Source organism: Arvicanthis niloticus, chromosome 24 (genome assembly GCF_011762505.2).
Source record: "Arvicanthis niloticus isolate mArvNil1 chromosome 24, mArvNil1.pat.X, whole genome shotgun sequence".
Lineage (NCBI taxonomy): Eukaryota > Metazoa > Chordata > Mammalia > Rodentia > Muridae > Arvicanthis > Arvicanthis niloticus.
The window spans coordinates 20,406,288-20,458,312 of record NC_133432.1 but is presented as its reverse complement, the minus strand read 5'-3'; the positions used below and the strand labels follow the sequence as shown (position 1 = coordinate 20,458,312).

At 46.5% G+C, this 52,025-nt stretch overlaps 1 protein-coding gene and 1 long non-coding RNA gene across 6 annotated transcripts; one reads left to right on the top strand and one right to left on the bottom strand.

The window, feature by feature from the left end:
- The first annotated feature begins 3,442 nt into the window (after positions 1-3,442).
- On the top strand, positions 3,443-12,655 carry LOC143437849 (uncharacterized). The gene is made up of 5 exons (XR_013107077.1): positions 3,443-3,577; positions 4,670-4,825; positions 5,141-5,246; positions 6,630-6,817; positions 12,528-12,655. It is a non-coding gene; the product is annotated as an uncharacterized LOC143437849 (long non-coding RNA).
- Crcp (CGRP receptor component) lies at positions 8,827-50,327 on the bottom strand. 5 transcript variants are annotated; one of them, XR_013107075.1, is made up of 7 exons: positions 45,937-46,084; positions 36,241-36,277; positions 33,994-34,092; positions 30,066-30,160; positions 23,013-23,070; positions 12,393-14,137; positions 10,186-12,261 (listed from the first exon to the last, which is right to left on the bottom strand). XR_013107075.1 is itself a non-coding variant. In XM_076923039.1 (6 exons), the coding sequence occupies exons 4-6, from the start codon at positions 33,996-33,998 to the stop codon at positions 13,988-13,990; spliced, it is 213 nt and encodes a 70-aa protein (XP_076779154.1). In that variant the 5' UTR covers positions 33,999-34,092; positions 36,241-36,277; positions 46,904-47,016; positions 50,294-50,327; the 3' UTR covers positions 8,827-13,987. The 5 variants fall into 5 exon arrangements, 3 of the variants coding, with proteins under 3 accessions (XP_076779154.1, XP_076779153.1, XP_076779152.1); XR_013107076.1 differs by having other exon boundaries at positions 10,188-12,617; positions 13,014-14,137; XM_076923039.1 differs by lacking the exons at positions 30,066-30,160; positions 45,937-46,084 and adding exons at positions 46,904-47,016; positions 50,294-50,327 and having other exon boundaries at positions 8,827-14,137.
- Between the last annotated feature and the right edge of the window lie 1,698 nt (positions 50,328-52,025).

Here is a 52,025-nt window from a genome sequence, read left to right as displayed (position 1 = left end):
TTCCTGAGAATCTACGAAGGAGAAGGCTGTGGCAAAGGGCTTGCAGACAGGAGCGGGAAGGTAGGTTAGGTGTGCAAGGGAAGGGAAGATACAGCGCTTGGGGATGCAGATGTGGCTCTGAGAACTCTGGATGCAAAGATGGCTGTGAAGGGTCTTTATCACATATAGAAATGATGTGGCAAAAGATGGTTGAACGTCCAGCCTTTCCACTCCGACCTGGCACTGCTCGGATGGGTGGATGGGTAAGCAAGAGATGGATGAATAATAACTCCACAGCTTCTCCTGAGGGCTACCGGGGACACCAGGAAGGAAAGGGAGAGCAGTGGGGTTCCTCTGCCAGGGAAAAGCAGGGAGCTCCAGGACATCACAGCCATGATCTATGGTGTAGAAACTGAAGGTTAAACTTGCATTCCATAAAGGGATCCAAAAGCCTTTGGCTAATCTGGGACAAGAAAACGCTTGCTTACCTGCAGGCAGCATCAAAAGACGCGGTGAGCTACAGGAGGGCCCTCCCTGTTCTTTCAGAGCTTGTGGAATAGATTGAGTGGAGGCAAAAAGAAAAAAAAAAAAAAAGAAAGAAATAAACGATGCAATTTCAAGGAAAAGAGAGAAAAAGGAGCATGCCTCCGCACTTCTCCCCGCCTCCAGGTACCAGAGCCCTGGCCAGGTCAAGCCCTCCAGCCACATCAGCACCTAAAAATCCAGCCCAGCCTCTGAGCAGGCATTTTCCACATGGCTACAGAACGCAGCACCTTCCAAAAATACCACTGCAAGTTACCCATGCCAGGGAACAAGGGCCACATGCCCAGGCTAGAGGCAGCCAATGGGAAGTCCCAAGCCCCTGGAGCTACCACCACGTGCTCTATAGACCCCAGAGACAGGAAATGCTCACTGCCTGGAAGGTAACCCAGGCCAGCATAGTCCTGGGGCAAAGCCTCAGGCTGAAAACTTGAAGCACCCTCTAGTGTTGCTGCACCCCCCCCCCCCCCCCATTATGTAGCTCCTTAACTTGTGGTAAACCTCTGGCTTCAACCTTCTAATTGCTAGGATTATAGGGATGAGCTAAGACACCTGGCTTTCCTTGTTATGTTATGTTTTGTTTTGAGACAGAGCCTCATGTATTCCAGGCTAGCCTCAAACTTACTATATAACCAGGGATAGCTTTGAACTCTTGACCCTCCTGCAGAAGCTGAGGTGACAGGCAAGCACTGTTACAGCAGGCAGTGATGCTGTTTTCTGACTACTCAGTAGTCGCTTGCAATTATGCGGCTCGCTCATTTTGTAAGTGTTCAATACTATATATACATTTACACATCATTAAAAACTAGACTGGGCATGGTGGTGTGCATTCACAGTTAGAGGTGGGAAGATCAGGAGTTCAAGGCTAGCCTAGCTTACATGACCTTCCCTAGGGGGAAAAAAAAACTTAAAAAGAACAAAATCCTTTATTTAGGAAAAAAAGATGAGTGTTAAAACAAATGATGGAGATGAAATTAACTCCATAATGCTTACTCTTCAGCTGCGGGTTCGGCAGTTGTAAACAGTTATCATAGCTGCTAAATATGGAAGACAAATAGATGGTAGGTAGGTAGATAAATAGATAGAAGAAATGACAGATATATATATATATGAAATGGCAGATCAGATAGATAGATAGATAGATAGATAGATAGATAGATAGATAGAAGAAATGACAGATACATATATATATACATACATAGAAGAAATGGCAGATCAGATGGATAGTTAGATAGAAGAAATGATAGATAGATAGATAGATAGATAGATAGATAGATAGATGATAGTTAAGTTTATAGATGGTAGGCAGATTAAAGATGACAGATTGCAGATGATAAATGGATAGATAACAGATGGATGGCTAGATAGACAAACGAAAGATGACTAACAGCTGACAGAGACAGATGGACAGACACATCTCACAATTCGTCGCCGCTATTGATCCATTGGAGAGTAAACTGCAGGCACAGTCTTATGTTCTTTCTCCTTAATTACATCACCAGTATCATGGGCAGTCTTTGAAGAACATTTTATGTACATTTATTTCTTATTTGTGCATGTGTCTGTATGTGCCACATGGGCACAGTGCCCACAAAGGCCATTAAGGGAAGTTGAATCTACGGAGGTGGAGTTACAAATGGTTGTGAGCTGCCCGGGGCCTGTTACAGGTCCTGGGAACAGAACTTGGGTCCTCTGGAGAAGCAGTATTCAATGGTGAACTTAAGATGGGCATGTTGAGCTTGGTGTGGTAGCACAGGCCTTTAATCCCAGCACTTGGGAGGCAGAGGCAGGAGGATCTGAGTTCGAGGCCAACCTACAGAGCGAGTTCCAGGACAGCCAGGGCTACAGAGAGAAACCCTGTCTCGAAAAAAAACAAAAAAAAAAAAAAAAAAAAAGAAAGAAAGAAAGAAAAAATAGGCATGTTGGTGCACTCTTTCAAACACAGTACTGAGATTGAAACTGGAGGTTTGCAAGTCCTGGATCAGCCTGGACTACATAATAAGACCATATCTGAAAAAAAAATTTAATAAATTCAGCATTAATTTGATACTATGACCTAGCAAACAATATTATCACATGCTATTTTCCCTCCGATATTATCTCACCGGTGGTTATTACTCTGAGTCATTTCCTCTCTGTTCCATTGAGAAGGCACAGTAGTTATTTGTCCCAGGTGTGGCACTCCACTCTGCCTTTCTCAGCAGCAACAGGTCTGTCTGTCTCACTTTGGGGACATACCCATGCTTCAGTGAACACAGAATCTAAATGTCCCCAGTATAAAGTGACCGTTTTTGTCTTTGTGATAAATAACCTGAGAGAGACACTTGGAGTCTTCAGAAATGTCCTGACCACTGAGGACCCCCTGCCCAGCCCCACTAAGCTTCCAGTCATTCAAGGAAAGTAGATGGAGCTGGCCAGTTTTCAGAGCCAAGCCAAGATCCAGTGCCAGGTTGGGCAGGGAAGGGAAAGCAACCAGAGTAGAAATCTGTGCCTAGAACCACGGGACAGATTGTACACTGAACAGTGTCTTGCTGGCGATGGCACTAGGTCCCTCTTTCCCTTCAGCATCTATCCATCACAAACCTCCGGGCACCCCAAGGGAGCTCACCTTTTGCCCTCATGCCTTGGAGAGAAGCCAGTTTGTAGGAAAAGAAGAGGCCAAGGGTCAACATGTCCCTCCTCAGCCCCCACTGGTCCCTGACCGTGGGGAGTGAGGGCATAACTGTGCCAGAGACAGAACACAGCAGTATTTCCAGGAGAGTCCAAGGCTCAGCAGATCTGTCCGGTTAGAGGCTTCTGGTGTGGGGTGGCCCTCCTCCACAGCACCTCCACATGCTCCTGCCTGTTCGCTCGGCTCCATGCAAATATTTGCTGTGCTGTTGTTCTTGGCTCTGGGCTGATAGTCAATGTAGAATGGGGGAGGGAAGCAAGCCTGAAGCCCACAGGATGGACACAAACACAAGCGAGGACAAATTGGTGACAAGTCCTTGAATGCTTGACAGAAGGTCTATTAATTTCCTGTGGTGCCATTTAACGAATGAGTCATTTCAGCCTACAAGTAACATTTCTTCTCTTTCTTTTCCATTCTCTCTCTCTCTCTCCCTCTCTCTCTCTCTCTCTCTCTCTCTCTCTCTCTCTCTCTCTCTCTCTCCCTCTCCCTCTTTTATAAGACAGACAGGATTTCAGTGTGTAGCCCAGCTTGGCCTAGAATTCACACAGATCCATCTGTCTTGGCCTCTCAAAAGCTGGCATTAAAGACCTGTGTGCCACACCCAATTAAAGATTTGTGTATGTGTGTATGCACGTGCGTGTGTGTGTGTGTGTGTGTGTGTGTGTGTGTGTGTACACTGCCATACAGGTCAGCAATATCAGATTACCATAGAACTAAACATACAGTTTGTGAGCCACCTTTCATGGGTGCTGGGAACTAAACTCAGGTCCTCTGGAAGAGCAGTATTTTCTCTTAACCACTAAGCCATCTCACCAGCCCTGATTCTTCACTTTATTTTATGTGTGTGGGTGTTTTGCCTGCATGAATGTCTATGTATCACATGTATGTATGCAGGGCCCCCAGAGACCAGAAGAGGGCATTGGATTCCCAGGGGAACTAGAGTTACAGATACAAACTGCCATGTGGGTGCTGGGAATTGTACAGGATCTTTGCATTTGCATAAATTTACAAGCCATCTACAAAACTCTGTTAGGAAAAAAAAAAATGTTGAGCCGTGTGTGGAGCCCTTTCAGTTCCAGCACCCAGGACTGGAAGCAGCCATATTGCTATGGGTTCACATACACGTCATGAGTTCCAGGCTGGTCTGAACTACAGAATGCATCCCTGTCTCAAAAACCCAAAAGGAAGAAAGAATACATTGACATTTTTAAGAGAATTATGCCTAATACACAAGTTTGGTTTTTTTTTTACGATTTATTTTATGTATATATGATACATAAAAATAGAAAGGTGGTAGATAATATATAGTTGACAGATAATATAGAGAACAGATTTGATAAATAATGTAGATACACATTAGATACATAGAAGTTAGAGATGATTGATAGACGATAGACTAATAGAGATGTAGATAGATGATAGATAGATAGATGATTGATAGGTAATAGCTTGCTGTTGAGCATGGTTGTGCATTTCTAGAATTCTAACATTCAGAAGGCCGAAGCGGGAAGATCTTGAGAGATTTTTCCAGGGAGACCCTGTCTCAAAACCAACAACCAAAGCTAGGTGTGGTGGCCAACCTGCAGTCTCATCACTTGGGAAGGAAAAAAGAAAGACATTAGAGATGGTAGAGCAGTAAGTATGGAGAAAGAGGGGGAGGAGGAAGGAGGGAGGGGGAGGGAGGGAGGGGGAGGAAGGACAGAGGGGAAGGGAGAGAAGAGGGAGGGAGGGAGGGGGAGGGAGGAGGGAGGAGTCTCATGGAGCCTACAAAGCATTCTGGGCAATTGTTTCTAGGTTACATTCTCTGGAATAGAAACGATCCAGATTTCCAGAATTGGAAATAGAAATGCCGGAATTTAAGTTCTAGATGGCCGGCCACACATTTGACTCATTAGCGCTGATGCAGGCCAGATTGCTTTCCAAGAAACCCTGCCCTCTTCCTTTCTCCAGCTCTTCCTGATGGAAGACACTGGCAAGCCTGGAAGGAAAGCTGTGCCCTTGCGTGGTGGCCAGCTCACAGGAGGAGCAGATGCAAGCAGCAGGTGATGACAGAGAGGTGAATCCAACAACCAGTCCCTGCCGGAGAGACCACACTCCTCCAGGTCTAGAGGCCCGTCTCCATAGTCCAACTATGGCCCTATTCCCCTGTGCTTCTGAAATCCAGCTGGGGCTTACTTTCTCATCCAAGCTGTGTCACAAAACGTGGCAGCTTTAAAAATTGATCTCATGTGTCACACACAGCCCTGTAAAGTTACAGGGCTGTAACTACACCCGTGGTTCCAGGCTTCATGCTGGCTTGTTGATCATTTGGTTCTTTGCTTGGCTGGTTGGAGACAGAGTCTCTCTGAGTAGCTCAGGTTGCCCCAGGACTCATTTTGTACTCTAGGCTGGCTTCCAACTTTTAATCTCCTCACCTCCGGCTTTCAAGTGCTGGGCTAAGTGTGTGCCATGGCTTAAAGCCTGTAATGCTTAATCTTGATTTCAACCGTGACAGGATTTACAATCACCCTGGAAACAAGCCTTTGGGTGCATCCATGAGAGTTTCCAGACTGTTAACTGAGGAGGGAAGGCTCACTTTAAATGTGGACAGCACCATCTTCTGGGTTGAGAGGTCTTGAATGAAACATCAGTATTCATTTCCCCTGCTTCCTGGCTGTAGGTACAGTGAGACCATGACTTCCTAGCTATTTTGGCCTGAACCCCATCTTCAAGACAAATAGACTTTCCCTTGAGTGGTTTTGTTGCAAGAATAACAACTAATATAGACCCCCCCACACACACACACACACTTTAATCCCATCCACTGAAACCTGGAGCCTAGTCCACATTATTTGAGTAAAGACTATGGAGATTCTATGGCAAGCCTCAAATTAAAAGACTGGTAACATAAGTTAACCTTTCTCATTGCTGGTACCAAATCCCGACACAATACAATGAAATAACAGAAGGATTTATTCTGGCTCCCAGTTTGAGGAGACAGGTTGTCGTGGGAAGGCTAGGTACAGTGGCAGGAGCATGAGGCACAAGGTCCTTGTCACTGAATCTGGGAGCAGAGACAAACACTGGTATGCAGCTCAGGTTCTTCTTTCTACGGAGTTCAGAATCCCGGCACATGCAATGGTGCAGTACATATTAGATGGGTCTTCCTACTTCCCGAACCTACTCTAGAAACTCCCTCCCAGCCACGCCCAGAAGCTCAGGGTTCTGGTGACTCTAGATCCTGTCAAGTTGACGATATCAGACGTCACACTCTGTAAAGTGCCACAAGAGAGGTTAGGTGATAAAAGAGCATCTAAGGACTCAGGAGAAGCTGGCCTGGGAGCCCACGATCAAATCAAGTATAAATACAGGTGCCATGCTTTGCTCTGGAAGAGGCTCAGCACTTCCAGCTGGGCTGTCAGGGGACACTGGCTGCCCTTTCTTTTGCTCCATCCTGCAGCAAGGCAGAGACATTCCTACCCACAAAGATCTGCTCCAGCCCTGTGCTTGAATGGTGAAATCTACCCAGTACTCTGAGGGATGACAGAGCCCCAGCATACAGACACCTAGGAAAGCCCAGGAGATGTCTGTTACTAAAGTGCTTGTCATACATGCATGAGGACCTGACTTTGATGTTTCTAAACCCAGGTAAGAAAGCTGGGTGCAGCGGTATGTACTTGTACTTCCAGGTATGTGCAAACAGACTCTGGAGCATCCCTGGGTGAACGCTTCCTTAAGTGGTAAATAGCGTCTTAAAAAATCAGGTGGGCACTGAAAGAGACCCCCTCAGTCCTTAAAGAGCACATCCTGCTGGGACCGAGGACCCTCTTTGGTTCCCAGCACCAAGGTCAGGTGCTCACACTGCCTGTTAGAAAGGAAAAACGAAGCAAACCAACAAGACCTGAATTAGGAAGTTGGGAGTGTGACTTCCTAAGTAATAAAGCAGTTGCCTACGTGTGCACAGCCCCGGGTTTCGTCCACAGCACTGAAAACTATATTTAAAACCATGTAACAAAAAGACTACACTTGAGAATCTTACAGCAAAGGCCTCCAGTGTGTTTACATGTCTTAAAACCTTCCACCGGCGGAATGACGTCTCGCATGGACTCTAGACTCCAGCAGGGAAGCTCCCCCAGAGAGGCCTGAGACTGGGATCACTGGGATTCCAAAGGGGGGACAGGGAGATGACAACTGTGAGGGGAATCCAGCCAAAGCATTTGTTAGACCTCACTTGTGGAAGGATCACGAGCTCATGGCTATCTTTAATCATATTGTTGAATTTGAGGCAAGCCTGAGCTCTATGGGACTCTGTCTCAAATGAAGTAAGAGAGAAGGAAAGAGGGAGGGAGGGAGGGAGGGGAAAGAGAGTAAGGGAGCGGGCTCCATGAGGAACGTGTTCATCAGTGGTAAGGATGGCAGGAAGGTACACCCAGTGCTGGGGGTGGGCACGAGCTGTAGGACGACTCCTACAGACACAGTGCATCAGTGCTGGTGACAGTAGTGGACGTAATTGTGATTCAGCAGCCATGGACAGGGCTCTGTGGTGAGCACACTGGATTCCTCATCAAGTCGGTTTTGCCAACGTGGTCTGGGCACTGATCCTGGAGGCTTGGTTGCAGGTGGTTCTGAGTTTCCCATTGGCCACTAGCAAGTGCTTTTTCTGTGCAAACTAGCTGCAGGAGGCTTTGGTATACGTCAAGAAATCTTATCTGACGCAGTGAGCTGAATGAACCGATGGGGGCGGGGGGCATCCAGGTGAACTAATTGTAGTTGCAGATGCTTGGTAGTTAAAGTGCACCAGGGAACTTGGTAACAAATACATCCTTTGGAGGCTGGGGCTACAGCTAGGTAAAGTGCTTGTCTGGGATGTGCAAAGCCCTGGGTGAGAATCCCAGCAATAGGTAAAGCAGGCACAGTGAACGAGCCTGTAATCTTAGACTCAGGAGGTGAAGGCAGGAGCATTAGAAGTTCAAGTTAAGCAGGGTGGTGGTGGCACAAGTCTTTAATCCCAGCACTCAGGAGGCAGAGGCAGCCTGGTCTTCAGAGAGTTCCAGGACAGTCAGGGCTATAATAGAGAGACTCTGTCTGGGAGTGTGGTGGGGGGTAGGGGGTGGGTTGGGAGGTGGGGGGGGGGGGAGGTTCAAGTTAATCCTCAGCTGTACAGCAAGTTTGAGGTTAGCTGAGGATACACGAAACCCAACTCAAAACAAGCTAAAACCAACTAACCAAACAAAAGAAGAAACACACAAAGTGAGTATTCTCTGAACTTGTATGGAATACCTCCCAGAAGATATTAAATGAATACACTGAATTGCATAATATAGCACATAGAAATATAGCACATAGCGAGTTCTAGAACAGCCTAGGGCTACAATGTCTCAAAATTAAACAAACAAAGAGAGAGTAAAAATCAGTAAGAATGGAAAGAAAGCAAGAATTGGAGGCAGATTACATAAAATGAAATCAGTTTTATTTCAGACTAGTTCTGTAGCCACACTAAAATTTTCTAAAGAATAAATTCCACTAACTTAATAAATTATTTGACTCTGTACCGTCAGCTGGGGGCAGAGGGTGTGATGGGGAGGAAGAGGGACCAACAACAAATCTTAAACTCTTTGTTTTCCTGAGGTTTTGTAGATGGGGGGGGGGGCTGGAGGGGGTTGTCTTTATGTAGCTCTAGCCGTCCTGGAACTCACTAGGCATAGACCAGGCTGGCCTCAAACTCACACAGACCCACCTGCCTCTGCCTCCCCAATGCTGGGATTAAATGTCTAGCCTAAGCTCTTGTTTTTGCAAGTAAAGTTTTATTTACCAGTCGTCTGTGCTCTGTGTTGGTAGCTGTGACACAGGTTTGTTGAGTTCAGAGGACAACTCTGTGGATTAGGCTCTCCCCTTCCATCTTTATGTAGGTCTGGGGCCAAGTTTGTGCAGGAGGCACCTTAACCCCCAGGAGCCATCTTGCTAGCCCCTGAGCTCTTTTAAGTAGCTCTGTTGCTCCCAACGATATGCATGAATCCGCTCAGAGACTTTTTACACAGAACACGGGACTGAGTTAATATTATGATACAGCTGGAAGCCAGGGTTCTTAGAGGAAGAAACACACGTGGAATAGGGGAACCAGATGTATTAGTATACATATGCAATTTCAGGATTTAAAAAGCTGAGGCAGAAGGACTGCAAGCTTGAAGCCAACCTGGACTGCATAGTGGGACCCTGGCTCAATAAGCAAAACCAAAACACTGAATGTGTAAAGGGGCTGGAGAGAGAGATGGCTCAGTCCTTAAGAGCATGTCAGCAACCATGTGAGGCGGCGCACACCCTCGGAGACTCCATCTTAAAGCGCTGATGCCCTCTTCTGGCCTCAAAGAGCACTGCACTCATGCACACACATAGACATACAAGCATACACAAAAAGTAAATCTTAAGCAGAAAAATAAAACTGTATTACCTTCTAGTTGCAATGATGTCGACACCCTAAATCTGACCTTTAATTCCATTCACTACTAATAGAAATTAAACTACTTCTTTTAACTATTTTAAAGATGTAGTTTAAACCAGGCATGGTGGTACATACCTTTAATCCCAGTGCTTGGGAGGCAGAGGCAGGTGGGTCTCTGTGAGCTCAAGGCCTTCCTGATCTACAGAGGGAGTTCCAGGGCAGCCAGGGCTACACAGAGAAACCCTGTCTCAAGAGCCAAAAGCAAACAAACAAAACAAAAAAAGTAGTTTAATCCAGAACTGGCTAGAGATATAGTTGAAACATTTTGGTTCTATTAAAAAGTCACAATGTGATTTTTTTTTTTAAGGACAGGGTTTTTTTGTTGTTGTTTTTTTGTTTTTTTGTTTGTTTGTTTGTTTTGAGACAGGGTTTCTCTGTGTAGCCCTGGCTGTCCTGGAGCTCACTCTGTAGACCAGGCTGGCCTTGAACTCAGAAATCCGCCTGCCTTTGCCTCCCAAGTGCTGGGATTAAAGGCGGGCGCCACCACCTCCCGGTGGGTGGTTTGTTTTTTTTTTTTTTAAATTTTTGTTTGCTTGTTTGTTTTTGCTGGTTTAAAAAAAAAAACAAGCCACAGGAGATATCTTGAGGTAGTTTATAATAAATCTGAGGCAATTTGAACACCAAAATAATTTAGTGGAAAAAAAAATTTTGGAGCTAGTCTCCTATAGACCAGGCTAGACTCAAATTCACTCACTATACTGCTAAGGATGACCATCTGACCCTCGTATGCACACCATGGCATACCCCCATCAATAAATGTAATTTACAAGCAACAAAACAACAACAAAAAAGAGCCATATGTGGTAATGTACATTTGTAATCCCAGAACTTCAAAGGCAGAGACTGCAGATTGAGTGCTACTGGACCAGTGAAAGACTGTGTCTGAAAACCAAGAGAGTAGCTACCAAGAAACCTGTTGTCCTCTGACCTCCACATGCACACATGTATACATACACACACAAAAACATGCACGCACAAACACACACACGTGCACATACACACAATTCAGGGAAAATGTGCATTTAATTGTATATGACCTACTATTTTTATCACGTTTTATCAATTTGTTTCCACATATTTTAAAAAGAAAAAAGGGTATGCCATAGAACGGTGTCTGGGAGCTAAGGGTCTTGAGACAGTCACAGTTTTCTTCCAGAGGGGGCCAGCTGAGATGCCAGGGAGGAGCTGCGGCATCAGGTGCCTCAGCCGATGAGACACGGAAGCCGGGTCTTCATGGAGCAAGGGATAGGTCTGGACCTGAGCATCTGCTGGATGTGCCTTACCATAGCTGGAGAGCTGAACACTCTCCATGGAGCCCGAGTGTCACCCCTGTCAGATGTTCCCTTCTAGTCTTGAGCACTTCCAGCCCTGGGCCCATCAATCCACCAGGCTCAGGCCACAGTCCTCCCTGAGCGCAGGCTAGCAGCTCTGGGGATCTAGACACAGGTTAGCCTCTCCCATCCCAGCCCCTGAGATCTTACCTTGCCAGGTTGGTTCTTGGCTCCAGGCTTGATGCCGATGCCCACTGTGATACAGCTGCTGACTTTCCCCACCCCCTGGCTCTCCTTCAGCAGTTCTTGCTTTGCGTGCCTCGCTCTAGTCCTGACTCCCTGGCCCCTCTATGACTCAGGACGTTGGCTCCTTGCCCCGGGACCCCACCCTGACTATGCATGCTCTGATTCTCCCAGCTGAGGCCCTCCCAGGGGAAGAATTGGAATATTTAACCCAGAATCGCCCAGCTTTCCAGGCTCCCCCAGCCTGCCCTGCAAAAGGACAACCTGGAGCTTCTGATTCTGTAAAGAGAATTACCAACTCAACTATGACCAAAGACATGTAGGTGACTGATGAAGCTTTAAGCAGGAATGGCTGTAGCTCTATCCAGGAACTGACAACAGAATGAACAACAGAGCCACCCAGTATGCCACAGCCCCCAGCCCCAGGATTACCTGCTCAACCCTTGTGCCGGCTAGCTTTATGTCAACTTAATACAAGTAGAGCCCCTTAAGAGGAGGAACCTCAATTGAGAAAGTGCCCCTGTAAGATTTTTCTGTATGCAAGTCTATAAAGCATTTTCTTAATAATTGATGTGGGAGGGCCTAGCCCATTTCTGAGTGGTGCCATCTCTGTGCTAGTGGTCCCATGTACTAAAAAAAAGCTAGGTGTCTTAGTCAGGGTTTACTGCTGTGACCAGACACCATGACCAAAGCAACCTTTTTTTTTTCAAAGCAACTATTATAAGAATAACATTTAATAGGGGTTGGGGCTGGCTTACAGGTTCAGTTCATTATCATCGAGATGGGAACATGGCAGCATCCAGGCAGGCATGGTGCAGGAGGAGCTGAGAGTTCTACATCTTCATCTGAAGGCTGCTAGCAGAATACTGACTTCCAGGCAGCTAGGATGAGGATCTTAAAGCCCACAGCCACAGTGACACACCTACTCTAACAAGGCCACACCTTCTAATAGTGCCACTCTCTGGGTCGAGCATATACAAACCATCACAGTGAGCAAACCAGGAGGGAGAAATTATTAAGTGTTCCTCCATGACCTCTGCATCCATTCCTGCCTGACTTCCTCACTGATGGTCTGTAACCTGGAAGTGTAAGTCACTTTTGGTCATGGTGTTTCGTCATAACAATATAAACCCTAACTAAAACAATCCCCTTCATTTGCTTTCAAAAGTATTCAGGAACCCAAAAGGGAAATCAGAAATGGGACTGTTACCAGGCAGAGAAGCAGACTTGATAATAGGCCTGACAGTCCAGCCTGTGGGGTCTACATCTGGAGCAGATCGTCCTGGGGTGTGTGCCCCCTTTTCTGCAGCTTGCTGGCTTTGAGTCCTCATTTCTTTCTCACTAGCAGCTTCAGTGTCTCCATCTGGGACTCAGGAACAACGCACGTGAGCCATCAACGCTGCACTTCCACACTGGAGACTTTTGCAGCCGAAGCCTGACAAAACAATGTACAGAACGATAGGCTTATCTCGCCTGATGTCTGGAGTCTGCTCAACAAAGTAAGATCCTATCGTGACTTGGAGAGATGTCTCAGTGCAAAGCACCAAGTAAACTGTCCAGCCCTTGGGCAGGTAGCAATCCTGTAACTCCAGCTCCAGGGGCTCCAACTCATGCTGTTCTGATGTTCTGTCCTATAGGACCACTGCATTTACACACACACACACACACACACACACACACACCCCAAAAAGGCTTTTTAAAAAGAGGTTTCAAAACACCCAAAAGAAACTAACCTCCTTCCCTCCCCACAGCACCCACAAACATACCAGGTATGGTGGCACACACTGTTTTTTGGTTTTTTTATTTTTGTTTTTATGAGACAGGGTCTTACTGTGTGGTGCTGGCTGGCATGGAACTTGCTGTGTGACCCAGGCTGGCCTCCACTTCCTAAGTGAGTGGCACACACTTTGAATCCCAGCATTCAGGAAGCTGAGGCAGAAGCATCATAAGATGTCTGATGACTACAGACAGAATGGACTACATAATGAGTTCAAGGTCAATGCGGGCTGCAAGAGACTCTGAAATCAAACAATGCTTCTCATGTTTGTAATGGGCTAGCCTATGCTACCTGAGCACTCTGACAACAAAGGGCCATACCCAGATGCTCTTTAACCTTGGACCAGAACCAAGAGTCAAAAATAAGCCTCTTTTCCTTGTCACTCACCCAGGTTATGGAGTTGTGAGGTTTGCCACAGAAAATGGACTAATTTCTTCATATGTGTGTGGCATGTATGCATGCATGTTAGGTGTGTTCACATGTGTGTTCCTTACTGTGTGCAGCAAGCTGGGCTCAGACTGGAGTTTTCTTGTATCTCCTTTTCTTGCCTCCTGTTCTGCCGAGGATGTTCGTCTGCAGTGAGCTAGTGAGCTAAGCTCTGCGTCGTTTCCCCTCAGCAGCTGTGTGCAGCTCTGGGAGCTGGCGACCGTCTGAGTCCGTTCCCCCAGCTCCATGCTAGCTAGCAGTGCCTGACACTGCCCACAACACAGTGTTCAAAGCACCTGAGTAGCTACCCACTGTGTACAAGTGTGGTGGAGACCGCGCAGCCTTTCTACCCCAGAGGGCTGCTCCGTCATACTCCCCCACCCTAAGCCCTCTGCCCTGCTCTGACCCCATGTTTCTTGACCCCAAGGCACAGAGATTTCTTTTCATCTTATTTTTGTGATTTTTTTCCCCCAACCAATCCTGAGATCAGGCATATTTTGAGAGGGGGTCAACCCAAACAAACAGTCCTCTGAACATCCAGGAAATGGACGATCAATGCTGCAGCATTGAGCTTCAGGAACAACCCAGCCAGCTGTGCGCAGCTATGCTGGCTCCTCCTCCTCCATCGCCGCGTCATTGCTAGTGCTTTTGCTCTGCTCATCCTCTGGACCTGCAGGCAGAATGCTAGTGACAGTGTGCAGGAGGGCTTCAATCTGCTCCTCTGTGAGCCGCTCTTCGCTCTCTTCTACCATCTACAAGGGAAAGGAAGCCTGTCAGGGGTCAGCAAGTAAGCTTCCCGCCACAGCCTGCCACAGCCCACCCCAGCCATGCAGTCCCCAGCGACAGCCCAGCACTTGGTCCTGAGCCAGCCAGGGCCTCATCTAAGATCCACAGTAGGATGACACCAGTTCAAATCCCAGACCAAGCCAAGCTGGCCTCCAACACACAGAAATCTGCCTGCGTCTGCCTCCTGAGCACCAGAATTAAGGGTGAGTGCCGCTACCATGCCCAGTTAGTTTTTCTTCAAATAAAAAAAAATCCTAACTATTCCATTTTTATCCCATCCATATGTGCATAGATTGGATGTGCAAAGAAATTTGCCTTTGGGGGCATGATATGGCCCTATGTAAACTTTTGGACTTCACAACAAGCACCTCTGTCACTTGTGTGGTGTCACCTACTCACTCGATGCTGCCTCCCCAGCCACACAGTTTCTACCCCCCAGGCTGCTCGGTTTCTGTCTTTCATTAGTTCTCCTTACTCCGACACTCACCAGAACTCTGTAGGGCCTCCTGTGTGCCTGTAGCCACACTAGGAACTTTACAGGCATGATCTCTTACAACATTCACTACCATCCGAGATGAGGCAGAACTGAACTCCCAGCCTGGCATTCCCAGGCGGAAAGCCTCCCAGCTAACACGGGCCACATTGTGGTTTAGATCCTAAATGTCCCTCAAATGCTATGTGTGGAAGGTTTGGTCCCCAGCCTATGGCACTACTGGGAGAAGGAAAAACTATTAGTAGGTGGGGCTTAGAGGGAGGACTAGGGAAGGGGGAAGGGGGTGCTGGGACCCTGGCCTTTTTAATTCTTTGCTTCTAGTTTCTCAAGGTGAACAGTTCATGGCATGGTCATGTCACAAGCCCACAACAGGGCCATATGTTCTTGGATTAAATCTGAAACCATGAGGCAAAATAAACCTTTTTTCTTTGTAAGTTGACTGTCTCGTGCATTTTGTTAGATCAAGAGAAAGCCAGTTAACACAACCCACGTGGCCCCACTTGTCTCCAAAGAATGTGGAAAAGGAGTCTGACGAAAAGAGAAGCTGAAGAGACACAGCTCTGTGCTTAAGAGCACTGGCTGCACCGGGCGGTGGTGGCGCACGCCTTTAATCCCAGCACTTGGGAGGCAGAGGCAGGCGGATTTCTGAGTTCGAGGCCAGCCTGGTCTACAGAGAGAGTTCCAGGACAGCCAGGACTACACAGAGAAACCCTGTCTCAAAAAAAAAAAACAAAACAAAACAAAAAAACCAAAAAAAAAAAAAAAAAAAAAAAAAAAAAAAAAAAAAAAAAAGAGCACTGGCTGCTGGTGCAGAGGACCTCAGTCCAGTTCCCAGAACCCATGCAGCTCCTAATCACCTCCAACTCCAGCTCCAAGGAATCCAACAGCCTCTTCTGGCCTCTGCAGACCATACGACACTCATTCAGGCACACACACAAGAAAGAGGCATGTACACATACCTGTCACCCTGCACAAAACTCAGCTCCAAATGGGACCAGTCAGAGCCCTCAACATAAGACCAGCTACCGGGAATCTGCTGAAGTCTAACAGGGCACAGGCTTCAACTCACCAGCATAGGAAAGGACTTTCTGAACAGGATACGAAACCAGAGGCATTACTAGCAACAATTAGTAAATGTTACTTCAGGAAACTAAAAAGCAACAGGGAACACCATGATATGAGCAACGCAGCAGCCTACCACATGGAAAACACTTTACTAATTATACACAAAGTCTTTATTAATTATACATAGTGATAGGGGATTTGTACCTAGAACACGCAGAGAACTAAAAAAGACTGAAGACCAAGAAAACACCCAATTTTTAAAAATAGGGCACAGAACTAAACAGAGATCAAAAGACACTGCATGAATGGCTGAGAAACACTTATTGAAGAAAGAGCCAACACCCTCGGCCATCACGGAAATGCTGCAAACTAAAACTGCTCTGAGCTTCCACCTCACCTCAGTCCATGCCCAAGATCAATAAAACAAATGGCAGCAGACGCTGGTGAGCGCGCAGGCAAAGCGGAAGCCTTTCCATTGACAGAGTGCAAAGTGATACCGCTGCTATGAAAAGGAGCTTCCTCAGAAAGCAGAAAACTGACATAGCTCATGATCCAGCTAGACCACTCCTGGCATACATCCACAGGACTCTGCATCTTACGATAGAGATACCTGGTCACCCATGTCCACTGCTGCTCTATTCATGATAGCCAGAAACTAGAAGCAGCCTAGCTGTCCATCAATTGATGAACAGGTAATGAAAATGTGTCTATTTGAGCAAGGGAATGTTGTTCAGCTGGAATGGAAACAGCTAGAAACAATCATCCCAGGTAAGGTAACTCAGACAAACACTGAATGTTTTCTCTCATATGTGCATGTTAGCTTTTAAACTTAATATGTATCTTTCATTTAGAATGCCAACAGAGGGCCAGGCATGTAGCACATGTCTTTAATCCCAGCACTCAGGAGACAGAGGCAGGCATATCTCTATGAGTTTGAGGCCAGAATGGTCTATACAGTGAGTTCCAAGACAGCCAGGGCTATGTAGCGAGACCGTGTCTCAAAAAACAAAAATGAAAACGAAAAACCATGAACAAAATGTCAACAAAAGAGATGGAGAAACCAGAATAGGAGAATTAAATGAGGGTGGAGGGCAGGGTGAAGGAAGGAATACGAAGAGGGACAATTAACATTAAAGAAAGGCCTTTGGAAAATCCACATGAAAACCTGTTAGTGTAGAAACTTCCTAAAATGTATATGAATTATAAACAAATTCCCAAGTAGACACCTTATGCTACCAAGTAAAAACCCCAGTGCTGGGAATGGGTTACTTCTTGATGAGTCATTGGCCAAAGAGGTTCCCCCAAATCACAGGCTATTTCCTGGGCTATTGGTTACCTCCAGAACCTGAGGGTGAGGCCTTCTTGCTGAAGATACCACTTACTTGTGTTATCAAGGATGGAGAAACAGCTAGTGCCCAACTAGAAGCTTTATGCCTACTGACTCACCTGCACAGTGCTGGAAGGTACATACATGCTACCAGAGGAGCAAAGCAGTCACTAATAGTCACCCAGCCATGGAGCCTGTCTGCCGGGTACACTGGTACAAGAGCAGAACAACTGTTATGGGAGGGACCGACTGCCTGTTGACTGGATTTAAGATCCACTCCATGAGACGGAGCCCATGTGACACTGCTAATGTGGCCAGGGACCTGAGACTACACAGGTCATGGTCCTAAGGGAATCTACTGCAACTGTTCTGCTAAAGGAACATAGCAATAAAATGACTCCTAGTGACCATAGATTAGCACATCACTAATCATCATCAGAGCCTCATCAGAGAAGCTTCTTCTTGCAGCAGATGAAAATTTAATAGAGACCCACAACAGGACAATGTGCAGAGTGAGAGAGAGATTTTGGAGCACTCAGCTCTAAAGGAGATGACTTTATCAGCCCCTCCCACGGAGGCTCAGGGATCTGTGCTGAAAAGCTGAAGAGGTGGAGAGACTTCAAGAGCCAGAGGTGACGGAGGACACCACAGAAAGAGTCCTCACGGCGGCACTACAAGGCAATACCCATGAGAACTCACAGACTATGACAGCACACACAAGACCTGCACAAGGGTAACCCATCAGGGAGAAGGCGGCAGCGGGGGTTGAGGGGTTGGAGACACACGCTAAGTCCAGCCCCTATTCAAGAGGCTATGCAGCTGAAACCTACTGGGAAAAGGAAACCCAGTTTTCTCCAATGGAGTGACGCTGGGCTTCCCAGTCACTCACACTCCAGGGCAGGCCCACGCTCAGGGCCAACATAAAGCAGACTCCGTGGTTTTTATGTTTTTTGTTTTAGTTTGGCAATTTTTGTCATATTGGGGTTTGTTTGTTTTGACTTTTGTGGGATTGTTTTTTTTTTTCCTTTGAGAGAGAGAAGACATGAAGTTAGATTATGGTCAAAATATACGTAGAAATGTTTTCAAATAATTTAAAAAATGAAAAAAAAAAAAAAAAACCCCAAATCTCTAAAAATGCATTTTTATACAGGAATGTTGACACATGCCTAAATCCCAGAACTTGGGTGGTAGGGGCAGGAGGATCAGCCCAGCCTCAACTACAAAATTAAGTTTGAGGCCAACCTAGGCTACATAAAACCTTATCTCAAAAAAAGCATCCAGTTTTAAAACCAGACACACAAAATTAATAGCAGCAATCCAACACAGTGTGCCCCCAAAGAGGAAAGGGATTTGGAAAGAAATACCTGCTTTGACTGTTTAACCCACAGGGAAGACTGTAAACTCATGAGTAACTGGCAAACATGGCCAGCTAACAACCTGGCCGAAGGTCTCTGAAGACCTCCACCATACAAGGAGCCTCACTGGAGCCACCCTGACCAGGGCACTTTTGGGAGGTAGTAAGTGCAGAGCCCTGAACCCTGAAGTCAACAAAGGTGAGTAATAGGAGGCCCAGCACTCAGAGCAATTGTCTGTGCCTTAGTGAGCAGGCACCAGGTCTTCAAGCTCAATACCAACTCCTTCTAGAATAGCGATGTGTCCAGCAGGATGGCGTCCTCTGGTGTGAGCTGGGTCGGGGGGAGGGAGGGGAGGCCTTCCCTGGTAGATAAGAATCAGCATCACTGCCCTGCATCACTGTCTCAAGGTCTGGCGGCTGCAATGCCAATTGGGAGTCACCAGGTGTGCCCGGAGCAAAAAGGCAATAGCTCTCCAATTCCACCAACTGTGCTAGCAGCGGAAGCCTTTTGATCAGAACCAAATCCTCAGGGATAATTATAGTTGGGAAGGTGTTTTAAACATAAGATTCTCAGTTCTCAGGCACAGAAAGAAACCTAAGCAGCATTCTGCTAAATGAAATACACTCAGAAGGGAATCTTTTTTTTTTTTTTTTTTTAAAGAAAGCTTAATCACTCCTCTTGGACTACCAGGGTAAGCGACAAGTACACCATGCCTCGTGTTTCCCCTAACACAGGCCAACAGCTCAAGGCTCCATCTCATGTTCTCCAGCACCAACCGGCGAACTGTTCGTAACAGAAAGGCAAATGAGAATGGAAAACTCCAAGTGCTAGCAGCGCTCTTGGTGAAAGACAAACCTCTGCATATACAAAGCCCTCTTAATCCCGGGAGGCTGCCAGGCCCTCCAGAAGAGCCGCTCCCCACTGGAAGCTGCCAGCCCTAGACACAGCTTTCCTCACATGACCCCGAAGCTAACTAAGGCCAAGCAGCTCAAAGGAGAAATCAAAGGCTGTAAACCTGAAAGAACATTTTAAAGCTTCTTTTGGCTTTCATTTTTCAAAGTTTTTAATCTTTGTATATATATGTACACGTGCATGCTCAAATGAGTGTGCCACAGCGTGCGTGTGCGTGTGTGCGTGTGTGTGTGTGTGTGTACAACCCTTGCTACAGTCCTCACCTACCTAACTTGGGCCAGGGTCTCCTTTGGTTGTTCCTCCTGTGTATACGTGTATGTCAGGATAGCTGATTTCCACTGACTCTCCTCTCTCTGCCACCCTTCTCCTTAGAGGAGTCCTAGGATTATGGACACTACACAACCAGCTGTATGTGGGTTTGGGAGATTTGAACTCAAGTCCTCAAGTTTGTGGGGCAGGTAATCTACCCACTGAGCCATCTCTCCCATCCCACCGTCGAAGAATCAGAACCTTTCTGAGAGCTAATGTGACATCCCCTTAGGTAAGACTAGATAGAAAATTGTACTTCTGACCTCATTTGATAGGTTGCATTAAAAAAAAAAAAAAAAAAAAGCAGGGGTTTACTCAAAAACACTGAAATACTGTGCACAATTACTTTAATCTGATGTTACAATGTGGCCTTAAATGAGATACCCTAGGAATAAGGCTCAGGACTAAACACAGAATTCATCCTGGATTAGGAAAACCCAGCCCTAACAACTGTGATGACCTCCAGCTATTTGGCCCAGCAGCCCACGTAGCCTCTGAAACCTCAACTTCCTGGACTAAGTTAAAGTAAAGCCTACAGTGAGCACCTATGGGGGCCTGGAGGCTGTGTGGTAAGCCATGGAACTTAACGTGCAGGACCATGACCTGAGTTCACAGGGTTCACTGACACACCTACAGAGGACTCCTAGACTGTTCCAAATGGATGACAGCAGAGCAAGCTGGAGTCACACAGCAGGCCCACTCCTTCACAGAGCCTCCCAGTCAGGGGACAGCCACCAAGGGACCACAAAAAACAAAAAACCAGCGGAGACACTTCTTGCTCTCAACTGAATTCTAACAAGCATGGTGGTATAGCTGCTTTCTGAGAGTCTGTGGAGAACATGGCTGTAGTTACTACAGAGAAGCTCTCCAGTCCTCTGCTCTCCAGCATCTGTGAAACTCTCATTGCTAGTCTCTCAGGTAGACAGCATACTGCTCTAAGCCCTCGTAAAGGGCTTGCTATCTTTGCAGCCAATTCTAGGGGAGGAAAAAAAAATGTGACTAGAAAATGGTTTAGCTGCAGGGAAACAAGAGTTTGTAGAAAGAGAAGCACCTGAGGTAAGACCACACCAGTCTCCTGGCCGGGGATGATGGGTGATTTTAGGAGTCAACCAATCTGTGTCCTGAAGCACACCTAGCCAACTGGAAAGTCTGGGTGCATCTGTGCTGTGTCTCTGGAAGCCTGAGTGTGAGGTAATGGATTGGTGTACAATGTCTACTTCCAATGCAGGCGAGTGCCATCCAAGTGGCGGGTGCCAGGACAGGACCATTCTCACCCCAACTGTCCCCCCTGGAGAACATTTCACCCTCATCCAAGGACACCCCAGCTCAGGCTCTGTCCTTCAAGCTGTTGGACACATACAGGCCCTGAATTCAGGCCCTGTGTCAGGCTTCATACTGTTAAACCATCAGCTTCCTTGACCTGGACTGAGACAGTCTTCTAGTATCTTGGGGTCTTCAGCTTACAGATGGCTTTGAGGGGCCCTCAGTGCTCCCATCTTTGGGGGGTCTCTGTGTTCCCATAACCTGTGACCTGCTCCCCTAGGAAGCCCCCTCATCTCTGTCTCTGGTAACACAGCTTAGAAGAGGAACAATGTCAATGTCCTAATCAGACTCCAATGAGCCACTCGCTGGAATAAAAGGTGAGAGTCTTGGTCCTCTTCCAACACTGAAAGTGACACTCACTAGGCCCTTGGAACACGTATGACGTGGCTGAAACACTCAGTATCAGCTCTCTAAGTAACCCCAGAGCTTTCCAAAGGCTCAGGATGGGGCCATGCTAATCCTCATGTCTCCTCTCCATCTGTCACTCAGCCACCAACAGCAGCATATGGTGCTGATTAAAGCTGGAGGAGACCCAACTGTGATCCTTAACCCATGGGACAGGGATTGGCTTCTTGATCTTCCTCTCTCCTGTAAGCTGAATCTGTCTAACGTCTAGAACAATGAGGACACACAGACCACAGATGGGGACCTGTGTTTAGCATAGGGGCCAAGTGCCCCAGGAAGCTCCCCAGAATGAAAGGAATTTTTATAATTTAATTTTGGGTGCATTCAGAAGGACAGAAAAAACTCTAGGAAGACAATGAAGGTTTTAGTCAAAAATTAAGTACATTATAACCTCTGAAATGTTGTAAATAGGAGATTCTTGAAGAGGTAATTTAGCCATTGACTTCCATACGTTTTGTAAATTTTACAAAGAGCTGACTGCTTTTGTTCTTGTTTTTTATTTATATTTTATTTATTATATTTATTTTATTTATTATATTTTATTATAATTTTATTTATATTTTTTCAAGATAGGGGTACATTATGTGACCCAGGCTGACCTCAAACTGCCATCCTCTAGCCTTTGCCTCTACAACAGTGGGATCACAAGCATGAGCCACCAACCCTCAAGCCCTGGCTGTCCTGGAACTCGCTTTGTAGACCAGGCTGGCCTTGAACTCACAAGAATTCTGCTGTCTTTGCCTCCTGAGTGCTGGGATTAAAGGCATGCACCACCATTACCCAGCCAAGAATTGTATATTTCTAAGACAAACCTTGGAAACTAAGTTACCAATTCTCAAAGCCCAAGTCTTTTCTGGCGGTGACAGGACTGCTTGCGGATGCTCTGCCCACGTAACAGAGGAACCTGCCACACAGCTTGTGAGAGAAGCCTCTCATCCTCACTTTCTCCCTAGAGCACCCCTACTCTCTCTCTGGCCACGATTGCTGAAGCCAACGACGTTTATGGTCTTAGAAAGTGATCTGTGAGGAGGTGTGCTTGCACTTGCTCGTAATGCCAGTACTTGGGAGGCTGAGGGCAATGGAATCGTGGGTTCGAAGCCAGTGGGCTGACTGGGAGCCTGTCTGAAAGGACAGGGATGCACAGAGGTGCAGAGGCAGGGAGAACAGAATGTCTGCAGGCTGCGCTGTGAGACGGCAACAGAAACGGACCCTGTGTAGTAGAGAGAGCACAGCAGAGGTGGGAGCCACAGGACACAGGGACAACTGAGAAGCAGCCAGAGCAGCCTCCACTTAGAGACTGGCCCAGGAAGACAGCACGTGGGGAGGGGAGGAGAGAAAGACGTGGAAAGGTGGGTGTGGGGACACTCTGAGTTTCACATTTTTATGCAACATCTGGTTGGCTATAACCCCTACAGGCAAGCCATGGCCAGAAAGGCCTGCAAAGCGGGACACAGGCTGCCAAACCCATTTAAGGAATTAAATTTCTAGCTTCCCACTCTCATGTCCACATTAACCGGGACCAATTGCTGAGGCCTCTGGTCTCTCCCTTCACTTACAGCACGGGGTAGGTGTGCAGGCTTGCCCCTTCTCTGCCTTTCTGCATCTCCAACCCACAAAACAACCCTGGAGTCCAGAGCCCCTCCCCCACTCACCAGCTGGATCTCCACAGCGGTCATTGGCCTGTGATTCAGCAGCTGAAGCTTCTCTGCTCTGTCAAAAGAAAAGTACAAACTGCTTAAGACTCTCGTGCCCTAAAAGACCTTGGGTCTCGACCAAGTTACTCTCAGAAAAGAACTGGAGAACCACTGCCACGTGGCCCTGCAATACAGGAGAGTCAGAAGACCGCTACTCAGAGGTCCATGTGTGCCAGCATCCTCCAGGGTACCAGGCGCAGTGCTTCCTAAGATAGCAATAGCAGAGCTGCGGTTTTAAAGCCAGATCTGTGTGGTAGTGCACTGGTCAGTAAGGAGAGGGCTCTCCTGCAGACCTAACGACCCGACCCGAGCTCCATCCCTGAATTCTGCAAGGTGGCAAGAGAAACCTGACTCTCGAGGGGTGTCCTCTGACCTCCCCAAACTGCACTACGGTACATACACACCCACACTCAGAAATAAAAAAGTTTAAAACGCATTTAAAAAGACAACACTTGCCATGCACGGTAGCCCAGGCCTTGGATCCTAGCACTTGTGGGACAGAGGTAGGTCTATGTGAGTTGGCAGCCAGCCTGATCAACAAAGTGAGACCCTGTCTCACACAAACACACAAACACACAAACAAACAAACAGTAGAACTCCCCCTATTTGCTATACTAATTTTTACTTGGAAAATGAGAATTTTTTTTAATTCGTGTTTTTTTAATTAAATTAAAAAATACAGATAAAATCATCTTCATTGGTTAGTTACTGCTTAGAAATGACTAAGAATTCAGTTTTGAGAGTAAGATTATAAACCGCTCAGGTTTGTTTGATTTTTTTTTAAAAAGAATTTTTAGATGTTTATTTATTTAGTGCTTGTGTGTGCATGCGTGTGTGTGTGTGTGTGTGTGTGTGTGTGTGTGAGAGAGAGAGAGAGAGAGAGAGAGAGAGAGAGAGAGAGAGAAAGAGAGAGCGCCACAGCACACCGTGGAGGTCCAAGGACAACTTGCAGTTGTTTCTCTCTCTGCCATGTGGATTCCAAAACCAAACTCAGGTGTTCAGGCTTGGCAGCAAGTACCTTTACCCGCTGAGGCATCTCAGTTTTATTTATGACAGGCTGGCCCTGTCACTGAGGGTGACCTTGAACTCCTGATCCTTCTGCCTCACTCTCAGATGCTAGGGTTACAGTATGTGATGGTCAATATGGATTGTTAACTTGACTGGCTTTATCACCACCATGGAAACAAACATGTGGACATGCCTATGAAGTGGCTTCTAGATTGGGTAAACTGGGAGGGTGTGTGTGTGTGTGATATGGACGCCTCCATCCTGGGGGCTGGGCTCTTGGGTCAAATAAGAAAGGAGGGAGTGAGCTGAGCACCAGCACTCTTCTCTGAGTCCACACAGAGGCTGCAGTGTGAGCCGCTGCCTCCAGCTCCGGCTGCCATGCCGTCCCCCTTATGATGGACACACCCCCGTGATAGACATGCCACCCAATGATGGACATACCCCTGTGATGGACATACCACTCAATGATAGATACACCCCCATGATGAACATACCCCCACGATGGACATGCCACCCAGTGATGGACACACCACCCAATGATGGACATGCCACCCAATGATGGACACACCATCCAATGATGGACATGCCACCCAATGATGGACACACCATCCAGTGATGGACATACCCCTGTGATGGACACACCACCCAATGATGGACATACCCCTGTGATGGACACACCACCCAATGATGGACACACCATCCAATGATGGACATACCCCGTGATGGACATGCCCTTTCCCTCTCAAACGGCTTTTGTCAGGCATTTCGCACAGCATGGAGAAAAGTAGCTACTACCCAATGTTACTCGGATTTGAATTATCTTAGAAGCCAGGCTTGGTGGCTCAGCATATTATCCCAGGAGGCTGAGACAGGAGAGTGAATCTGAGCCAGCCTGGCTTTGAAGATAGTAATTACCATCTGACCTCAAACTTGGTATAAGGCCAAGGATGACTTTAATACCTGATCTTCCTGCCTCCACCTCCTGTCAGGATTACAGCAATTATCACCTGACACAAGAGATACACAGCCCACTGCAAAGAGGTTAAAGGTGACAGGACTTCAAAGATTTCTTTAATCTTGTTTTACATGTGTGAGCGCTCAGTCTGCATGTGTATTATGTGCACTACATATGGACACCAGAAGAGGGGATCAGAGTCCCTGGGACTGGACTTACAAGAGTTAGGAGGCCCCGTGTGAGCGCTGGGAACAAACCCAAGTCCTCTGCAAGGGCAGCAAGTGCTGTTACTCATTGAGCCATCTCTCCAAAGACAGGATGTCAGGGAGAGGAATGGCTTCCCTTTCTCCACCCCCACACAGGTGAGAAGTTCTCCATTTCCTTCTCAGGCCGACTCATCTTTTAGTTCTATTCAACATAAATGGAGTTTAAAAATAACTCTGGATAAAGATGAAAAGCTACACCGTGGTTGCCTTAGCCAGGTTTTTAGGAAGCAGTGTGAGCCATGTACCTCCCAAGCCTCAGGTTCATGTCTGTAAAACAAATCAGAGAAGCACTTACAGCTCATGAAGGTCACGAGAGGCAACAGTCTCACATCTGAAGTGGCTGCTATCATCACTTGCCTGTTTTCCATTTGCCTTCCAAATGGAAACACTTCTAACTGACACAGAGAAGGACGGGACCTGGCCAGGCTTCCTGCTACTCAACTACCCCAGCTCACATTAACCATATGCTTCTAGTAGAAATATTCACCATGACAACAGCCCCACAACAGTTTCACCACTGATGCAGGTGCTAACAATTACAACACACACATGGCCAAGTTCTATACCTCAGCATCCCCTAAAACATTTAGCAATCACCTACTCAACAAATGAGATTGCACAGTAGAGAGGTGCTGGCCTCATATGCAGGAAGCCTGTGCTCAGGCCACAGCAGGATGGGAGGCAAGAGGGAGAGAAAAGATGAAAAAAAAAAAAAAAACCACAAAGAGGAGAGTGGAGAGAAGAGGGAAAGGAGACTTTGCATTGAGCCCTGAGAGTTTCTGGGCAAACAGGGAAGCAGGGCTGGGGATGCGGCTCAGTTGCTAGGACTCCTGCCTATGAATCGCAGACCCTGCACTCCATTGCCAGGACCCTATGAACTGGGTGTCCTGATGTATACCCTAACCAACCTCTGATCGCCACTGCCAGCCACTGTTTGCTTCAGTCTCCTCCCAGGGATCCCAGTGCCAGTCTTTCTTGTTGTCCACTTGTCTTGCTAACTGTTCTTCATGTCTATCATCTTCCCCTCCAAACCTCTTAGAGATTTCCTCATATAAAAGGCACAATCTCAAGAGCTACTACAAGCTTTGATGGAGAAATCCATGCTTCCGAGCTTTGTGACTGGGCTTCAGACTTCTGTGGCCACGTGCCTCCCACACATCTCCATGCAGACACAGCAGATGCTTTGACATCCACACACCTGAAGGTACTGTGACTACTCTTTCCAGCACACCAGCTCCTCACTCTACTTCTAGTCTAGAAGGACCTAAGGTTAGAAACCTGGAAGCCACCCCTCACCTCTCACCCACTGCCGAGACTCAGCTCCTGGGAACTTTTGCTCCTGTGCCATCCTCACCATTACCTTACATCCCTCCAACCTCCTGGTAACAGACAACAGCTCCATCCTCTGGACACTTTTCAATACAAGAACAATGTCTTTTAAAAGACTGAAAGCATGTGACTGGAGAGATGGTCAGGAACTGAGCTCTAGCAGAGGATCCAGGTCTGTTCCCGGTGCCTACATGAAGGCTAACAACTGTCTATAACTCCTATTTCAGAGGATCAAACACCCTCTTCTTCCCTCCATGGACACGAGACAATACACATCCATCCATGCATGTCGTTTCCAGGAAGTCCAGAAGGTACCGAATCCTCTGGGTGCTGGGAACTAAGGCCAGGTCCTTGGCAAGAGCAACAAGTGCAAAGCCTCTGACCCATCTTTCCAGCCAGAGTCCTCCCAAAGGTGTTGTTATGAATTTGGATTTCTCTAGTTTACCCCCAAGAATCCTATGAACTCTGCTCTTCAGTCTATCTTCAAATGTTTCCACTTTCATGAAAGGATCTAAACAAACTGTGGACTGACACAGAAAAGCCTCAGCCCAATCCCCAATTCCACATCTTGCCTAGCAAGTACCATTTCCTCAGCTGCATCCGAGTCTTCCTTCATCTTACCATCTCTTCTATAAACAAAACAGTGTGCCCTAAAACTGACACTCAGTGCCTCTCCACTATGTCTCCTCCATCACAGCACTGAGAGCCAGGCTTGGCATAGCACACATGTAATCTGAAGGGCAAGCTAAAGGAACGGCTAGGGAAGCCCTGACTTCTAATAGAAGCCTGTGGGAACTCTGAGGAGGTAAGAAGCAGAATTTTATGTTCTGGGAGCAGATCTGGTAAGAACTATGGAAACCTGTACTTAAGCTTGGCTGGTCTGAGGTACAGGTCCCAAAAATATGGTGTTAAACCCTGGAGTAGTATGTGCAGAACAGAAGATGCTCAGAATGACTGCAGACCTAACTCGGCTGGCCTGTGAGAGCAAGGGTCATTCCACATAGCTGCATGCCTCACAGGGGTGATTCAGGATAGAAATAGGGGCTACTAGTCAGATACTGAGAAACAAAGAGTGAAGGGCAAATCTAAAACATTAAAGAGTCAGTTTGGGCTGGTGAGATGGCTCAGTGGTTAAGAGCACTGACTGCTCTTCCAGAGGTCATGAGTTCAAATCCCAGCAACCACATGGCGGCTCACAACCATCCATAATGAGATCTGATGCCCTCATATGGGTGTCTGAAGACAGCTACAGTGTACTTACACAAAATAAATATATAAATTCTAAAAAAAATAAAATTAAAAATAAAAATAAAGAGTCAGTTTTGGGTGTAAACTAGGGTAACACACTAAATAAAAACAAATTACTTAATACACAGTGCCAAGAGTGAGTGACTCGAAGTTGATCTCCAACTGTATTATGATGAAATCTACCAAGCCAAACAAAACACAGCTCCTGGCCTGTCCTCAAGGACTCCATCAGTAAAGATAACCACACAAAGTAATAATTCCTGGAGCAAAACAGAAAGAAGGTGATTTCAAGATCAAGTGTAAGGTTTAAAGAACATGTCAGCAGTTCCTCTGTTAAACATGGTTTCTGTCTTAAAATGCACCAGCCGTCTTAGTTGCCACGCAGCCCCTTCACCAGCCACGCAGGCCAAGAGCCATGCAGAAGCCAGCCCCAGTGAAAGAAGCTTGCTGGATCCCTCTACTGGCCATTGTGCAACACTGCCAGGAGCTCTTGCCCAATATGATTATTTAAAAGGTTATATAAGACTTGATAAATCATTAGTTTGAAGACAGCCAAAGAGAAAGGGAGCCAACAACCCTCTGGCTATTGACGCATGCTTTAAGCTTATGTAGATTACAATCAATTTTGAATCAATTTGAAAGACAGTTCCTATTTTATAGGCTTCTTCCCCCCTTTCTCCAACTCCTTTCTCTCCCTCTCTCTTTCTCTCCCTCCCTCCCCCCTCTGTGAAGGGGGAGCAATACTGGTGATGGAGCCCAGAGCCTTAGCCATGCCAAGCAAGTTCTCCACCATGGAAAAGATGCAGGGACCATATCCAGATGGTCCACACAATACCTGGGAAAGGACTTGAAAATCAATCATGAGAAGGCTCAGGGGTTAAGAGAGTGCACTGCTCTTGCAAAGGACCCAAGTTTAGTTCCTTGCACTCATGTTGGGCAGTTCACAACCACCTGTAACTCCAGTTCCGGAGAGCCCAAGCCTCTGGCTTCCTGGGGTATTGCATTGACCTGAACTTATCCACTAACAGACACACATGCATTTGCATAATTAAAATAATTTTTAAAAGCAACTGCCATACTTATTAATGTCTATTGCTAGTGATAACAATGAAAACCCTCAGAAGTTTGGCTACACACTACAAACGGCTACATTAACAGAGGTTTCTGACAGGATTGTCAGTCTAAACTATCTGAATATAATATTCAAAAGGCCCAGGATACAATTTACAAAGCTATTTCAACCAGGAAAATATGACCAATTTTCAAAGGAAAGGAAAAGATAGCAAACTCATGCTAACTCAGGTCTTAGAATAACCAAAGGTGTCAGCTACTAAAACATGAAACAAAAGTGGTTTGAAATGAATAGACGGAAGTAGTTCTAGCAAAAAGAAGTCATTCGAGAAGTGAGCTTAGTACTGTGTGAGCCATCGTCATCCTGAGTGTGAGGACAAAGCTTCTGGAGGGTGGGATCAGTGATACAGCGAGGCCCAGGTCCGATGCCCAGTACCATCAAACACCAAAAAACTGAGCCAACAGACAGACAGTGGTTTACAGAGCAACTTTTGGACGTTATCAACACTGATCCTAAAGACATGGGAAGGTTTTCTCCTAATGCAAACCCTTAACCTGTGTTTTTAGCTTTTGTAAACTAAACTCACACATCAAAGGCCAAGAAAAGGTGCTGGTAGGCACCTAATGTTCAATCAAGCTGCTTCTACCTCAAGCAAACACAAATGTCAGGTAACTTCACCAAGCAACCTTATAGAAAGTACTTGTTTTTTTTTTGGTTGGTTGGTTATTTTGCCTATCTTCCCTCCCCCTCCCTGCACCCTCCAGCACCCAACAGTGCTGGGGATGAAAGCCCTCAAACAGGCTAGGTAAACACTAGCACTGAGCTACTCTCAACTCAGCGCTGTGATTCTGACCCCGCTTTTACTCCAGTCTAGCTGTGAAGACAGGTGCTGAAGAGCTTCATGAACTGGACCCTAAGAAGACTCTGGGTAAGTGCACTGTGGCTCTACAAGGCCACGTGTCTCAGTCTCGGTTGTCTTTCCACAATACTGTGATCCTACCTTAAAGCAGTATTGCGTACAACTGCGAGGCCACAGTGTGGCTGAATGCAGATGTGGCTGTCACACACAGCTGTTCTGAGACCTTACTCTCACTGAATTTCTTGTTACCTACCATCTCCTAAGGATAACTTACTTGGTCAGCTTGTGGCTTTTCATTGCTGTGAGGAATTCTTGGACAATCGCCGGACTCTGGTTCCTACATGGTGTTTTTGATATGTATTTTAACGTCTAAAGAATAAATACACAAAAGAAAGGCAAACATAAGTTATAGAGATTGTGAGGTTTTTATTTAATTATTATTTTTTTTAGATTTTTTTTTTTCCGAGACAGGGTTTCTCTGTGTAGCCCTGGCTGTCCTGGAACTCACTCTGTAGACCAGGCTGGCCTCGAACTCAGAAATCCGCCTGCCTCTGCCTCCCAAGTGCTGGGATTAAAGGCGTGTGCCACCACTGCCCGGCAATTGTGAGGTTTTTGAAAAAGATTTATTTTTATTCCTATGAGTCTATGCATGTATCTGCATAATGGAGGCAGGAAACTTCGGAACCTCCTGAAACCAGAGTTCCAAGCAGATGAGTCACCCAGCATGGGTGCAGGGAGTCAAACACTTCAAGCCCCAGGCTATAGAGATGTGAATAAGCTGGAGAGACAGCTCACCGGTTAAGAGTACATATTGCTCTTGCAGAAGACCCGGTGCAATTCTTAGCACCTACATGGTGGCTCACAACTGTCTGTAACTCCAGTTCTAAGGATCTGATGCCCTCCTCTGACCTCCACAGGCAAACAGCCATGCACATGGTGCAGACATGCATGCAAGCAAAACATCCACATACAGAAAATCTTAAAAGAAGAAATCTGAGTAATTAAAGTGGAAAGCAGTGCTAGAGTTTAATATTCTAAAACTTTCAGAACCTTAAGAGTTATTGTTTTTTATTTTTAAATTCTATGTTTCTCTGTGTGTCTGCAAGTGCATATGTTTGTAGAAGTGCAGGTTCCTGCAGAAAAAGAAAGCAACACTGGACCCCCGACACTGGCGTCAGTTGCAGGTGGTGTGCGTGGCCCAGTGCAGGGGCTAGAAACCAAACTCGAGGCCTCTGCAGGAGCAATAAGCACTCTGAAGTGCTGAGCCCTCGCTCCAGCCCCAAGACAGTCAAGCACGCAGCTGTCTGTCTCCAGCCCAACACCACGGGGCTTTGGGTTTTGCTGATTCATCATTTTAATGTAATACCTTCTCGCTATTCCCTTTCGGTTCCCAAGTGGGTTGAGAGAGAACACCCTTAGGAATCAGTTTTGCTTTCTTCCTTTTTTCTTTATGCTTTTGGATTTTCTAAGTTTTTCCTTAAACAAAGCATTGTTGTGTGTGTATAGTATAAAGAATCTGGCCAGCCATGTGGGGATACATGCCTTTAAAAAGCCAGCTCTAAAGAGGTAGAGGCAGAGGGAGCTCTGTGAGTTCTAAACCAGTCTGGTGTGTGAGTTCTAGGCCCGCCAAGGCCTCTCTCAAAAAACTGGGAAAAAAAAAAGGAAAAAAAAAAAAACAAAAAGAAACAAAAATTTGTGTTTGCATAAAGAGAGTTGCTTTAGCCTCTGTCCTAGACTTGTAGGTGCTGAGCTAAGGGCTGGCCACACCTGTAGAGCAAGGGTTAGCTAGCAGTAAGCCCAGTGCACACAGGCCCAGCAGGGCTTCCCTGCTGGCCACATTCCATGCCTGCACCACACACTGTAGGAAAGTAACATGCCCCAGTCTACATGACAACAGAGGGAATTATGACTTGGGATCTCTGTTTTTTTATTCTCTTGGCTAATTTTAACCCCTTCCTTGTAGCAAGCTGTCACTGTAATAGCGTCTATGCTGGGACGTGAGGGGGAGCCCACCTCTGCCTGGGCACTGGACAGATATTAAGCATTGCTAAACCACAGCTAAAATCAGTATCAGTGTTTTCTCTGTCCTCATTATAAGCACTAGTCCTGATGTCCATTTTCCTATAAATAAGCAAAGATCCTGAGGGACGAGACACCTTCACCCCTCATAGGCAGCTGTTGGGCTCTCCCCTATTGAGTTAAAGGACTATCAGTCAAATACGCAGTGGGCTACCATGCTGGCATGGTCATTTTGACGTCTCCCTAAAGGTCTTGAGGAAATGCAATGGCTGTTGCTTGCTGTGGCTCCTGAACAGATAGGACTGTTTTGAACAAGCTATACTGGATTGTTGTTGTTGTTGTTGTTACTGTTACCACAAGCCACAATCAAGCCTGAGTGTCCTGCACACATTCCCATACAAGCCAGAGGAAAGGCACTTCCCTGATGGCACTGCAGGGCGTCTGCTAGGCCGTGTGTGAGAGACGAGGCCATGACTGGAGCACACATAAGCCTTCATGTGCATGAGGCCTGCTGTGCTCACTACAGACACCCCTTACCGTGGTTGGTCTTAATGGCAATTTGCCACACATTAGACATCACCTGAGCAGGAAGCCTCGCCTAAAAAAGTATCAGACCGCCTTAACTGATGTGGGGGAGTCCCACCCGTATTGTGGGTGGTACCTTCTGCTGGTGGTCCAGCTAAAAAGGGTGTGGTGTCAGGAGCAGGATCATCTCACCCTTCTCACGTGGCCTCCTCCTACTGCTGAGTCAATCTGCCCTGTTGCTGGTGATGATCCCTAAGCTGATACCAGAAACTGCTTCCAAGTCTTCATCATGGACTAGGGACCAGCAGCTCTCCAGGAAACGTGTGGGCTTCCAGTCCCAGACAGGGACTATGTAAGCGCCCAGTCTTGTGGACTAAGCAACTACCAGTTGCCCCCATCCCAACTGACAGCCAGCCAGTGTGGAACTACTCTGCCTGCTGAGGGACTGAGTCTCAAGCACCAAGTAACTACAGGGTTCTTAGTAACTGTTGTTACTGTTTTAAAGCTGACAGGGTGCATGTGTGAGAGACGTATTTTTTTTTTCATCCCTTTAATTCCATTCCTCTAGAGAGCCCTGACTAACACAGCCCTTCTCTGACTATCTAAGCAGGCTGTTCGGCTCACTGGTGAGATGACTGGGGGACATCTTCACCTTCTGTGCTGCCTGCCTTCCCTGAGGCTGCACCAGATCTGATGAAATGCTTCTCTCGGGTGCTTTTTGTTTTTCTCTTTGCTCTTGGTGTCTCCTTTTCCATTTCTAGTACAACAAGCTGCACTGGCAACACAAAAAAGCAAGAGACAGTGGAGCAGCAGAGGAGTTAACTGTAGAGTCGCTAGCAGCCCAAGCTGCAGAGGTGACCAGAGCTGTGGGGCCGGCAGCAATAGCAACAGCAGAGCAATGGCAGCCGCCCCTCAGAGCGGCCAGAGCGGGGAGAGAGCATCCACAAAGAAGCAGGAGGGACGGGGAAAGTCCGAGGGAACGGGGGCTAAGGCCAGAGGACACAGGCTGTAAGGAGCCACATGGTGACCTGTGCCTGGAAATCCCTGCGCCTGGGACGTACAAGCAGGAGGATCGGGAGTTCAAAACCCTCCTGGACTACATAAGCCCGGACTACATGAGAACCTGTCTCAGAACAGACAGACGGAGAGAAGAGAAACTGCAGGCCTACGCAGTTGCTAGAGAGTTCCAGGGCCGAGCAAGTGTTTAAGGCCAGAGGCGTCAGGCACCCCAGGCCTGCAGACTGCAGCACTGGTACCATCAGGGCTCAAGAGTCCTAACTCCTAGACTTGCTGGGATGCTACAAAGTCAACTGCTGCCGAGAGCTGCAGAATCCTGACTCCTAAGCCTACCCAAGACCTGGAACACTCAGGGTTGAGGTTATAACACTAGAGGGCGCCATGCACTGCGGCTACCACCTGCTAACTATCACCAACAAGGAGGGCAAAAAGCTCTAGCACGCTGTAAGAGCTTCCCAGCCTGCCCGCCCACCCGCCTGCACAGGACTCTCAGCCAGGGAGAGAGAAAGGATCCCAGCCAGCTGACTGGACCCCAGACGTGCACCTAGTGTCTACACGGGAGGACAGTTTATTCCTTCCATTTCCCTAAGCAGCAGCCACCCTCCAGGCTGACCAGGTCCTCCCTGGATAGTCAGGCTTACCTCATAGGTGATGGCGTTCAAGTTCTGCTGCCCGGCGCTATGTCTGTTCTTCCCGCTCTCCTTCCGCTGCTCTTTGAGATCTGTTAGTAACTGGAACACCTAGGAAGGGGCACGGGAGATAGTGGTCAGTAGAGTTGAAGATGTGTCTCTTCCAGGTTTAAGTCAGTCAAGTAAGGCCACTTTCTTTCCACAAGCCTGCTTCCCGACAGCTGCTCTAGAGCAAGTGTGACGTCCTAGAACCATCCAACAGCTTTTAGACGCTCTCTTAGCTAAGTCAGTTCAAACTGTCCATTTATCTAAAATACTGGAAAGACAGCTCAGAGATGGCTAACAGCACTTTCTGCTCTTCCAGAGGACCCTCACATCAGTCAGCTCACAACCATCTGTAACTCCAACTCCAGAGGTCATGGCCTCTGTGGGTACATGCGCATACACACACAGACATATTAAAATTAATAATATAATATTATTATTATCTGTAATATAATATGAGTACCTATTATGAGCCAGAACCGCCCTGCTTCTCTGAAGAACCATATTATTATATAGAATAATATATTATTATTAATATAATATTATTAAAAATAAGACCCTTAAAAATATGTGTGGAGTCTACTTAAAAACATCAATCACAGGATTAGCCAGTAAAAGCACTTGCTATCAAACATAGCAACCTGAGTTCAATCCCGGGACCCACATGATAGAAGGAGAGAACCAACTCCCACAAGTCCTCTGTCCTCCATCTGAATGGGCATACACTTCAAATCGAATATAATGTAATTTAATTTTTTAGAAATCATACATCACTAATCCTTTTATCTCAAAGTCTTTATGAGTATTTGAAAGCAAATTTTCCAAAGCTAAATATTTTAAAGGGGCTTTGCTTAATACACAGTCTAGTATAACAATTTCTTCCTCTAACAGAAAAAGCATGAGACAAATGATATAATACAGCATTAAAAAAAATAAGAGCCAAGGATATAGCTCAACAGCAAACCATTGCTTACTCTGTCAGAATCCCTGGGTCCCCAGCATAACAAGAAAAGGGAAGGGAAAAGCAATGGATTCTTAGACAAAGGAGACACAGACACATTACTGCTGGGTTGGAGGCAAGTAGTACTTTACTCCTGTCTCTGAATTTCTATCAGAGATCTGGGGAAACTACAAGCTCATAGATCATTAGCGTACACGTGTGCAACACCCACCCAACAGTCCCCCAATGCCAACAGTCCCCCAACCCCACCACCTTTGAAAAACAGTACCATGAGACCCAATGAACATAATGTTTCCCCCAGTGAAACAAACACCCAAATACTGAACAAAGGCCAAGCAGGACAAAGCTCCTAAAAGCCAATGTTTTGACCAATGAACACTTCCCTCCTGTGGCTAAGCCACAAGTACTCAGGCTGAATCTTTAAAAGTACGCAATATAGCTTACTGAATTAATTCTACAAACACACACACACAGTATACAGCACACACAGAGTACACAGACACAGACAATATACAGCACACAGGGGGAGGGAAGCAGGAGGGAGGGAGGGGCAGAGAGAGAGAGAGAGAGAGAGAGAGAGAGAGAGAGAGAGAATGAGAATGGAGACCCAGCCCTCCTCCAAGGCTGAGCTGGGACAGGGAACGGACAGAGAGTGTACCGCAGCCCTTCTGCATCTGCAGCTGTCTATTAGACGGCTTTGCCAGCAGCAAACCAGACCCAGGCAAAGATGAAGGCAGGTAAAATGTTAATAGCTCCCCTCTCGCCAATCTCCTTCCTCTTTTCCCACTAGCCCTCAAATTATAAATCTGCTCATTCTTTCCAAATTATTCACAATGGTGAGTCAGCTCAACTCTTATTCTCAGAATGAGGGTATCAGCGTCTTTGAGGCCACGGGGGAATCAAAGAGCCGTAGAGAATGGCTATGAGCAAGAGGCTATGCATTTAATAGGAGACTTTTACAGCGGGACTGCACTCTAAAGCAGTAGCCTTCTTCTAGGACATCTCTGCTCTAGACACCCTGGAATTTGCAGAATAATAGTACCTACAGGACCAGAGCCTCCCTGCTTCGCTGAAGAACCATGTGTAGTTCACCAAACTCAGGTCACTACAGGATCCATCAGGGTCCACCTGCCCTGCGTTAAAGCAGAAACTTCAAAGGAGTTCTCATTTCTAAAGAGAATTAACCCAATATCTTCATAAACAGAGGCTAAATTGAAAGAAGAAAATGCGACAGCCCGAGTGAGGGTCCTCACCTCATAGTTACTGAGCAGTGCCGCGTTCGCATCCTTCCTGCAAAAAGAACAGAGGGCTGTCATCAGTTCACACCCATTTCAAGGTTAAGCATCCACAGAGTAAACCCTTTAGTCAATCCCAGCTATCTCATTCGGGAATTCAGAAACATCCTAAAACTTGAAATGCCTAAGCCCTGCCCTGGTTAGCTGGCCCTGCACCAGCAATTTCAGATAAAGACAACTTTCTTTTCCTTTTTCTTTTAATATTACTTATGTGTGTGCATGTGCCTATGAGAGTGTATGCATGTACTACACAGATCTGCAGATGTGCATGCCTGTTGTGTCTATGCCTGAGTGTGCACAGAAGCCAGAAGACGGCACTGAACCCCTCAAAGCTGGAGTCTGCCTAGACTTTTCTCATGGGTGCTGAGATCTCAACTCTGGTTCTTACTATGTAAGCACTGAGCTCCCAGGCTTTTGTTTTTACAGACATAGCATATTACAAATCCATTTCCTCTTGGAAGACTAAGACACAATGTTATCCCAAATCTATGTAGATAAAAGTTGAGGGGTCGGACATCTGGCACAAGTTAGCCACAAGAACACGGAGGCAAGCCCTGGAAGGAACGCCACTCTAGAAGGGTCCATAAGCATCAAGAGCACCAGAAATGCCTGGAGAATCAAGTGCTGATTCGTCCTGAGCCAACATCCTTGTCTCATTACCACCACCAGTCACTGGCATCTTGGACAGCCTGAGTCCTGCCATGTTGACAGAAATGGCCTATGTACTTTAACACTGATGATGTCACCAGGAACTCCAGCAAGGGTCAGGGATCCTGTGAACAAGTCATAGAGATGTCATATACCTAGTTGCTAAAAGCCTGGTATTTCCCCTGTATAACAGCTGATTAAGCAAACTGTTACCAACCCTGTGTGAGCACAGCTTTGGCATAAATAACAACCGATCCACTCCACAGTACTGCATCAGAGATACCTTATCAGTAACGACACAGACCACAAGTGGTCCATTCCACACCAGCCAGCAGAGGACGTATTGCTGTAAGCAGTCTGGAGCCCGTATTCTATGACAATTAAGGACACAGTTTTGAAACCAGACATATATAGGTTTAGATTTCCTCTCTGCTTAGTGTAAGATGTAGATTTATCGGGCCAGTTTCTCCCCAAGCTTACCCCAGCTAAAACAAGATATGGGGATAATTTAGTCCAGCGTGGGGGCTGGAGAGATGCTTAGTGGTTAGGAGCTCTTGCTGCTCTGGTAAAGGACCGGAGTTCAGCTTCCAGCACCTATACCAGACGGCTCACAACTGCCTGTAACTTGTTCTAACACTCTTTTCCAGCACCCAAGGGCACATGCACTGCATGGTGCACAGGCAAACAGACATACACATATACACATAAATATATTTTAAAACAAATTCAAGTGTAACTTGATTCTAAACCCCACACTATCACTGGCTGTGTGAATCTTCTAAAGTGACTTCCTCTCTATAAATAAAGCCCACCTACAATGTGGAGCTTATGCCATATGAATTTGTAAGATCACATAACGGACTTATCTAGGACACTGCATGTGCCTGAGAAATGTCATTGTCGTTACGTTTACATGAGCTCCTAAACTCCTCACTTCAGAAAGACGCTCAGGTAGAATTCAACAACAGAGTTTAAGATTAGGACCTCCATGATTGGAGGCCCTCACTTAAAAAAAAAAAAAAAAAAAAAAAAAAGATTATTTCAGGCTAGAAAGATGGCTTAGTAGTAAGGAACACTAGTTGTTCTTCCAGAGGACCTAGGTTCAATTCCCAACATCTACATGGAGGCTCACAACCATTTGTAATTCCAATTTTAGGGGAATCCTATGCCCTCTTCTGACCTCCAAGGGCACCAGGCATGCACATGGTATGTAGACATACATGTAGACAAAACACCTATGTGCATAAATGTTAAAAAAGATTATATCAACTCTCACTAAAACCTCTTAGGAAGCACAGCATCTCAGAGCTGTGGGCCTGAGCGATGGCTGCTTTCCCTGGTCAATAATCGCAGCAGACTCTCCCACAGCTAACACAGGGGTCAACTTAGGGCTCAAGTCAATAGCACAGTGACGTAAGCACAGAGCAGAGCCAAACAGCTACGATTTCACAAATCTCCTGCTTCATCCCAAAGAAGCTGCACCCAAGTCACAGAGTATTCTATTCAGAAAAAAATCTAACACAAGAAAAATGGTACAGGACTCTGCGGGGAGAGTGCTTGTCTAGCATGCACAAGGGCCTTGGTTCCAAATATACCAGGCATGGCGGCCTGGTAGAGACAGAGGCAAAAATATCAGAAGTTCAATGTCACCCTCAGCTACACAGACTACAAGGCCAAATTGAGTTAAATGAGAGCCTGTTTTTTAAACAAAAACCTAAAAAGTTAAATCAAATCACATCCACTTAGTCAAGAAAAGCAGCCCCCAGGCTTCCTGTTTCTGCCTGAAATTGAGTTACAGTCGCTCTCACTGCTCCTGTGAGATCTCTTCGGGGCCAATGGCTCCAATCTCGAGTCACTGGTATATGTCATTTCCAAATTATATGCCACTCTGTTGCTGGGATCAAGAAATGTGACCTTGGCCATTCCAAGTCACCGCCCAACTACTCAAGCTAGCACAGAAGTGGGCAAGGCGGTGTGTGCTTGTAAGCAGAACATGCCAACGACTGTGGCAAGAGGATTGCATTGGCTATATGGTCTCTCTCTCAGTCTCTCTCTACATCTGTCTCTGTTTCTCTGTCTTTCTCTGTGTCTCTGTTTCTCTCTGTCTCCACCTGTCTCTGTCTGCTTCTGTCTCTATCTCTACCTGTCTCTCTCTGCCTGTCTCTCTGTGTCTCTGTCTCCCTCTGTCTCTCTCTGTGTCTGTTTCTCTTTCTCTACCTATCTCTGTCTCTCTCTCTGTCTCTCTGTCTCTCTCTCTCTCTCTCTCTCTCTCTCTCTCTCTCTCTCTCACACACACACACACACACATAGATGTAAGAGACATAAGAATGTCAGAATCCAACAAACATCATCTGTCTTCTTTAGCAAATACAGAGAGACACAGAGAGAGGAAGGAAGGGAGAGAGGAGGCAATTGGGAATTCTCTTTCACATACAATTTGAAAAGAAAAAAAAAAAAATAGGGTGCCAGGGATTTAGCCCAGGACCTGGCGCATGTTGCTTACCACCACGCTCTCCAGCCCTCCTGCACACTGAGTCTGTGTGAGGACCAAGAGAAGATGCAGACGCTGCACCTTGCAGACAGCCTCTGGCTGGCACAGACCAATTAGTTCATTGCTTTCCAGCCCTTCCCCCACCTTCCCCTCCTTAGTTTTCATTTCTTTTTGTTTTAGGGGACAGTGTCTCACTATGTAGCCCAAGCTGAGCTCTGTACTCATGATTCTCCTGCCTCAGGCATCTGAGTACTAGGAATGTAGTTGTGCACCACCATGCCTGAATGATCTTAAGGCCCAGCCATTCAGCTATATATTCAGATTAAATGCCAAAACACTGTAGGCATGATTTTACTCAGTACAAGGCCAATGCGAGACTGATAGAGGTCAGCGGTGGCGCATGTGCTTAGCAAGTCCTAGCGCCACATCTTCCGCCAGTGGCTGTGCTAACCACCTTTTCCCGTGAAGGCATGCATGAGCTGTACATCTTGGAAATTTCTTTTCTTAAGAATTTTTAATTTATTTATGTGTATGTGTGCATGTGTGTTCAGGTGCCTACGAAGGTCAGAAAAGGGCATAAGATAGCTCAGGGAAGTTACAGGGAGTCACAGGCCACCTGACATGGGTGCTGGGAACAGAACTCAGGTCTTCTCCAAGGACAGCAAATGTTATCCACACAGCCATCTCTCCAGCCCCAAGGGAAATGCGTTCAAAGGCAGTTTTTACCCTCGGTAAGTACAGTTACCACTAGGTTGTTGGGGAAAACACAAAGCAGGAGTAATTTAGGAAGTCAATCAGAGCCCAAACCAGGCATCGGTGGTGACTGCATCCCACGCCACTAGTGGGCGCTCAACTCCATAATCTGACTAAACTAAAACACACATCCATCTCAAGGCCAATGTCACAGGAAAAAACCTAACTGTTCTAGGATAAAGGACATCAAAGGAAGAGTGCAATCAATGCAGCCCTTCACGGTACAGGGAGAAACCCCAGCTAAATGACATTACTGAGGCTGGAAAGATAGCTCAACAGTTAAAAGCACTTGCTCCTCTTGCAGAGATTCCAAGTTTGGTTGCCAGCACCCACATTAGGCATTTCAAAAATACCACCACTACTTCCACCTTCAGGGGATGGAGACACTCACAGACACCCACACACATAGCATACACAGAGACATGCACACACACTATTTTTTTTTTTAATTTTTTTTTAAAAGACAGGGTTTCTCTGCATAGCCCTGGCTGTCCTGGAACTCACTCTGTAAACCAGTCTGGCCCCAAACTCAGATCTGCCTGTCTCTGCCTCCCAAGTGCTGGGATTAAAGGCTTGTACCACCATTGCCTGGCTTAAAATTAAAACTTAAAAAAAAAAATCTTCAAATGACATTATGAAGACAACTGGAACTTTGGGCACGCACTGAATTGACATCAGTGTTAAGTTTTCTAGCTATGATAATAGCATTGTGGTCACTTACAACAATGTCACTTTCCAAGAAGGGATGAAGAAATTGGAGATATGAGTTGGTGGCTAAGGGCACTTTCTGCTCTTCCTAAGAACACACTCTCAGTAACCAGCACCCACATGGTGGCTCACAACCACCTGCACCTCCAGTTCCAAAGGGTCCAATGCCCTCTTCTCACCTCGTGGATGCCAGGCACAAATGCAGTACACATACATGCAGGCAAAACACTCATAGACATGAAATAAATAAATCTAAAAAGGGGTTGATTTTCTATTGTTATTGTTTGGGTTTTTGTTTTTTGTTTTGTTTGTTTTTGACAAAAGGTACAGCTCTGGTTGTCTTAGAACTCACTCTGTAGACCAAGCTGATCTTGAACACGGAAATCTGCCTGCCTCTGCCTGCTGAGTGCTGGGATTAAGGGCGTGCTTCACCACTGCACAGCTTAAAAAGTATTTTTCCAAAGGGTGAAATACTGGCATGTCGTCTGCACGTCTCCAGTGGCTCTGTATGATGTGTGTGGATATGTGTGCATGGAGAGAGAGCTTGTGCAAGACAATATGGCAAATATGTTCCATGCTGAAATTCGAACAAACAGGCCAGCAAGATGTCACTTACTGCCAAGGCTGACAGCCTGAGTTTGATCCTGTGTGGTGGAAAGAGAGAGCTAACTCCCACAAGGTGTCCTCTGACTTCCACATATGTGGTGTGGCACATGTACCCCCGATAAATAAATGTAATTTCTTAAAAGAGTTGTTAACAAGTAAGGCCTCAGTGAGATGCCTCAGCAGGTAAAGGGACCTGCCGCCAAGCCATCACAGGGACCCACAGAGTGGAGGAAAAATCTATTCCCATAAGTTGTCCTCTGACCCCCACACATGCACCAAGACATATACACACACTCACAAATAATTGAAATGCAAAAAATAAATAAATAAATAAATAAATAAAATAAAATAAAGTTGCTAACACATGAGCTACCTCTGGTGGCACCCAGTATAAATCTAGCACCTGTGAGGTAAGGCAGGAGGATCAGAAATCCAAGGCTAGCCTAGGCTTTGAATGATAAGCCTGTCAAAAAAAAAAAAAAAAAAAAAAAAAAAAAAAAAGCTGGGTCATGAAGTCACAGTTGTTATCTCAGCATTTGGAAGGAGGAGGCGGGATCGCCCCAGCTCACTCAGATGGTGTCTTTTCATTTTGTTTTTGTGATAGGCTCACACTAGGTAACACAAACTGGCCTGGAACCTGTGGCTGCCCTCAACTTTGTGATCCTCCTGCCACCACTCCTAAGTGCTAGGACAATGAACCTGGCCCCAAGTGAATTTTACAGACTGTGGCGTCTGTGCCGTAGGTGGGCAGTTACTCAGTGTCCTCGAGCCACTCCTTAGTGAACTGAAGCTGGCTTAGTATCTGAAATTTACCCTGCGGTTTGCTGAGTGTGCTGGATCAGTTCAATGGAAGTAAACAAGCACTTTGGAAAACAGAATTCTGAATACACAGAACAAAATGATCTATTGACAGTCTTTCCTTAAAAGCACACACAAATGCACACAAAAAAAGTGAGTAGTGCCTATTGATTGCCACACACTTGACTTAGGAACGGGATGACGAATGGAATTGCTAAACTTCTCTAAGCTTGAGAAACGTGCCATCAATTCATGTTCTGAAAAGCTACCCTTTGATACAAGGAAACGGAAAGCGTCAAAGTCAATGAACACGTCACCAGAGTCTCCCTCCGACCTCACAGCCAGCCAACAGGCACTCTCGTCCTAAGCCTATTGCTGGTTTGTGATGCATCTGTTGCTTCTCTTTTCTAAGTCTCCATATTGCTAGCTGTAAAAGGAAGACAATGTCCCTTTTCCCAACTCTGACCATATAGTAGAGCATATACTCAAAGGTACAGGGGGCTGCAGAGACCGCTCAGCAGTTAAGAGCTGGTACTGCTCATGCAGAGGACCTCAGTTTGAATCCCGGCACCCACATCAGGTGGCTGGCAATGACCAGTAACGCCAGCTCCAGCGGGAATCTGACGCCCTCTTCTGGACTCCAAGAGCACTGCACTCACATGCATAAACCCACAGACAAACACATAGACACACATAATAAAAAATAATTTTAGCTGGGCAGTGGTAGTGCATGACTTTAACCCCAGTATGTGGGAAGCAGAGGCAAACAGATCTCTTGACTTTGAGGCTAGCCTGGTCTAGAGAGTGAATTACAGAAGAAACATAGTGAATTACATAGGGAAACTATGTCTCAAAAACAAATTTTTTTAAAGCCTTAAGAAAAAGGGCCGGGCGTGGTGGCGCACGCCTTTAATCCCAGCACTTGGGAGGCAGAGGCAGGCAGATTTCTGAGTTCGAGGCCAGCCTGGTCTACAGAGTGAGCTCCAGGACAGCCAGGGTTACACAGAGAAACCCTGTCTCGAAAAACAAAACAAAACAAAACAAAACAAAACAAAACAAAAAAAAAAAAAGAAAAGAAAAAAGGGGGTTGGGGAGTGTGTGTGTCATGAGCTTGGAATGTAGCCCAGTTAGCAGAGAGCTTTCCTAACATGCACAGCCCTGAGCCCCATCCCCAGTGCTACATAAACAGGGCATGGTGTCATATACCAGCAAGAACAGCACTGGGAGAGTAGAGGCAGGAGGATCAGAAAAGCTCAAGGTTCTCCTAAGTACATAGTGAGTTCAAGGCTAACCTTGGATACATGAGACCCTACCATAGGAAAAAAAGAGAAAAAAAATAGGTAACAGACTGTCTAATGACTGGAAAGGAAGATAAATTTTTGATGTAAACAACCCAAAAAAAAATGACAAAGGGTCAGAAACATTTTGAGGAACCGTCATCATAAATATGATTAGTGACAGAGAATGCTGAAAAATGTCCCAAGATGATGCATGAAAGTGCTCAACATCTGGACACCAGCAAGAGAAGAGGAGGGGCAAGAAAAGGATGCCAAGCAGCAGGATGTAGGAGGAGAGCCAGGGTCGTGTTAGAGAGCTGACGATTTCCATGGTTTCTGGCAGCAGCTACCCAGACATGGAGAAAGTTGAACCAGACAGCCTGAGCTACACAATGAGAGACCCCCCCCCCCATCTCAAAGACCGAAGGGCTAATCTAATGTGGCTTGAGGTGAAGACAGGACTTCAGAATTCCATCATCCTCAGCTAAATAGCAAGTTCAAAGCCAGTCTGGGGTACTTAAAACTTTGTCTCAAAAAAAGTCTGACCAACTGTAGTATGTATAACAACGGAGCAGAAGACAAAGAAACATGAATGATAATAACACAATTTAGGTATGCCAGCTGTGTGTATATAAAGTCTGCAGGTGGAGTAGATGCAAAAACTTCTATTTGCCCATCAAAAAATATTTCTTTAAAAACGTGTGGAAAAATAAACTGTTAGGGTGGCTCTGTTGTTGGAAGAGTGACTGTCCAGCATGTTCCGTTCCCTTCCATCCCAACAGCACACTATGATAATGGGGGTAAGTGTGGCTTAGTGGTAAAGCACTTGCCTAGCATCCCTAGGTTCTATCCCCAGCACCACACAATAATAGTGATAATAATGGTTTGGACAGTGTCTGCCATTCAGTGGTACCTGCCAAGCATGTGCAAGATCATGGGTACCATCCCAGCATCACAAAAGGATGACCATAATGATGAGGAGAAGGAAGAAGAGGCTAGCCCAACAACAGCTGAGGATATAGCTCAGAAATCTGCCTAGTTGCTAGGTAGTGGCAGCACACGCCTTTAGTTCCAGCACTCAGGAGACAGAGGCAGGTGGATATCTGAGTTCAAGGCCAGCCTGGTCTAAAGAACATGTTCCAGAGCTCTACAGAAAAACCTTGTGTTGGGGGAGGGGGAAGAAAACTTTGCCTAGTTTCCTGGTTGGTCTTAACTATCACTTTAAAACAGCCTAGAATCAACTAAAGGAGAAGCCTCAATGACAAACTGTCTTTTATCAGGTTGGCCTATGGGCCTGTCCATGAGAGATTGTCTTGATTCTTAAAGGATGCAGGAAGGTACAGCCTGGCCAACTGATGGTGGCACAGGCCTTTAATCCCAGCACTTGGGAGGCAGAAGCAGGCCTATCTCTGTGAGTTCAAGGCCAGCCTGGTCTACAGAGCTAGTTCCAGGACAGCCAGAGCTACACAGAGAAACACTGACTCCAAGCCCCGCCCCCCAAAAAATAAATAAAAATAAAGGAAGCTATACAGACCACTGAAGGTGCCACCATCTATGGGTAGGTTCTTTAGGGCTATATAAAGAAGTTAGAAAACACCAGAGGGAAATCAAGAGAGCAGAGTACTTGAGCTGTTTCTGAAACTTCGGTTTCCTGCCTTGAGTTCTGGCCCTGACTTCCTTCAATGATAGACTGTATCCTAGAAGTATAAGTTGTAATAACCCCCTTTTTGCCCCTAAATTGCTTTTGGTCATGGTGTTTGTCATAGCAACAGAAAGAAAACTAGCACACCCAGTATGTTCACGACCCTGGTTACCATCCGTAATTTCCAAAGTAACGATGGTGATAACCGGTGGCGATGCAGTCAGTGGCAAAGCCTTTGCCTAGCAAAGTCCTGGGTACCACTGTACCGCTTCCATCATTACAAAACGACGATGGTGATGGCGATGGTTAGGGATGTGACTCAGTAGTAAAGTGTTGTCCTAGCATATGCAAAGCCCACATCACAAAATGGTGATTATGACTGGGACGCATCTCAGAATCACACTACTTCCAAAGCACGTGCAAGGTCTTGGGTTTCATTCCCAGAACCAGAAAGAAAAAAAAAGAAAAGAAAAGAAAAGAAAAGAAAAGAAAAGAAAAGAAAAGTTCTCTATGCTTCCAACATTCTCCTCCCCAAAATATGTGGGAGGGGAGCGGGTTCCCACACCAGTAGGGTCCCTCCCCTGCCGCCCCACCTCCAGGTACTTCCGGCCCGTGCACCCCGCCCACCCGTCCTGCGCGCCGGATCGTCCTGGGAGCCGGTCCGGAGGTCTAGCCGCCAGCGGCCTCACGGTCCCCAGCTGATCCCAGTTTCCCCTGGATGTGTCGCTTACACTTCCATGTGGCCTCTGCCTCGTCGTACGCAACCGCTGGAGAAGAACCTCACGTTGCGTCGGCGCCGCTCTGCTCACCGGCTCTGTGCGTGTGTGTGACGCAAGGCACTCTGGGACTGCCGTGATGCATGCCGGGATTGCTGCAGGGCACGCCCGGGTCCTCCTTAATTATAGGTGCCCTTACCCCGGTCTAATTTCAGCTTGTCAGGCGTTTTCATAGTGTAGGTTTTGTTAGGGTGTGCCTTGGCCGCGTTAAAAATCCCTAAACAGGGTATGCTGGCTCACACCTGTAATCCTGTAAACTAGAGAGGCTGAGGCAGGAGAATTAGGAGTTTCTGGCCAGCCTGAGCTACATAATGACTTTCAAGCCATCCTGGGCTATCTGAGACCTTGTGTTAAAGCAAAAAACAAAACAAAACAAAAAAAAAACCAACAACAACAACACAAACAAACAAAAAACCGGAAGCCAGGCATGATAGTACAAGCCTCTAATTCCAGCAAGGGGGAAAGAGGGCGGCAGGGAAACCCAGACTTGAAAGACAGAGACAGAGCTGGAGAGGTGGTTTAAGCACTTAGGAGGCTGAGGAAGGTGGGATGCCTTGAGTTTGAAGACAGCTTGGGCAACATGATGAGTTCTAGTCAACTTAGGCTATGTAGAGATCCTTTTTCCCATACAACCGTTAAAATTTGAGAGGGGAAGACAGATTTTCATTACGTAGCCTTTTAAACTCAGAGGTCCGCCTGCTTCTCTCCTCCAGTGCTGAGATTAAAGGTGTGAGCCACCACTGCTCAGCCATGTTAAAATGGTTTGCAGGTGATTATGTCTGAGCAGTTTATTAGAAGGGGGGGGGGTCTGATATGTTGGCACATGTCTGTAGTCCTTCCACTTTGGAGATGGAGGCAGGAAAATGCATTTTTCATAGTCATGTTCAGCTACATGGGGAGTTCAAGGCCACGCTAGACTCACCTGTGTTCAACAAGTACATCCAAGAATGATGGTTTATGTCTATAATCATAGTTCAGAAAGCCAAGGCAGAAAAATTAGTTCAAAGAGGCCAGCCTGGGGCACATAGTAAGACCCTGTTTGAAAATAATAAGAAAAAAAATAAAACAAAATTAAAAATCATCAAGTAAATAAAATCTCATTCCAGTCCCAGCTGACATAAGACTGAAGGTGGTCCCCTGTGCCTGTCTTGAACAGATTGGGTCCACAATGGTGTTCATGGTGTTAGTCACTCAACAATCTTAAGAGTGATTGCCCCCTGGGCGCTGGTGATTCGGATATGAACAATACACACTCTCCAAGCTAGCTGACAGTCCAGTTGGGGGACCAGATCAGAGCATAAATAACTATGACACACTGTGTTTAGTTAGACTCTAGCATAGACAGGGGAATGACTAACAAGGACAGAGAGGCGTCCCAAAGCCAGGAGTGTTTGAGGTGCGTGGAGAGAAGATCCTTCAAAACCAAGGCTTCAGAGATAGACTCGTGAAAGACAGGCTGGTACCTCAGAGAGCCCTGCCATAAAATGGTTTAAAGATGAATGCAAGTAGGGGAATTGGCTGGCACCCATGTTTCAATGGCATCCACCTAGGCACCTGTGCAGTGAACTCAACCTCTCTGATACATCAGCAAACGTCCTGAACTACCTGGCTTTGGTTGGAGTTTGTTTGTTTTGAGTCAAGGTCTTCAGGAGCCCAGGCTGGCCTCAGACTGGCTATGTAGCTAAGGCTTCCCTTGAACCCGCTATCCTCCTGTCTCCACCTCCCAAGCAGTGCCAGGGGTGCTTGAGACACACTTCCTCCCTGAGCTGCAATGCCAGCCTTTCCTTGTCAGGCGTTTGTTTTCATCCCAAGGACTGGAAAGGCAAGGGATGGACATGTGAGGTTGGAGGCAATCGTGTTAGCCAGTTGTTCATTAGTGTGATCCCTCGGTTACTTAGCCTCTGACTAGCCAGATCTTGGAGCGCTTTCCTGGGCCGATGTTATGTTTTTCTTGAGATGCTAGATAACAGTGCCTAGCCTTCACACTTCCTGCCTCGGTGTCTTTAGGCAAATCACTCCTTTTCTCCCAAACTCTCCTCACCTGGAAGAGATGGGTGATTATCAGGGCCAGGGCCACCTTCTAGATGTGCTCGTGAGAATTTAAAAAGGTTAGCCATATAAAATATTTAACACAGTACCTACAATACTCTTAGAACTCAAGATACTCTACACAACACATGTCCATCCAGGCCTTGGAAGGCTAAGGCAGGAGCATGTCATATTTTTGGCCAGCATGAACAACACAGAGAATTCCAGTCTACCTATATAGGGAGTTCTTGCCTCAGCACACACAACAAAACAAATAATGGAAATATTCACGATTGTTGATCCTTTTTAATTCCAGTCATATAGAGGTGATACCTCAGTGGGCAGTGGTGGTGCACACCTTGAGTCCCAGCACCCGGGAGGCAGAGGCAGGCAGATCTGTGAGTTCGAGGCCAGCCTGGTCTACAGAGTGAGTTCCAGGATAGCCAGGGCTACACAGAACCTGACTCGAAAAACCAAAAAAGAGAAAGAAAAGTGTGTGGGTGGGGGGGGGGGAAGAAGACAGACAGACAGACAGACAGACAGACAGACAGAGGATGCCTCCAGTTAACTCTCCTAAATATTTTTCATTCATTTTTTTAAATTTGACACAGGGTTTCATATAGCCTAGTCCCCCCCTTGAACTCACGTATGTAGCTGAGGATAGACCTGGAACTCCTGACCCTGCTTCCACCTCCCAGGGGCTGGGATTGCAGACATGAGTCACTATGCTAGTTTTAAGCAGTATTGAGAATCAAACCATGTGTGCTAAACGAGCAGTCTACCAACTGCGTCCCAAGGCTTCTCCTAAGGTTTCTTAGACTTTATCTCTGGGTAAGAATCAGAGCTTGAGGTTTCCTAGGGTGATGCTCACAGGATGAATTAAGACTCTCTATTCCTCTTGCTCTGAGAGAGCTCTACCCTGAGCCACGCCACCAGCTCCTCACTGGGAGGATTTAGGCAGGCACTCTAATGCCGAACCAAACTCCAAATCCTTCCTGGGTGATTGGAGACAAGTATTCACTGCTGGGCCATGCCCCCCAGCTCCCCATTGCATAGATTCTAAGCAAGTGTGTTGCCCAGCTGCCCCACGTTTTGGGGGCCAAAAATGTTGAGAACCACTCTACCCCATGCTTGGGGGCCAAAATGTCATGGACCGCTCTATCAGTATTGGAACCCACACTGCCAAAAGCCTTGGGGGCTAAGTTGTTAGAGCCCACACTGTCCCAAGCTGCTCCTGTCCACGGGTCGGGGTTCAGCAAGAGAGTGATGACGGACTCGAAGAATGGAGACTAGATAGAGTGTGATTCAATCCTGTTTATTCTTCAGTTTCTCTTCTTCTCTCCAAGTCCCTAGTTCCTAGTACCAAGTCTCAAGTCCTAATTCCTAGTTCCTCTGTAATAAATCTCAAATCCTAATCTCTGTTCCAAGTTGCTAGTCTCTTTCCCAATTCCAAGTTACCTGACTCAAGTCTCAAGTCTCAAGTCTCAAGTCTCAAGTACTCTTCCAAGTACAAGTGTCTAATCCCTAGTTGCCTGTCTCGAGTACAAGTGCCTACCCCAAGTGCCTAATACTTAATAATTTCTTCTGTCTGCCTCTCTTTTATATGTCTCACTTCTAAGCCACGCCTCTAAGTCACACCCTTAAGTCACGCCCTTAGGTCTTATCCCTAAATCATACCTTTAAGTCTCACACATCCAAGGGAAGATCCTGGGTATCTAAAACAATATGTTATCAGAGTGTGCTCAGCTGTTGTAGGCTGTTGTAATCAAGTCTCTTGTCAGGGTATATGGCTCAAGATGGCTGCAAGGATGATAGCCACCTTCTGTCGGCTCCCCACACAAGTGCTCCATTTCTGAGCCATGCCAAAGGTCTTAGGCATTTACTGTTGTCTAGGTCTGTTGGCAATGAATCTGAAAACTTGTTTCTTTATAAGGCACGGAAGTTTGACTGAAGTCCTGCATTGTGTGATTACTCCAGTAACTACTGAGCATGGTCCCTGAGTGCTCCCAGTCCCATCTTGGCTATCTCTAGCATATCTGGTCTGTTGGTGATCAAAAATCTCCATAGTCCACAAAGGGCTGTAGGGATGGCTCCGTGGTGGTTAAGAGGACACATTGCTCTTGCAGAGACTCCAGTTTCAGTTTCCAACTCCGATACAGTGGCTCACAGTTATCTCTAACTCCTGTTCCGTGGATGCTGACCTGCTCTTCTGACTGCCATTGGCGCCAGGAATATAAGTAATGTACATACATACATGCATCCTCCATGCTAGACACACTCATACCTGGTCTCCACAGTGGCCCGCTGCCCACTCTTCTTCCGGCCATGTTTCCGTGCTGATTTCGGGTAAGCTCAGACCTTCTGCTTTGAGAATGAATGGGATAGACTGAAGGAAGCACTGAGTATTAACCCTCAGTTGCCTGTTAGGATCCCCTTTCTACACTCTCTAGAGAATACCAACTACATCCCGACTTTTAGGGTGGGTTTTTTTAGTGCTTTTTTTTTTCTTTGTACATTTTTTTATGTATTATGTGTGCACGTGTATGTGTCCTGCATAGAGTTTAGAGGACAATTTGGTGAAGTCATTCTCTCTTTTTTTTTTTTTTTTTTTTTTTGTTTTTCGAGACAGGGTTTCTCTGTATAGCCTTTGGCTGTCCTGGAACTAACTCGGTAGACCAGGCTGGCCTCGAACTCAGAAATCCTCCTGCCTCTGCCTCCCAAGTTCTGGGATTAAAGGCGTGCGCCACCACTGCCCGGCGTCATTCTCTTTTTCCACCATGTGGGTCCTTCTTGGGATCAAACTCAGATGGTAAGATTTGACAATAAGGGCTGGAGAGATGGCTCAGAGGTTAAGAGCACTGACTGCTCTTCCACAGGTCCTGAGTTCAATTCCCAGCAACCACATGGTGGCTCACAACCATCTGTCATGGGATCCGATGCCCTTTTCTGGTGTGTCTGAAGAAGTGTGCTCATACACATAAAGAATTCTAAAAAAGAAAGAAAGAAAGAAAGAAAGAAAGAAAGAAAGAAAGAAAAGATTTGACAATAAGCACCTTTACCTGTTGAGGCATCTCACTGGATCCATCTTTTCTTTAAATAGTGATTTATTTGGGGTTGGGGAGGGGGTGTGTGCACCACTTGCCACAGAGTATGTGTAGAGGTGTAGAGGTTGGAGAACAACCCTCTGGAGTCCGTTCTTGCCTTTCCCCTTATTATTAAGGTAAGGCTTTCTCTTGTATCTGCCACTGCTCCAAGTTCCAGACCGGGGGGGGGGGGAGCAAACTTACCGACATTCCTCCAGTCTTCTTGTCTGTCTTTCACAGAAATGCTGAGACCACAGACGAGCCCCACAGCTGGCCTTCTATATGATTTCCAGGGATGGAACTCAGGTCGCCAACCTTTCAAGGTTAGCTCTTTTTGCCGAGCCATCTCTCTAAGCCCTGTATTCCAAATCTTGACATTCCTACACCAGACTCCTGACTGCTGAGGTCACAGGTATGTGCTGTCACAGGCAACTTAGCATTTAGCAGTTCTTTCCACAGCCTGACTGCTGCCGGCTTTTTTATTTTTTATTTTATTTTATTTATTTATTTATTTATTTATTTTTGTAATTGGAGGAGATAGGGTCCATAACCCAGGCTACCTGGGGCTGGCTTAGGCATTGTGGGATGACCTAGAACTTCTGATCTTCCTACCTCAATCTTCTGAAAGCTGACACTACTGACACCACCATGCTCCATTAGTTAGTCTGTCTGGCTTGGAATGGGCAGCAAGCCTCTTGCCTCAGCCTCCAGAGTCCTGGAATGACCAGCATACAAAAACATACCTGATTTAGCATGTGACACAACCTTTGCTCCCTACTTTGAGACAGGGCCTCACTATCTAGTCCCAGTTGTCCTGGAACCATAGTTCCAGGCTATCCTTGAACTGCCAGATCCGCCTGTCTCTGCCTCCCAAGTGCTGAAATTGTTTTGGAACAGGTTCATCTGAAACCCAGGCCTGGAACTCCAGCAATC

Bases quoted from the DNA above. Each gene is read 5' to 3' on its own strand.
- Crcp (XM_076923037.1), bottom strand. The intron at 34,093-36,240 runs GTGAGGACCCTC...GCCCCTTCCTAG, and splicing joins CACTGCTCAGTAACTATGAG to GTGTTCCAGTTACTAACAGA. The intron at 14,138-23,012 runs GTGAGTGGGGGA...TTTCCCTTGTAG, and splicing joins CCGCTGTGGAGATCCAGCTG to ATGGTAGAAGAGAGCGAAGA.